The sequence below is a fragment of the Elgaria multicarinata genome, chromosome 7 (assembly GCF_023053635.1).
Source record: "Elgaria multicarinata webbii isolate HBS135686 ecotype San Diego chromosome 7, rElgMul1.1.pri, whole genome shotgun sequence".
NCBI lineage: Eukaryota > Metazoa > Chordata > Lepidosauria > Squamata > Anguidae > Elgaria > Elgaria multicarinata.
Genome location: NC_086177.1, coordinates 97,000,704 through 97,072,792, shown reverse-complemented (window position 1 = coordinate 97,072,792; position 72,089 = coordinate 97,000,704). Strand labels below are relative to the sequence as shown.

At 43.6% G+C, this 72,089-nt stretch overlaps 1 protein-coding gene across 1 annotated transcript; it reads left to right on the top strand.

The window, feature by feature from the left end:
* The first annotated feature begins 42,476 nt into the window (after nt 1–42,476).
* On the top strand, nt 42,477–64,314 carry TNFRSF11B (TNF receptor superfamily member 11b). The gene is made up of 5 exons (XM_063131089.1): nt 42,477–42,579; nt 49,850–50,216; nt 59,514–59,711; nt 61,577–61,801; nt 63,716–64,314. Exons 1-5 carry the CDS (start codon nt 42,550–42,552, stop codon nt 64,096–64,098), a joined length of 1,203 nt encoding a protein of 400 aa, XP_062987159.1. The 5' UTR covers nt 42,477–42,549; the 3' UTR covers nt 64,099–64,314.
* Nucleotides 64,315–72,089: the final 7,775 nt, after the last annotated feature.

Here is a 72,089-nt window from a genome sequence, read left to right as displayed (position 1 = left end):
TGACACACAGGGGATCCAGTGCTCAGGCAGGGGCGAACCCTGGATGATCCCAGGATAAACCTTAGGTCTAGCTGTGGCATCAGTGTTCAAGTTCTCAAAAGCACCACACATGGCACACTCCTGTGTAAAACAAAGGCAAGTTTTTAGTAATCAGCGATCACCCTCTACATACTATTAAGAACAAATTTAATATATAAAATTCTTACCGGTTTGCCTCCTTTGTCTGTCATAACCTCCATCTCCTCTTCCAGAGTCTCCAGGGATGACTGGTAAGTAGAACAGGCTGTGTCAGGATCTCCCAGCTCCATTTTCTCTTCTAGTGGTTGGGCTATTTTCATAAGCACATCGCCATCCACAGTTTCAATAGGGTCCACAACGGCAGGAATCTCTTTGCCTTTAGTTTTCGGTCCCACGTCAAGCCTTTTCTCTTCTCCCAGGCATTTAACAGCATTTAACAACATATGCTAAGTTTGTTTGTTTTTTAATGGACCCCAGAACTGTTGTTGTTTAAATGGATACTGTTGTTTTTATATTTTTGATGGTTTTTAAATTTTGTATACTTTTTAATGTTCACTGTTTTTAACTTTTGTAAACCACCCAGAGAGCTTCGGCTATGGGGCGGTATACATTTTTTATAAATAAATAAATAAATAAATGAATATAAATAAATAAATAAATAAATAAATTTAGGAGCAGGTTTTTTAGATCACAACCACAATCACACTCTGTATCAGACCATTGTTTGGTGGATTCCATTCTCCAACTGACCCATGATGCAGTTTCAGGAACAGAATCCTGTCCCGAAGGGTACACAGCTAATGGTAAGCTCCCAGTTGCCGATGTCATCTGGTCAGTTTTCATCTTTCTGGGTTGAATCTTCAAGGGTGCCAGAGGAAAAGAAAAAACCACAGGTCCTACAGCTAATGGTATGCTCCTCAGCATTCTGAGGAGCTGGTGTAATTTTTATGTCTGCCGATTTCTTCTGGACAGTTTTCATCTTTCTAGGTTGAATCTTCAAGGGTGCCAGTGGAAGAGAAAAACCCACAGATCCTGGGCCGGGGGGGAGCTGCTCGGACTCGCCTTGTTCTCTATGCAGAAAACATATCTGAGCAAGGAAAAAAGGGTTGCTTCTATACCGTCTGATGCCGCCTTGTAAAACTCTACCTATTGGTCAGTGGAGTGAAGATGGGACCTTACAGGGTCACATGGGCCCTAATGGGCCAATCCACAGAGGGGCCATTTCCATTCCTGTGCATGTCAGGGGGCTAAAACTACATCCTATGTGTCTTCTGCATTGGGGCGAGTTCCTAGAGGGGTCACATGACCCCATCAGCTGATCTCTCTTTCTGGGGCAGGTCTTCCGAAGGTGGGACTTCTGGCTAGGGCAGGACATCCAGTCCTCAAAAGGGCCATGGTTATATGCCATGACACGAGGTACTCCCTTAACTTACATTTCTTTGTAAAGAGGGAGCTGTAGCTCTAGGGTACAGCATGTTCTTTGCATGCAGAAGGTCCCAAGTTCAATCCTCAACATCCCCTGATAGGTCTGGAAAAGATTCCTGTGCAAAGCCCTGGAGAGTCACTGCCAATTAGTGTGGACAATCCTGAGATAGGTGGACCAATGGCGTGACTCAGTATAAGGCAGCTTGGCATGTCCAAGCTCTTTGTTAATCAACCTGTCTCTGGAGAAGCAGAACCTGTTGAGGCATGGACAGCTGTCAGTATAATGCTCCACCCTGGGACCCAAAAGTAGAAGAAATATTATAGACATATGGGTTGGATCCATGTTTACACTGGTGAAGTAGCCCCCTCTTTCCCAAGGCAGCCCTCCAGCCACTTGAAAATGCTTCAGAGAGTCAGAGGATACTGCTGATTGGGGTGAGCTGTGGAATGGGATGGAGGGGGTTGCCCAAAAATGGGGCAGAAGGAACTTCCTCTTGAGCAAGATCCTTTCCTCTTGCAGAAAGCAAATCTTTTATCCAACCGATGTCGTTGCTTTAACATCCAATTCCAGAGTACCACCACCAAGAGGAAACTGGTTGTACGGCTAGAAACAGGGTGGGAGTTCAGAATATTACAATCTATCTTCTGGAAAGCAAAATGCTAACATCGGCTGCAAGGGTAATTCCAGATTGCAGATAACATCTTTGAAATTAATAGCTAATAGATGGCTGCTGTTCATTTTTACACTGGAATGATAAAGCAGACTACATTCAGAAAGGGAAATGTCATCTAACGGAAAACTCTGTGAAATACTACTTTGTCCATCACAATGCTTGCTACTCAAACACTCTTCTTGTGTAAGATTTACAAGCTAACAACTGTTGGTTTGTCCAGACTATTTCTCTTTTATTTCTAGTATGGAGCCTGGCTGTCTCAACGAGTATGAATAGACCCATCAAACTTGATGGCTGCTATCAAGAACGTATCAGGGCCTGATGGTTAAATTTCTGGGTCCACAGGGGTTCCAATTGTCAACCTGGGCAGTGGTGTTGTAGTCAGGGCAAAGCTGTATCAGTCAGAGGTTTTAAAAATAATAATCCAGCACTAGTCAAGATGGGCAAGAGGTAAAGGTCCAAAGATAGCAACCAAACTACCAAAGGTAGGTGACACAGACCAAGACTGGCAGGGAGTGTGCATGTCAGGTTCCAATATGGAGGAAGAGAGCAGGAACTCAGCCAGACAATGTCTTCTCTGCTGAGACAAGTGCTCAAAATGAGAGGAAGTGCTGTGGGTGGAGCTTTACAGGATCTGGTGGAGATCAGCTGACTGATTATTCAGCCAGGTGCTGAGGCCAGTACTGCAGCCCTAAGGCATACTGCTCAGGCTATGAGTGATATGGTGGACACAGAGTGTTGGTGGTGCAGGAAGTAAGAAGCACTAGATTAGTCTTCTCCAACCTGGGCCTCATCTACACCAAGCTGGATATTGCACTATGGAAGTGGTATGAAAGTGGTATATAAAAGCCAGGAGCCACACTGCTGCTTTATAGCTGTATTGAAGTGCACTGACAACTGTCGGGGCCCACTGACACATACCATATACTGCTTTCATACCACTGTATCCTGCTTGGTGTGGCTCCTGCCTTTTATATATTGCTTTCATACCACTTTCATAGTGCTATATTCTGCTTGGTGTAGATGAGGCCCTGGTGTCCTCTTACGGTGACCATATGAAAAGGAGGACAGGGCTCCTGTATCTTTAACAGTTGCATAGAGAAGGGAATTTCAGCAGGTGTCATTTGTATATATGGAGAACCTGGTGAAATTCCCTCTTCATCACAACAGTTAAAGGGCAGGAGCTATACTAGAGTGACCAGATTTAAAAGAGGGCAGGACACCTGCAGCTTTAACTGGTGTGATGAAGAGGAAATTTCACCAGGTTCTCGCTATATACAAATGACACCTGCTGAAATTTCCTCTTCAATACAACTGTTAAAGATACTGGAGCCCTGTCCTCCTTTCCATATGGTCACCCTATGTCCTCTAGATGTGTGGGGCTCCAACTGCCATGATTGCCAGCCAGCATGTTTAACACATCTGGAGGGAACCAGGCTCTTTATACTGCACTAGATTCTGGTTGCAAAGAACCGTGACTTGTGTCCTGTTCCTGGGATTTTAAGGACTTAACGAAAGACTTTTAAAAGCCTTGCTGGAATCCAGCTCGGGAAATGAAACATCCATTACAGTTTGGCGGCTGGGCTGACTGAGAGTCAACTATAAACAGTTCCAGTTTGAATTTGCCAGGCTAAGAGACTTTAGATGGAGCGAGTTGGTCTGGAAGAATCCAAAGAACCCATAGGGATCCATGCAACTATTTTGGGGGAACTCAGGCAAGATCAATGGTACATTTCTCCATAGGTTTTGCTATGTATTTGTCAATAATACAAATATTTCAAAGTCTTCCATTGCCCCAGTGCTCTCTCATCCAAAGAAAACAAATCCCTGTAGCATTTTCCTTGTACTTTTTGCTGCTTTGGGAGTGCCTAAAAGCATTCTGTAATATTGCTAATTAGATCTGTGAGGATAAGGGGCATTTTCTCTGCAGATTTGAAGCATTTGCAATACAGATCTAATTTTAGGAGAGATAAATAGTGGCAAACATCTTCCAAATGGCTACAGATTCGTGTTTCAGTTTACTGGCTCCTTTACCATTCTGTCCTCTCTCTGCCCCCCCCCCCAATTGATTTTGAGGTATAGAGTTGGCAAAGCCAGGTCCAACAAGTTTCATATAACTTTTAATGGGTTGCTTAATAAACTTTATTTGATTTGGAATCTGACAAGCATTGGGACACTGATCAGAACAACTTCCATGGGGCTGTGAGTTTCAAAAGAAGCTGCATTTGCCAGCAAGAGGGATGAGTGAATCCATCAGTATTGCTTTTCTCCGCATTCAGTTTTTTTTAAAATAAAAATAAAATCTCATGTTCTTCCTTTCGCTTTATTCCAGATATTCACGGGGTGAACAAGTGATGCTTACTCTTGCCCAAATTCTCTGAACGTCAGCCTGATGTTCTTCTCATCTTTTTTTACCACAGACATTTGCAATCTCTGTTTGGAAAAATATCGCGAATTGAATGCAATTGATTAGGAAAGCTATGTGAAAATTTAGCGTATTTTCCAAAGGTGCTCTAGGAAACGTTGCCAAATTTTGGGTTTTTGTGCAAATTTCATTTCAGGGACTTCTTCACAATATACTGAATTTCCTTAACACATGCCATTTAACAATATCAACAACTAATGTTGAACGTTTATACACACTTCTCCCATGTGCTAGCTTGTCAAATAATCTCAGGCCATGGCTAGACCAGGCCTATATCCCGGTATCGTCCCAGGATCATCTGTGTGCATCCAAATGACACACAGGGGATCCCGGGAGCAGGCAGGGATGACCCCTCCATTTGCCTGGGATAATCCTTCGGTCTAGCTAAGGCCTCAGTAACTCTTATAATAACAGCTTGCAAAGTAGAGCAACATTAGATTCAATGGTGTGCCTGACAGTCGCCCCAACCCTCATGAGATTTGGCTACCAGGCTCTTCCCAGAACCACTGTGGTACTCTATGATATGCCTGTCCCCTTAGGAACATAGGAAGCTGCCTGATATAGAGTAACATCATTAGTCCATCCAGTTCAGTATTGTCAACATTGATGGGCAGCTGTTCTCCAGGGGTTTGAGGCAGGAGCGTTTGTCAAACTTACATTGAACCAGGGACCTTTTGCGTGAGGCACATGTAGCTCTGTCAGTGATCTATAAGCCTTCCCCACTTGGTGTGCATGGGAATCCTCTAAGGATTCAAAAATAGGCCTCCAGGAAGGTAAGCAGCTAGTCATTCTGATGTTAACCACATGAGTCAGTAGTGCAATGACAACTTCCTCGGCTTCTCTCTGTATGTGCGTGCGTGGGGCATCTTTCAGGTGAATCGTTAAAAGTGGGATCCTGACTCCAAAACCACATCACAGGCCACCGGGCAACACAACTTGCAAGAATAGAAGCGTCCACCTTGCTCTCTTGGCCACATTACTCTATGGAAAGTTCACCTCCATTCTCTTATTGCTTTAATTGGACAGGGCTAACTCTTAAAAAAAAAAATCTTCCCATCCATTTGTGTGGTATTGCTGGCATCATCATAATAGCTGCTGTGTTTCTAGAACAGCCTGGCTCTGCTTCAACCCAAACCTAGCTGGCTGTTATTTAGTCGTTGGTGATGCGATTTATAGGCATCCTACTTTTCTTTTTCTTTTTCAAGTTAGTGGGCTTTCTGAAACAGACACAGTCTTGATTTGTACTGGGAAAGGGCCTAGCTGGGGCAGCTTCAAATAAGCCCGACTGTTAAGACAATAATCTAACACATGAACTTCTCTGCAGGGACATGTTACGTGGCGTCTGCAAGATTTCCCAGATCCTAGTTTTCTGACAGCTCCCAGATACAGCTTCAGTCAAATTCCATGGCTAGCTAATATCCATGGAATACTTCTATGAGGAAGTATGAAGCAGCTGGGTGATTGCTTTAGAAGAACTTATCAGTGAGCTTTTGGAGGATTTGGGTTGGAAATTGTTCTAAGGATGTTGAAATGTCAGATTCAGATACATATATCTGAACTGATCACAGATTTCAAAAAGGGAAATGTCAGGCTCTGTTTCATACTTAGGAACAATGAATTAAACAGTGTATTATCCCCTTAAGTAGAACTCTGCCCCCCCCTCTTCTTTTGGGAATGGGTGGGGAACTTCTGGCCCTCCAGATGTTTTGGTCTACAACTCCCGTCCTTCCTCCAAAACATTTCGAGGCTAACAAGCTGCTCACCCCCGCATTAGGAGAAGCAGCTAAGAAGACTAGGGCAGAATCTACACTACTGATTTATAGTGGTATTGAAATGCACTGACGACTGTCAGAACCTACACCAAGCAGGATATAACACTATGACAGTGGTATGAAAGTGGTATGTGGTATGTTTTCATGGGCTCCAACAGTTGTCAGTGCACTTCAATACTGCTATAAAGCAGTAGTGTAGATCCTGCCTCCATATGCCTCTTTCATATTACTTTCATAGTGCTACATCCTGCTTGATGTAGATCTGGCCTAGGAGAAACCCTGCTGCAGGCCTGTTCTTGGAGCTCTGCCAGGGACTGTACATACTATCCCTGATAAATAAACCTCTTAGGGCCAAAGTTGACATTACTTTAAATCCATGTCTAGTAGTTATCCATGTCTACCAGTTACACACACACACATACTCTAGAATAGACACAGGACACCTTGATCTGGATCAGCCTGACAGTGGGGTGGGTGGGCAGGAGGCTATTCAGGGTTTCTGGCAGTATTCTTTCCTTGTCCTTCCTGGAAAAGACAGGAATTGAACTGGGACCTTCTGCATGCAAAGTATGTGCTCTATCACACCGAGCTAAGGCTGGGGATTCAGATGTCAATGGGGTGGTGAATCTGCTCTGGGGCCATAGCTAGATGGGCTGAAATCCCGGGGCGACCCCCAGGATCATCCCTGTGCATTCACATGACGCACAGGGGATCCTGGGATCAGGAAGCGATGATCCCTCCCTTGTCCCGGGATCTCGCCCTACACTCTGAGCCAGCTTTTTCCGTAGTCCTGGTCTGATTCCGAGACTGCAGAATGTGTGGCTGGGCATCCCTGTTTGTCCCAGTTACTCACGAGGAGCCAGGACCCACGCACAGGGTGCAGAGCTCCTCAGGAGCACTGCACCCATCAGGGGTGGGGAGGGGTGGGTGAGTGGGGAAAATAACTTAAAAAAAAAAATCCTTACCTTTTGTGCACGAGCACTCATACGCATCTTCTCCTTTAAGAAAAAAACACAAAATGGCGGGCATGACGCCTCTCCCTCTGAGGTCGTTGCACGCCACATGTGAATAGAGGGGGAGATCTCGTAATAAAAATATCATGAGATCTTCACCCCTCCGTCGCGCTAGACCAGGGGCCCGTCTACACTTGTCTAGATGAAACGTAACAAGTTGGCAGAGATGACGTCAGCAGTCATGTGATGCTGTTGTTGTTACGTTTCTTCTGACTTTTAAAACCGTTCCACTTTCTGTTAAAATCGTTTTAAAACTAACAATGTGCCCCAACCTTTCATTGTTTTCAATGCCGTCTTTCAAAGTCATGTCTCGTGACCATGGTCTTTGCTTCCTGATTAGGACGACTTCCGGTAGGCGCCAAAAGCAGCTGTTTTCTCCTCAGCATGAGTGTGTGTGTGTGTGAGAGAGAAAACATAAACTACCCCAATCATAGAATCATAGAATAGCAGAGTTGAGATTCCGTTCTCCAGCCATTACACCTATCAGTGCAACCACCAAAGCAAGAAGTCCTCCAAAAATCCCGCCTGAAATCATTTCAAATGGGGAGGATGCGAATTGCAAACGGCCAAAGGCAGAGGCGCACAAGTGAGGGCTTTTCTAGACGAGGGGAGGGAGAGCTGGCACAATGCGATGAGGGGGAGGGGGAGGGGGGAGGGAGGGAGGGCGGTGAAAGAGGGGACAGAGGCTTAATTTTTTTAAAAAACCGCTTATCTTTCGGGGCGCACGTGGCCCCTTTAAGATGCTGCAGGGCTTCCCTCGTCCCTACACGTCGCCCCGCCTCCCTGCCGGCTTATCCCGGCAGGTCTAGCTCAGAGTCACCGGAAGAAGGAGGTTTACTTCAGAGCCGGTATGAGCATAATGAAGAACGTTCTAAAGAAGAGTGTGCCGGGGTAAAACGATAGAAGAAAAGGTATTTCGATTGACTGGGCTCAAGTTGCATTTTGTAACGTAGCAAGGGAGGACGCAACAATGCACTTAAACAACGGTGTAATGAATAGTGTAGATCCTGCCCAGTAGGTCTAGCTAAAGTCTGGGTTTCAGTCAGAACCATTGAACTCAAAGCCACCAGCCTCCACTAGTAGATCTGGTTTGTTGACGTGGCTATGTTGGTGTGGCTGTAAGGATGGTTATGATGAGTGCCTGCACTTAAACCTTTACCAGTACACTACTGCTAGTGAATATTTTAAAAAGACATGTGTGGAAAGGCAGATATGAAGGGCTTTGGGTAGAAGGAAGGAATCACAGTGTTATGAAGCTACATTTACTTTCTCCAACTTTCCTCCACCAGCATAGCCGGTAGTAAGAGTCACCATGAGGTTCCCAGTATTCCACATCCCCTTACCCAGAGTTTACAGCCTACAATTCTTGGAATCAGGAACACTATTTGAATTCATGCTAAAACTGGAGAACAGAAGCTGGGATTTAGTCACTTCAGTCAATGCTATTTATAACATCTATTTGTGGAAGATGCAGGTGGACGCTTTGACTCACGACACACAGTCACTAAATATAGCCAAGAGTATCTTGGAAAATCCCATAATGATGACTTTCTGGTGTCCCTGGACACCAGCTAAGGAACCAACAAATGAATGCAAATTGTAGTACACTCTTGTTGCCATGATACATGTGGCCAGGTGGGGAATGTACAAAGGCAGCATGAAGGCTGACATGGGTTGTGTCATATTTCTCCTGTCTCTTTTTCTTCTTCCGAGAATACACCTGTATTTTGGCTCTATTTGTAGTCTGTCATGCACATTACTCTTGCCAGGAAAGAGTGTTGTTGTTGTTGTTGTTGTTGTTACCTTGTTGTTCTAAGGAAATGAGAAGTAAAGAATGCCTGGATGATCCTTGCTTAGGGGATTGCTCACGTACGACATTTCATCCCTACAATTCATATAAGGTTAGATCTACACTACTGCTTTAAAGAGGTATTGAAGTGCACTGATAACCATTGGGAGACATTACACATTGCATAGTGTTATTTCCTGCTTTTTATTCCACCTTCATAATGATTTGACACAAAGTGTAGTTCTGGCCAAAGTAAGGAGTTCTTCTCATGCTTGTCTACATGATAAGAAAGGATGAATGCAGGAGGGGTACCAGAACTGGAGTTAGTGGATTGGATCCAGACGGAAAGTAGTTTGGCTTAGGAAAAAAGGCATGTAGGAAGAGAGATAATAGAGGTGTACAAAATTATGCAGAGTGTGGAGAAAGTAGATAGGGAGACATTTTTCTCCCTCTCTCATGATACTAGAACCTGGGACAATCCCATGAATGGTGAGATTTAGGACAGATAAAAGGACTGATGGAATTCACTACCACAGGATGTAGTGATAGCCATCAATTTGGATGGCTTGAAAAGGGGATTACACAAATTCATGGAGGATGTGGTTACTAGATACGATGCCTAATATGGTACCTCCAGATTCAAAGCCAGTATGTCTCTGTGCACCAGCTGCTGGGGAGCATGAGCAGGATGAAGCCACTGCACTCCGACCGTACTTGTGTGCTTCCCTCAGGTAGTTGGTTGGCCCCTGAAGAGAATGTTGAACTAGATGGACCCTTGAATTGATCCTATGGGTCTTCTTATGTTCTAAAGTATGGCTAAGCCTGGCTCTTAACCAGTATGACTGGTTTTCTATTGTTGGCTCAAAAGTGTCCTGGAGGAAAGAAACTTGCCATTATACTTGCCATACTTTTAGGCCTGTGGCACCACACTGAACTGTGAACATAGGCATGTTATGTCTATACAAAATATGAACAGAGGGGTATACACACCAGCAGTTGTATGTACTAGCATAACTATCATAATCAAGAAATAATGGATTTTATGGGTTGGTATTTTATTTGTCTTGCAGATACAAATCAGCATCCCTGAAGGGAGAGGATTGCTGAGCATGACGAACTACCGTTATGTCATGACATCTGGAATAAATTCTAAAGGAATGGCTACAAATTTGCTGGTTTAACTAATGAGTGGGAAACTCAAAAGTATATGCATGACCAAAAGCAAGCCAATAAGATATGGATTTTCCAAAGGGAAAGGAAGAATTGAAAACAGCGATAGATGGGATATGTAACTGTTTTATTTTATTTATTTATTTTATTTATTACATTTTTATACCGCCCAATAGCCGAAGCTCTCTGGGCGGTTCACAAAAATTAAAACCATAATAAAACAACCAATAGTCTAAAAACACAAATACAAAATACAGTATAAAAAGCACAACCAGGATAAAACCACGCAACAGAAATTGATATAAGATTAAAATACAGAATTAGAATTAAATTTAAATTTAAGTTAAAATTTAGTATTAAAATACTGAAATAATAAAAAGGTCTTCAGCTGGCGATGAAAGGAGTACAGTGTAGGCACCAGGCAGAACTCTCTGGGGAGCTCATTCCACAACCGGGGTGCCACAGCGGAGAAAGCCCTCCTCCTAGTAGCCACCTGCCTCACTTCCTTTGGCAGGGGCTCACGGAGAAGGGCCCCTGTAGATGATCTTAAGGTCCGGGCAGGTACATATGGGAGGAGGCATTCCTTCAAATAACCTGGCCCCAAACAGTTTGGGGCTTTAAATGTTAATACCAGCACTTTGAATCCGGCCCGGACCTGGACTGGCAGCCAATGAAGTTGTAAAAGGACTGGCATAATGTGGTCTCACCGGCCAGTCCCTGTTAGTAAATGGGCTGCCCTGTTTTGTACCAGCTGATGCTTTCGGACCGTTTTCAAAGGCAGTCCCACGTATAACGCATTGCAGTAATCCAAACGAGAGGTTATCAGAGCACGGATAACTGCAGCTAGGCTATCTCTGTCCAGATAAGGGCGTAGTTGGTATATCAGCCTAAGCTGATAAAAGGTGCTCTTTGCCACTGAGTTCACCTGTGCCTCAAGTGACAGTTCTAGATCCAAGAGCACCCCCAAACTACGGACTGTTGCTTCAGGATTTCTACAAAGCAACCGCAGTGGCTGTGGAAGGCCAATTGCCCTGTGTGAGAGAACCAGAAGAGGCAGGGAATTAATATGCTTAAAACTCCTGTGCAAGTTTAGACATGTTTATTGGCCCTGAAAAGCGGGTGATTCTGTCTGCGGAATGGCAGCTGTTTAGAGCCACAGACTCTTCCACTACTGGGGATGTATGGCTTGTTAAATCTGTTCCATCTATGTTTTGTGGATAGTCATCTGCTCATTGATGGGACTGGACATTTTAAAGGGATGTAGGAAGATCTTGTTCCACTTACATGAGTGCTCCTTAGTGTAATTGTACATTCGCGCAATTGTGCATTTGTTTGAATTGGCGCAACCCCCCACCCCACCCTCCGCAAAGTTAAAAAAACAGAAACAAAACCCTGGTCCTCAAGTCTATGGAATTGGCATGGCTCAGGAAAAGCCAGGCTGCATTGGAATCTACAGGTTGGATTCACAGAAATCTGAACTCATTTGGATCCATGGAGAATTTCTCCCACAGCCCTATCCGTTACAGTCACACAACAGTTCTGAGACGCTGCTGACCCAGAACACAATTAAGTTTGTTTGTTTGTTGTTCCTGGAAGTGGTGTGAATTGTCAGGACCACTGGAGGAGTTCTAGAGATGGCAGCAGGGCTGAAGGAGGAGCAGTAATAGACTCTGACAGCATTTGAAGAGAGCAAATTATTTGATTTACAAAGACCACCCATGCAAACGAGGATTGACTCAATATGGAGGGTATGACTAATTCCATTCCATTCAGGCACCAATGTCTTCCCCTTTTTGGCATGCAAAAAATCATTTATCCATGTATTTGGATTTATATGCCTCAGGACTGATCTGGATTCATAATCAGATAAATCCTTGCTCCGGAGGGTAAGGCCTGAACTAAATTCCAAGAAAGGGGAGTTAATTTCATTTCATGCATTCATTTCTGTACCGTGCCATAGCCAAAGCTCTCTGGGTGGTTTTAAAAAAAATTAACTTTAACATATTAAATTTGTCATACAAAACAAATTACAACAGCTAAAAAACAAAACAAAAGCCCAGTTACAATAAGATACTATTCAGCAGATGTCTGGCATATAGTTTGGCTGCAATATCAACAAGACTAATTGACCTGTAATTTGAGGGGAGGTTTTGGGCTCATCTACACCAAGCAGGATATTGCACTATGGAAGCGGTATATAAAAGGCAGGAGCCACACCAAGCAGGATATAGTAGTATGACAGTGGTATATGGTATGTGTCAATGGGCCCCAACAGTTGTCAGTGCACTTCAATACTTCTATAAAGCAGCAGTGTGGCTCCTGCCTTTTATATACCACTTTCATACCACTTTCATAGTGCAATATCCTGCTTGATGTAGATTAGGCCTATGATCCCCTGTTTTGAAGATCAGGATTACTATAGAAGTATTCCAGCCCTTTGGGAAGTCACCGGATAGATTTATGTGGTCAAACAATTTGGCAAAAATAGGCAGACACCACTTGATGTTACATCGAATACCTCTGCTGGGACATAGTCTTCTCCTGGGGCTTTTTTGACTGGCAGTGTATTAATTAATAGCTCTATCTCTTTGTATGATGCAGGGGGCCATGGTTCTATGGTGCCAAGAATGGAGCTCAAAGGAAGATGTAATTGTGGGATATCGGCATTGAATAGGACTCTGTAGTGTTTCTCCCAGTCTGTCTTTGATATCTGTGAGTTTAGAGTGAATATATCAGCTTAAGCTGTTATTTATTTATTGAAAACATTTATATCCCGCCCTATATCATTAAGATCTCAGGGCAGCGTACATATTTACAATCTTCCAAAAGGGTGCCATGTCTTTTGTCTTCATAGCTGTGTCAAAACTAGGGCCGTAGCTAGACGGGGCTTTCTCCTGGGGTGTCCCTGTGCGTTCACATGACACACAGGGGATCCTGGGATCAGGGAGGGATGATCCTTCCCTTGCCCCAGGATATGGCCCTACACTTTAGGCCCACTTTTTCCATGGTGTCGGGATGATCCTGGGACCGTGGAAAGTCTGGCCCACCATCACGGTTGGATTTGATCCTTTTGATGGCTATGCCTTGCTTTAAGCATTTGCTAGGGCTCTTAATCCCGGTACATCTAGGGGTGAGCATATTACCCCAACATTAAAATCACTCCACTGGCTGCCAATTAATTTCCGGGCAAAGTACAAAGTGTTGGTCATTACCTTTAAAGCCCTAAATGGTTTGGGTCCAGGTTACCTGCGGGATCGCCTTCTCCCATATAGTCCGCCCAGCACACTCAGGTCCTCTGGGGTGAACTTACTTCAGTCAGCTAAAACTAGGCTGACATCAGTTTCCCAGAGGACGTTTCCTTCTGTCTCTCCAAGATTGTGGAATGGCCTGCCGGAGGAGATTCGTAAAATTAACTCTCTGTGTGATTTTAAGGCAGCTTTAAAGACTAGCCTTTTCCGGCAGGCCTATCCAGATCAATGTTAAATCATGAATTTTTAAGATGTATTGATTCCCGTACTAATGTTGTTCCCCGCCTCGATCCAAAGGGAGAGGCGGGTAAGAAATAAATAAATATATTATTATTAATAATAATAATAATAATCGGAGGCTGCTGATTTACTAAGTCCCATGGTCCTCTCCCTATCTTAGAGTGTGTACGTTTTTGAGTATGAAGATTCCACCCCCACCCCCGACTTTTGAATCTTTCATGGAACCAGTAACATTTGGGAAATTTGCTGGGGGAGCATCCTGTCTATGCAAGACAAAGCAGGCCTTCCCTCCATCCTGGAAGTCTGGAACTTCTAGGGCAGTTTTATCTGTCTGGAGTTCTATGGAATTCTACAACTTGATCATCAGGATCTCTTCTAATGATGAGAGTCTCAGCAGGATATCTTGCTGGGCTGAGAAAGGGAGGTTACAGAAACTATCTATTAATCCAGTTTCTTCCGGAGAAAAAAATATCTTGTGCTAAATTTATTCCATTTATAAAAGTCCCTGTGCTGGTAGAGCTTTGCTGTTTTCCCTTACTTTTTTTTTTAAAGAATAAGTCCAGCTGGTCCGATTCAGAAAGAATACACTTTTTGTTTACATGCAATAACAAGACTGTCGTAATGGCATTGGCCAACTTCGTTCTTACAGCCCAAATGTATAGAGCAAAATTTCTGACCTTGCAGAATGTATGATTTGTTTTTAGCTTTGCTTTTACTATGCTTGTTGTAACCATTGGTTGAAACAATAAAGCTTTACTACTCCTACTGCTAAGATACTGGGATCTGACCTTCAAATCTGTTAAAATTTTGTATAGGTTTTATTAATGGCCTTTGGCTTGCAAATAAATGACACTAAAGTAAATAAGCTCACCTTCAGCTACGTGATTAGTGTAGCATATTGTTTGGTTTTTCACGGAAGCTGAGTAGAGCGAACCCATGAAACAACAAGGAAAAAGAGTAAGGGAAACCCACACACCCCTACAAATTATACAGTATTGCATGCAATATGTCTGGGTTTAGTAGATCTGAAATAAAGGAAGCATCAGTTACTGGCAGAGTAAGGTAAGAGGCTGGTCTATATATTTTGACAAGGAGTATCATAGATTTTCAGGGGAATGCAATAAAAGACATATTTTTCCAAAGTACTTTTCTACTTTTAAAATATATTTTGACTATTTCTAAGCAGAGAAAAGATCACTACCAAAAATACCTTCGTCAAGTCATAATAAAACTGAATCATAAGACTCTCCCAAGTGTCACGCCTGTGCAAATATTTGGATAGCAACATACAGGGCAAACCTGAGGGTAAAACTACATATTTCAATCAAATGTTTGTAACTGTATCCTGACCTCCCTTTTCAAATGTGAAAAGCCTCTTTGGGCAAGGGTAATTGAGTGGGCACAAGCAACAGTGCTGAGGATGCACCTATTCAGCCCTTTCCCATACTCTCATTTTCCTGCGTCCTGAGAATTTCCAGATCTTTGCAAGGCTAAACATGCATTTGGACCTCTGCAGGGGGAAAAGCCACTGTGGTGAGGGAGGGTGGGGGGAGCAATGATTTGAAGCAAACAAATAGCAGTTGGGGGGGGAGCTTAAGTGTAGACAAGTGGATGCTCCAATGTTACTGGGGTGTTGAATCCGCTCTGGGTTTCAGTCAGAACCAGTTAGAATCCTAAAGGAGCTATCCAAGGGCTGGAGCAGATTCGCCAACCCACTGACAGTGGAGCCACCAACCTCCACTGATGTAGACCCAGGCCTTAGCTAGACCAGGCTATATCCCGGCGCGAACCCCAGGATCATCCCTGTGCGTCCAGATGCCGCACAGGGGATCCTGGGATCAGGGAGGGATCATCCCTCCCTTGCCCTGGGATACAGCCCTCCCCTTTGGGCCCAGTTTTTCCAGGGTCCTGAGACTGTGGAGTGTGTGGCCCATTTCTGCGGGTTTACCCGGCTCCGCGTGATTACTTACGCAGAGCTGGGAGCTGCACCCATCGGGGGTAGGGTGGGAGGAGCGGGGAAATTAATTTAATTTTTTTTAAAAAAACCTTACCTTTGCACTTGAGCATTCGTGCTCTCCATCCCCTTTAAAAAAAATATTAAAAATGGCGGGCGCGATGCCTCTCTTCCTGAGGTCGTTGCACCTTACGTGTAAACGGGGGCGAGATCTCGTGTTAATCGCAACGCGAGATCTCCCCTCCTCTGCGCAGGACTTTCAGGTAGGTCTAGCTAAGGCCCCAGTATAAGTTTGTGGGTCCTTTGGCAGTTGCTTGTGCCCACAGCTGCGTTGACCTGTGCCCAGGGCACCCCGTGCCTGGCACCTTATTGAAACCATTTTAACGTCTCACAATATTCCTGATGTGGCATTGTCCTGGAGCATTGTGGGAGATGTAAATGGTGGCTCCACCCCACCTGGTCCTGACCACTGTGGTGCTGCTCCTGCCAACTGCCGCCATCATTGCCAGGGAAACTGACGTAGGAGGGGGGCCAAAAAGAGGTCTTTGCCAAAGACCCTTCCAGATCTGGAGCCAGCCCTGGTTAAGGAGCACCTTCTCAACTCAACCAGGGCTGACCCAAGCTTTTGCTTTTGCTGCCTGAAGAAAAGAACAAGACGGTGTTAGCCCCTCCTGTTCCATGTACAGAAGCCAACTGGAGTGGCACTTTTTTTCAACTGATGAAGGAACAGCACCTTCCACCTCACCTGTAAGCAGAAGGCTAGCTTAGGTGTGCAGAGCCAGCCATGGGGTATACAGCTCTCTCCTCCAAAAACTTGCTGCCTGCCTCCTCAAGTGACCACTTCACTCCGCCTAATGGTAGGGCCAGCCTTGCTCTGCAGTCAACTGTTACTTCCTGAAGTGGTTTTTGAAAGAAAAATGTAAGGGCCATCAGGATACAGGTACAGACTCTAATTTGTAGTTTGGCCCCAAATGCCTGGCAGCAAACATTTGGGAAGTACAAGTTTCTGGATATCACAAGATTGGAATCTGGGGGCTTTTCTACATTAAGCAGGGTATTCCACTATGAAAGCAGTATGAAAGCGGTATATAAAAGTCAGGAGGCACACTACTGCTTTATAGTGATAATAAAGTGCCCTGCAGGATCTGCACTACTGCTTTATAGTGGTACTGAAGTGCACTGACAACTGTTGGGGTCCATGATACATCTACACCAAGCAGGATATAATACTATGAAAGCAGTATATGGTATTTGTCATGGGTCCCAACAGTCGTCAGTGTACTTCAGTACCACTATAAAGCAGTAGTGTGGCTCCTGCCTTTTATACACCGCTTTCATACCACTTTCATAGTAGAATATCTGCTTGGTGTCAATGATGTTTTCACATTAGACAAGGCCCATCGGATCTACATTCTGATTTCCTCTATTCCCTATATCGCTTTTTAAAAAAATTCTGGCTAAGCCAACAACGCTTAATACTGAACCTTGCTGTCCCCCTTTCTCTTTTTAATGGACACTGTCAGAGATGCCCAGAGACAATATTTGCTTTCCATTTGCAGTATTTTCCCCCACCCCCGCAGCTGCAAACCTGTGGTTGAAAGGTAGAATGGCCCGTCTCAGCCCATAGAAATTAAGAAGGCATTTCAGAGGAGGTGTCATCATCTAGCGGCTGAGAGGTTTAGCTGTGAGCTGAACCTGTCCCCAGTAAATTTTTTGCCTCAACCATGAACTCAGAGCCAAACTACATGTGATGTTTAACATGGCATGTGTCACTGAAAACTGCAAATTGTAGGGGTGTGCATCTGCAGAATCTGAGCTCATCAAAGTCCTCTGAATTCCACCTCGAAGCTCATTCCGATTTAAGTACATGTCACGTTGTGAGCTTTGGTGTGTGTGTGTGTGTGTGTGTGTGTGTGTGTGTGTGTGTGCTTCTTTTTGCATGAAACTCCATGCATATCTTTGTGCCTATTTTTCCAAATGCATGCATCTGTTGTGGACGTCTTTGAAATGTATGCCTTTTTCTCCCACTGATTAAAGTGTGACATGTGCATTTTTTTCAAAAGTACACATTTCTCATGCACATTCTTCAGATAGATGCATGCTGTTGAACGGACCACATTGCAAGCTCAGAAATGTACAGATTTTGACCACAGATTGCTTCCAAGTCCACGTTCAGTCCTGAAGGTGTGAACTGGGCAAATCCTGACAAAACACTCATTGAAATTAATTTCACAAACATCTCTAGCAGATAGCAACTAAGGGCCCAATGAGGTACCAAGGGAGCTTCCTTTCCAATGCAAACCATGGGGGAATCTACACTATTGCTTTTAAAGCGCTTTAAAGCGTTTTATAACAGTTTTGACAACTGTATATGCAGTGTGTCCTGGGCCCCAACAGTTGTCAAAACTGTTATAAAGTGCTTTAAAGCAGTAGTATAGATCCCTCCCCCCCATGACTCCAGAAGGGTGGTTTTCATTGATACCGTAGCAGAGGGCCAACATGAATTTCTCCTCCTCACCTGTCATGGTCCCAATGGTGACTGAGCTTTCAGTGGCTACTACTTGCCCACCTTTAACACCACATGTGAGTTGACCTTTGGTAGGTCTTCTTGACTATGACGCTGATTCTCAGTACAGCCTGTTTCCTCCATCTGATATATGTCATAATAATTTTGATCTTTACAGAGCCAAATATTTTGAACTACAAATTCCAGATTTCCCAGCTAGTCAAGGATGATGGGAGTTGTAGTCCAATACACCTGGAGGAAACCAGGTCACCCTTTGCTATTGTAAGGGTACAGTGGCAGCACCAGATTTTTTTTAGGGATCTCAGAAGGGGCAAACTGCATTTCTGAGTAGGAGAACTTCATCCCACATGCTGTATTTCTGAAAGAGAAATAACAGTATATTTCACATGGACACTCCCATTCTAAATATATTTTCTTTGAAACATGTCCTCTTGATTTTGACGAAGTTAGGTCATAGAATGTATTTTTTTTTAAAATAATAATATTGCAAGTATTAACCAACCACATTCAAAATACAAGAAGGAAAAAGAGATTTCAGTCAATCTGGAGTCCTAACACAAACAGTTCCTTGGTGGATAAATCAGGCAGGCAAAATTTCTGTGTGTTTCTATAACTCTCTCATGCCATCATGGAATCTTTGAGGATTGCATTTCTGTTATGCAGTTGCAGTCCTGAGTCATTATTGGCAGGCTTTTTTCCAGTTGTTGTACCCTTTATGAGCAAATGTGTTTTCACCAATATTAGCATCTTTTCCAGTGAAACGGTAAGAAGCAAAGCAAAACACGGCACTTTCCATTACACTATCTTCCAAACAGGAGTAGCGTTTGGGACATGCTGGGTTGAAACGCTGCCATGGTCTGACACATCTTGTTGATAGAAAAGCCCTTAGTATGGCTGTTCTGCTCTCCCTTCTTTTAACTGTGCAATATCACTGGGACCCAGGGAGTTTGTTTACATAGATAGGCATGAATTCAGGCTATTCAACCAGCATTTGACCAGCAGGTTCATTTCTTCTGGATAACAACTCCTCCTCTTCCTCCTCCACCACCACCTTCTTCTCCTCTTCCCAGATCATTCCTGATGCATTTGACCTTTCTGAGCAACCCTGTGCAAATGTGAAAGCTGAACATTTTTGTTCGAACCCCTGCAGGATAAGGGAGGTGTGTGTAGCCCTAGCAATTCTGAAGGTGAAGCTATTGAAGATGAATCTGAGCAATTTTAGCATAGAAAATATTTCAGGGCAGGAATCGGGAGAATCCATAGCTTAGTAGTAGAGCACCCAGGCTGGATTTATACTAGTGCTTTTTATTGGTATTAAAATGCACTGATAACTGTTGGGGGACAGTAGGCATCCCATATACCACTTTTCTAGCATTATTTCCCACCTTGGGCAGTTGAACTGTAGATATGCCTTCAAAACGGTAAAAACAGCAACTAGCTGTGTATGTGTACAGGGTGCAATCTACGAGTCAGAGATGTCATCATCTGGATCCCCCATAAAATTCTGTGAATGAGGCAGGGCGATGGCACAATAAAAGCTTCATCTTGAAGCACCCTGAGAAACTTTGGCCAATGTGCCCAGTAGGCCATGGACTTGTGGTTGTTGGAGCAACATACAGCCTTTCTGGTCTTAAAAAAAGAAAAGGAAGATACTAGAAGAAATTGTGGTTTGCTCTTCTGTATTTTCCTCTGTACCTCTCTATGCCTTTTTGTTACAATATGAGGAGAGAAAAGAAAGAAACAAGTGTTTGGGGAGCCATTACAGGTGTCCTAAAGCCTGTTCAGAAATTTCTGTAATTACTCTTACCTATTAAGCCAACTGCAGATTTCATACAACGTTGTAAAGAATCCAGCTTCTTGAAGCAGTCTTAACATGGTCTTAGCTACATTATATTGAAACGTACACAAACTAGATAACCCTCTTCCTCTTTCCAAATGGAAATCAAGCGAATCCCTGCTGTTCTACTACAAAACAAGGCGTACCACAAGAAACAAACGTCTGCAGCAGGAGGGACCCACAGACATGCCCAACAACAGGCAACTGAAACCAAACATAATTAGACTGTTGGGGAAAAAACATAAAACTAGGGAATGGTGATGGGGAGGCAGGTAGAGGCTGGAATGCTAAATAACAGCACATCACGTTGTAACATTATGTTGCAGGTCCTACTTGATTTTTTGTTTTAGTCAATTCTAATTTTGTCATACCATAAAGAAGACTAAGAATACACTTTGTACACATTGGTAACAGTAAAAAAAGAAAAGAAAAGATACATTTTTAAAGGGAAAAGCAGTAACAGAAAGCACAGAGAGGATAGGAAACTTTTTTCTTCTTCTCTCATAATACTAGAACCCAGTGGGTTCATCTCAAGAAATTGATTGGTGGGAGATTCAGAACAAATAAAGGGAAGGACTTCTTCACACAGTGCAGAGTTAAACTATGGGATTCACTTCCACAAGATGTGGTGATGGCCACCAATTTGGATGGCTTTTAAAGGGGGTTGGATAAATTCCTGGAGGAGAAGGCTATTAATGACCCTGTTCAGAAGACAACTTAAACCACAGTGGTTAAGGCTCCCCCCCCCCCACACACTCATGTCTTCTTGCGGGTTTCTCACAGGCAGCTGGTTGGCCAGTGTTTGAACAATGAATGCTGGATTAGATGGACCCTTGGTCTGATCCAGCATTGTTCTTCTTATGGTCTTTTGTTTTAACATATACTCTAAGAATCTAGAAAAACATAAAGTAGCTATCAGTGGCTACTCATCCTGATGGCTATGTGCTACCTCCGGTATAAGGCTCAGTAACCCTATATACACCAGTTGCTGGAGAACATGGGTGGGAGGGTGCTGTTGCACGATGTCCTGCTTTGTTGGTCCCTGGTTGGCAGCTGGTTGGCCACTGTGTGAACAGAGTGCTGGACTAGACGCCCTTGGTCTGATCCAGCATTGGCTCTTCTTATGTTCTTATGTAACCTGCAAAAAACTTCCTGGAGTTTGGGGAAAAGCCCATAGCTCAGCTCGCAAATGCAAACTTTAGTCATGAACACAGCAGAACTCTGTCAAATCAAAACAACAACAACCAGACTTCCCAGCAACAGACATGCCTATATTTGGGTGGTGTACCATTTCAAGTTGTGAGTTCTGATGATTCTTGAGATGTAGCTTCAGATTACAGGATCCTGTTTTGTGATCAGATTGGGTCAGGTTTCTCTGAAATCAAGCCCCACAGAAAGCCCCACATGGTGCTGGGACTGGAAACCAGACAGGATTATTTGTATGTTGCTCCAACAAAAATCAGAGCAAGACTTGACACTTAAATAGGAAGTGACCAGTCTTTAGGCTGGTTAACTCCACTCTATCTTTATAGCGGCTTTGATGAGCTCCTTCTGCCATTATGATAGCACTGATTTGATAACCATAAAGTGGAAGATTATGGACAGATTAACTGTGTCCAGACAAAATGCTAAGCAAACATTATGGCTTAGTGTGTTGTGTGAACCATTCCTAACCATGGTAGCTACATAACCACTGTTTAAACATGCTCACTAACCATTTATTGCAAAAGTGTTGGTGGCCAAACCATGGCTTAGAGTGTTGTCTGAACAGGCCCATTATAACAAACACTTTCCCACAACTGGTTAACCAAATGGCAGCATCATAAAGCAAACATTTTCCAGAAATGAAGGAAGGGGGGGATCTTATTCAAGTTTGAAAAATGTACCCATCAAAGCTTATCCTTCATCAGTTTCATGTTCGTAACTTGTGATAGATTTAGAAAAGGACAACACTTCGCTGCTTCTTTTGGATCAGCTGTCCTGTAACTGGAGGAGATGTTGATACTGGCTTCAGCCAACTCTGACTTATGAGATAGGTCCATGAATATTGGGCTTTTGACATCAAACTGGATATTTTTAGAAGCGATTAAAGTTGTCTGGTTGGATGGAGACTCTTTGAATCATATTGCATGGAGACTCTTGCCCACTTCAATAGTGCTCATTATAGTATGCAAACCAAAGCCAAGAAGATCAAGAGGGCACTGAGCAAATATAACCGTCTTTTCTCTGGGATTTGGTTTTTGGATACAAGTGCCATGTCCCTATAGCCAATGCACTCTTTCACTTTCTAGATGTGTAGATAGGAAAAGAATGTTCTGGGAGAAGGTCCTTCCCCCACCCCTGAGGGCACTGTGCAAATCCAACCTCTGGCAGTGGAACAAGGTCAACCACATCAATTGAGCCCTTTGGTGAGGAACTTCTGAGCAACCATTTGATTCGGAAGGGTGAGAGTTCATTGCTGCCATCCATATAGGCTTCAGCATTTGGATTCAATGGTGGGCCATCAGTTTGAATTTGGAAGGGAATGAGCAGTCCTCAGGCAAAAGCCAAGGATTTAATTGGCCCCATGAATTGAGCAAGGACGGAGGAATCTCTCAATTTTGGTTTTTCTCAGTTCCTCATTTTTTAATCAATCTTTTATTGTGAGTTTCAACAAAACAGGCAAACAAAAACAACATTTTTTAAAAAACCACAAGTATAACTACATGTTTTAAAGGCCTCAGTTTCAAATATTACAACACTCTAAAAAAATGGAAAAAGGAATAGATTACACTTAAACTTCAGAAAAAGCAGACCAAATATCCAAATATAGGTCAATTTGTGAGTGACGCTTATAGAACTGAGAAGATGGGGGTAAGACAGTGGTTTCAAACAGCCATAAAAAACCCTGAAAAACAATTTTGGGGGGTTTTGTGCCTTGTGAAAAATTCCTTTTTACCTCCTCTCAATTTTGTTTGCAAAAATTTTTTGCAGCCCTAATAAACCAGCCTTTAGTTGTTTCATGAAAATTGCTCTATTGCCTATTTACACCAGGATTTCAGACCTTCTCTGCATATTTGTGTGGGCAAGCAAGGGTATCGGTTTCCAAATCGCTCTCACCTCTGCGACCATGTACTCTGCACTACAAACTGAACTCTGTGTCATTCAGGACTGGTTTAACTGTAATCAGGATTCTCAACTAAAACCCCCCACTATCTAACCCCACTATCATTCTCTAAAAAAGCTAGAAGTCTCAACAAATGTATAGTTCCTAGAGCCCTTTGGGGAAAAAAAACCATGAGTGTTATCCTACTTTCAAAACTGTTTAAAATTGTAATGTGTAGATTTATTTCAAAACATCTTTATTCCCCCTTTCCAAAGCTCAAGGCAACTTATATAAAAATGGTAAAAGCAATAAAAAGACAACCACTTTTTTTTTTTTTAAAAAAAGAGAAAAATCTGGTACTGCAATTCCAGCAGCAAAACAAAACTCTGCAGCCAAAGGTGTTTCAAAATAGGCATGTTTTGTATGATCTCCAAAAATGTCAAGAAGGATTAAAAGTTCTAAATTTCGGAATGATCACAGTCATGGTTATGCTCCTCTTTATCTCACTTCGCAATGCAGTAGTGTTGAGAGTGAGGCCTTTGCTAGACCAGGCTATATCCTGGGCTGATACCTGGGATCGCCCCTGGGCATCCAGACGACGCACAGGGGATCCCGAGCTCAGGCAGGGATCAAACCTGCCTGGCCCTGGGATATCGCCTACCCCTTTGGGCCCGCTTTTTCCACAGTCCTGGGCTGAGCCCGGGACTGTGGAAGGTGTAGCCTGTTCCGCCGCTTTCCCCAGCTACGCGTGGTTACTTGCACGTAGCCAGGAGAAACCACGCATGATAGCGCTGCGCCTATCGAGGACAGAGTGGGGGGAGCAAGGATTTTTTTTTTTTAAAAAAAACTTACCTGGGGTCACTTGTGCGCTCGTGCGAAGCCGGCCCTTTAAGATGAAAAAATGGCAGACGCGACAGGGCTTCCCTTCAATACAATGATTGTTGTATCGCGGGCTCTGTCTTCCTGCGTCACGGATTTTCAGGTAGTTCTAGCAAAGGCCTAAGACTCAGTCCAGATCCACACCAAGCAGGATATAGCTAGGGTGACCATATTTGGGAAACCAAAAAAGAGGACACCTATTGTGTGTGTGGGGAAGCAGCTTTCTGAGTCCTGCAGAAAGTACGTTATTCCCCCGCCACCTTAAAGAACCCGATTGGAGTGGAGGAGGGGAAAGGATTTCATTCTGCACCACCACCATCCACTCCAATTGGGGACTTTTCTATAACGTCCATGAATGACCCACTTTCCCCTTTAAGACCTCAATTGGCGCTCGGAGTGGGGGAATGACGTGCCTCAAGAAAGCATGTCATTCCCTCCTGCCATGCTAATGACAGCCTTAGAGAGGAAGGTGTGTCATTCCAGGACATTATTGAAAATTATAGAAAATCCCCCCTGACACCATGGAAAGAACAAAAACCAGGACAAATCCGGGGAAATCCTGACAGTTGGTCACCCTAATATAGCACTATAAAAGTGGTATGAAAATAGTATATAAGAGGCAGGAGCCACACTACTGAAATGCAATTCTCTCCCATCTGCACCAGTCGAATTCAATAGGTACAGCTATTCCTAGCATGAGTGGATGATGTACCAGACTGTCACACAACTTTTAAAGATGAGGAGGCTGTCAGAAACTCCCCACCCCACCCCGGGGGCAACCCTAATTCAGCACTAACATGCTGTAATGCACATATATTTGAACTCAGACTTTTATAAGCTAAGCATTTAAAGCTGGATGGACAAATCTATCCATTTTAATTCCTCCCACGTTTGATTTTCCAAAATCTCACATTCTTTTCATTTCAGATATGGAGAACTTTGCAAATGTTTATACATTCGTATAAAAACTGAATTGAAATTTTCATCCATCTTTATTCAGGAGCAGGGCAAGGTCATCCAAGAGTATCCCGCCAGATCTGAACTTCTGAAGATTGTGTCATCCTAACCCTATCAGCATCCATTGTAATCCCATGAAATGCTTTGTGATTTCTCACCAGCATTACATTTGCCTTGTCTGTATTTATTTATTTATTGCATTTCTATACCGCCCAATAGCCGGAGCTCTCTGGGGGATTCACAAAAATTAAAACCATTCAAAGTATAAAACAACAGTATAAAACCATGATATAAAATACAATATAAAAGCTCAACCAGATAAAAACAGCAGCAATGCAAAATTACAAATTTAAAACACCAAGTTAAAATTAATTTATAGACTGTTAAAATGCTGGGAGAATAAAAAGGTCTTCACCTGGCGTCTAAAGGCATATAATGTAGGTGCCAAGCGAACCTCCTTAGGGAGCTCATTAGGGAGCTCCGTAGTCAACTTCAGCCTATTCTGCCCTTCCCTAACCTGGGCCCCATCAGATGTCTTAGACCACGACATCCATTTCCCTGGCCATTGATGATATAGATGATGGGATTTGTAGTCCAACACTCCAGTCTGGAGAAGGCTCTTAAGAACATCAGAAGTACCAAGCTGGATCAGACCAAGGGCCCGTCTAGTCCAGCACTCCATTCACACTGTGGCCAACCAGCTATCGACCAGGGACCAACAAAGCAGGATATCGTGCAACAGCACCCTCCCACCCATGTTCCCCAGCAACTCGCGCACATAGGCTTACTGCCTTGGATACTGGGGGTAGCACATAACCATCAGGGCTAGAAGCCATTGATAGCCTTCTCCAAGAATTTATCCAACGCTATTTTAAAGCCATTCAGATTGGTGGCCATCACTACGGCAGGATCTACACTACTGTTTATAATGGTTTTGACAACTGTTCAGGCCCAGGACACATTACATATACCGTTTTTAAACCTTTTTTAAAGTGTTGTATCCTGCTTAGTTTAGATCTGGCCTACATCTTGTGGTAGTGAATTCCATAATTTAACTATGCGGTGTGTGAAGAAGTCTTTCCTTTGATTTGTCCTGAATCTCCCACCAATCAGCTCCATAGGATGACTCTGGGTTCTAGTATTTTGAGAGAGGGAGAAAAATGTCTCCCTCTTCTATCCTGACTAGACTGTCCCATGTAAATGACCCTGCCAACGGCATTCCATGTTTGGCTTCAAAGTATCTGAGTTAGGCCTGGCTCGTTAAGTTATTTTTAAGGAGGCGTCTGGCGCCAGGAAAGCCACTGTTTTGCCGCCGTTTGTTGAAAAACTCCACAAATAACCCTTTGGAAAAAACACAGCCCAAGTTACGTCGATTACAGAAGATTCACCTGCTGCGCATTGAGTCACTGTTCTCAACTATCGTATGTTTCCTTCCAACCCCCAAGCTTTAACACAGGATTAAAGCACAGATTCATTTATAGATTCAGTTATTACAATGACAGGCGGGATGGAAAATAGATTTATAACAATCATAACATGCAAGACAGGAAAGCAAATACTGAAAATAAGGAGACAGAAAAAGAAACAGAAGCTACTGAGAACAGGGATCGTGCTAAATCAATAAACAGATCCTTCTATGTACAACACTTCATTTCAGAGCAACATATATTAAGAAATTTGAAGTTTCATCATTTTTAAAAAAACTAATAATAATAATAATAATAATAATAATAATAATAATAATAAATTTATTTCTTACTTGCCTCTCTGTTTTGATCAAGGGGGGGAACAACAGTAAGTATAAAATACATAAAACTGAATTAAAAACATAGCATACATTATTAAATCATCCGAAAACATCCTACAATTCCACTGGATAGGCCTGCTGGAATAGATCAGTCTTTATAGCTTTTTTAAATGCTAAAAGACTATTAAGGTGACGAGTCTCCTCCGGCAGGGCATTCCACAGTCTGGGAGCAGCAGAAGAGAAGGTCCTCGGGGTAATACCTGTCAGCCTAATTTTGGCAGACTGAAGTAAATTCTTCCCAGAGGACCTGAGTGTGCGGGGCGGATTGTACAGGAGAAGGCGATCCCGCAGGTAGCCTGGACCCAAACCACGTAGGGCTTTAAAGGTAATAAACAACACTGTATACTTCGCCCGGAAACTAATTGGCAGCTAGTGAAGAGATTTTAAAAATATACCAAATATAAACTATTCCTTTAGTCAATAAAATTGAATGGACTTCTTTCCTTCCTCTGAGGTACTTCCTCACCACCCATGATACAGCTAGTATACAGCTATGAAATAAGTGTGCAAAGCATTAAGCCCCACTCATTCTGCTGCTCTTTTCTGTTTCCAATACTCTGAAATGGCAGTGGTGGAGATTTTAGAAACACTTTCTTCCACTAGATTTTGGAGAGCAGTGCCCTCTGCTATACCAACCTGCCTGCACTCTTAGGCAAATGCCCTTCTCTTAGTGTCTTTATCGACTCAAATCCAACATCAGAAATGGCAAGTCTTTAAAAACAAAGCAAAGCAAAGAGTGGGGGGAACATTTCAACCTCCCAGGACACTCTGTAACTGATCTTAAAGTGGCTATTCTTGAACAAAGGAATTTCAAAGGGAGAGTATGGAACTGTTGAATTGCAATTCAGGAAGAGGTTCAATTCTAGCACCTACGGCTTTAATCAGGATAAAGGTGTGTGTGTGTGTGTGTGTGTGTGTGTGTGTGTGTGTGTTTTAAATTACATTCCATGTATTAATTGGCTTTTCAATACCAGGATGTCTTTGTAATCAACAACAATTTTATTGTACTAGCCATTGTCTAGGCTACCTGTGCTGTTAGCACACAGCATTTTATGATTAGCCACTGTTAACAATGTCATTATCACTGTCTGTACTTTTTGTAGTTCATTTCCCTTTAATCTCACTGTTTACAATATGCCCTTTCAGCAATATATATACCTCATGATCAGATTACTGTAATGCACTCTGGGTAGAGCTGCCGTTGTGCGTGGTTCACTGGGACACCCAGCTATTGCTCATATAACATCTGGTTAAATGAACTGCACTGGCTGACTCAAATAGCAGGCCTGTCCTCTGCAATGCGGGGTTGTATAAAAATGTTGTAAATGAGAATGAATAAATAAAAAATAATAAAAATAATAAAATGAGTTAAGTAGAAGGGGAAATGTTTCTGTCCTTTTTGGCTGGGCACCAAGGTCAGTGTCTGCTTCATATCTGTGGATGACTTCTCTTTATTTCTCTCCTCTCTGGTAACTCTTTAAAAACCTGTTTGCAATAATTAGAGGAAAGTCAACCTCAAGATTTATAGCTGAATGGAAACCTTTTACAGACTTTATGAAGGGACGAGAAAAAGATGATTTGTACATCTGTGGATTCAGTCAATAATGTGGAAAAAGTTAAGAGGGGAAAATTGGATTTTGTGGTGAAAGTGTAAGAAAATATTATCACATATTTTTGCTGGGGAGAAAATTGGAAGCACATCTTATTTTTGTATATTTTCTGTGTTTCTTGTTTTTATGTTTGTTTGTTTTTGCTTGGTAGTGTGGGTCTGTTTGTTTATTTGTGTTTTGAAACAATAAAAATATTACAAGGAAAAAACTATTGACAGAAGTGTTTTGCAGCAATTTTGCTATCTATATCTATCTATCTATCTATCTATCTATCATCTATCTCTCATTTTTATTCTATTTTACTTCTTATATTTCTATACTGCCCAATTGCCCAAGCTTTCTGGGCAGTTCACAAGAATTAAAACCTCAACATGCAGCGTAAAATACAATATAAAACATGGTGTCTTAAAAATGCAGTATTAAAGTGCAACCAGAGTAAAAACCTAGCAGCCATGCAGAGTTCTAAAATGCAATAGCAGATTTAAAACAGCAGAGCTAAAAAACGAAATGTTAAAATGCTAAAAATGCTTGCGAAAATAAAAAAGGTCTTTACCTGGTGCCGGAAAGAGCATGATGTTGATGCCAGGCAAGCTTCTCTAGGAAGCTTATTCCATAACGAGGGTGCCACAGCTGAAAAGGACCTGTTCCTGGTAGCCACTAGCCATCTTTTTGCAGAGGCTCTTGGGGAAGGACCACTGAAGATGACCTTAAAGTCCAGGAAGGTGTATATGGGAGGAGATGATCCTTCAGGTCACCTGGCTCCAAGCCATTTAGGGCTTAGAATAGTAATACCAGTACTTATTTTAAAGTGCTAGTATTAATATTCTAAGCTATGCCATGCACCATCCTTGCAGGCTGGTATTAATATTCTAATCTATGCCATGCACTATCCTTGCAAGCTTTTAAGAAGGCCTTAAAAACATTTTATTTTATGTAGCCTTCCCACGATGAGCACTGTTATTGCTGTGAATGATGTTCTTGCTGGTTTTATTGTTGGTTTTATTGCTTTTAATTACTATTTTATTGTGGTTACATTTTTATCGCTGTTAATATTTTAACTGATTTTATTTATTTTATTGTTGTAAGCTGCCTTGTGAGGACTTCTGCCCTGAAAGGCAGCCAAAAAATGTTTTACATAAAATAAATAAATAAATAAAAACCTCTATTTCAAATTGTCCCCTCTTCATAGGATCGCTTGGTTCTTAGGCTGGCATTCCTGTCAAATGTGTGTTTCTGCCACAGTGAGAAACGAGAAATAGATGAAGGCCTATAAATGTGGCCTTTCCAGTATATGATGGTGAATAAGTTAAGAACTACATTTCTGAATAATCACTGCGAGATCAGGCTGGAGAGACATCTGTTCCCATTTTCAAACTTCCCAGTTATGTCTGATAAACCAGCTACATTGTTAGTGCAAGTTCCTCACACCCCGAAACTGTGCGTTGGGTGGTTCCAGGGTGTAACCAACAATGCCTGATTCACTGCTAATGAAAGCTTGGCAGAAGGGGCTGCTTGTCGTTTTCAGAAGATGGTTTTAAGCCATAAACCAGAGAATTTTGAACATGCTGCTATTTTACCTCATAGATCACATTGCAACCAGATGGTAATAAGATCCATACAAGCCTTTCATTTGCAGAACTCTCTGCTAAGAGAGCTCTATGCCTTTTTATGCAAGAAATCAGAGTGTCCACCCAATTGTCATCCCTCCTACTTTGCCAAATTCACAATTCAGCTCTTGTGATCTTGATTGCCCCCAAAATAACCTGTGTTAGCCCTTAAAGTATTCATGCCCCAACTCAAGATACTATAGTCTTATTCAGATGGTCAGATGAATGCCTGGCAGGGGGCAGTGGGTCATAAATAAGAGCCTTCACAATGGGTCAAAGATGATGGGTAATAGTGGATCAAAGATAAGAACATTCAAAGATATGATGGGTCAAAATGAATCCTCTCCAAAATAGGTTCTCTCCATAAGATTTTTTTTTTTTTATCATGACATTATATCCCACCTTTTTCCATGTTGCAAGGAAACTCCCTTCCCAGGAAGGCTAGGCTTGCTTCCTCTATGCAACAATTTTGGAGGCAGGCAAAAACTTTTTTGTTCTGGCAGGCTTTTGGAACTACTCTGCACCTGTGTTAATGTGTTGTTGTTGTTGTTGTTGTTGTTGTTATTTTCAATTTGTTACTGTCTTTAAATTTAAAAAAAAATGTTTTTAATTTTACTGCAGGTTTAATTCTATTTTAAATTTTGTAAATTTATATTTATATGTTTTAATTGTACATGTTTTAATCTTGCAAACCACCTTGAGTCCCAGTACTGGGGAAAAGGCGGGATATAAATAACATTATTATTATTATTATTATTATTATTATTATTATTATTATTATTACCCAAGCTGGCTAACCACCTCCTCCTCCTTGTCCTCCTCCTCCTCAACATTTTATCCCTGCAACAACCCTGTGAAGTAGGTTAGGCTGAAAGTCAGTGTCTGACCCAAAGTCACCCAGTGAGTTTTATGTCTGAGTGGGGACTAGAACCCAGATCTCCCAAGTGCCAGTCAAACACTCTAACCACTACTCCAAACTGGTTTTCTGATAAGATGGTCATAGTAGATCAAAGGTAAGAGACTGAGAGCCTCCAGATTGTCTTGAACTTGCCCCTAGGGCAATATTTCTTTAACCCTCCCAACCCAGGGGAAGGATGCTGAGATCTTATTCAGAAGGTCAGGTGGATGTGTGGCAGGTGAAAGTGGGACAAAGATAAGAGCCTTATTCTGATGAATGGAGCAGTCACAACAGCAGTGGAACAGTGATTGCTGCATATCCCATATCTAGCCTGATGCCTTCTGGTGTGGTGGAGGCCTTGCAGATGTTGAAGTGAGATTCAACTGCCAGTCCAGTCAGCTTCTAGATGGAATCAGGGACGCCATCTTGTCTTTTGCCTCAGGCAGCAAATATCTTGGATTGGCTCAGCATGGGGTTGAGAAGCAGAGACTGAATACACATTCTCCACCCTCCTTCCCACATTCATCTAAACAAGACGTTTAACTTTGACCCATTTCTTAAGAATTTCCAGCAAAAAAAAAAAGGAAGAGATATATATGTTTCCCCAGTCAGTCCTTTATTATAATTTTGATGGGTCAGTTGTTCAAACATAGTCTTGGAACAAATTCCACAAAATTTCTTTAAAGTAATCTGCAAAGTGTCCAGAATAATTTCAGTCCTGGAACCACCGAAGGTTATATTCCTCCATTTTATCTATTATTTTCTGAGATGTAAAGACAACAACACCATCTTGTTTACAATGATATGATATAACAGACATACATTGTTCAGAGAAAATGCATATTTTTAGAGAGTGTATATTATCAATCTATTTATTATAATAAATTGGAGTAGGGGATAATTGATTAAAACTTACATAATCATTATAAAATGTTTGTGGAATTCTCTGAACATTCAAAGAGAACAATATAAAATCTAGTGTAAGCATCGGTTACTGGAGAGATACTTGGAATCAATTGTGTATAAAAAATATCCAAGATGTCACTTCTGAATATATGTGCCTCAATAATAATAATAATAATAATAATAATAATAATAATAATAATAATAATAATTTTATTTCTTACCCGCCTCTCCATCCTGATCGAGGCGGGGAACAACAGTAAATATAAAATACATACAATACTGATTAAAAACATAGTATACATTGTTAAAACATCTTTAAAAACATCCTAAAATCATCTTAAAAGCATTCTAAAAGCATCCTAAAATTCCACTGGATAGTAGGGCTGTGCACAGACCCCCCGAACTGCTTCGTGGCCTGAATCGGAACTTCTGGATTGGGCCCGAACCGGTTTGGGTTGATCCGCTCATCCCCCACTCCACGGAGCAATATCTGGCTCTGCTTCCATCGCCGCATGGATGGCGCCGGTGCCAGTTAAGCCAACCCCCCCACCTCCCTACCTGCCTCCATTGCGGGCTTCAATTGAGGGCCTGATTGAAACCAGAAAAGAAGGCTGCGGCCTCTTCCAGCTTCAAGCCGGGGCCTCAGTTGAAGCCCACGACGGAGGCAGGTAAACCCCCTCCCCCTTACCTGGCTCTGCTGCCATCGCTGCACGGATGGCAGTGGTGGCACCAGGTAAGCCAACCCCCCCCCTTTACCTGCCTCCGTCGCGGGCTTCAGCTGAGGGCCAGGCCCATGACAGTTTGAAGCCCACGACGGAGGCAGGTAAGCCCCCTCCCCCCTGCCCCCTTATCTGGTTCCATCGCTGTCACCTCACGGACTGCGATCCACAGCCCCCCCAACCCGATTCGTCTCCGCCTTTGTCAGACGCGAATCAGGCCGCTCTACTATCGCTTCTCCGAACCGAAGTGAAGTGGAGCACAGCCCTACTGGATAGGCCTGCCAGAAGAGATCAGTCTTTATAGCTTTCTTAAATGCTAAAAGACTGTTAAGTTGACAAATTTCCTCTGGCAGGCCATTCCACAGTCTGGGAGCAGCAGAAGAGAAGGTCCTCTGTCAGCCTAGTTTTGGCTGGCTAAAGGAAATTCATCCCAGAGGACCTGAGTGTGCGGGGGGGATTGTACGGGAGAAGGCAATCCCGCAGGGCTTTAAAGGTGATAACCAACACTTTATACTTCGTCTGGAAACTAATTGGCAGCCAGTGAAGAGATTTTAAAACTGGTGTTTTATATTCTATTAAAAAAAAATATAGTGGCCCGCCTCCAATGCTGATAACTAAAATGACAAATACTATCAGGACAATCCATGTTCTAAATACCTGCTGGAGGTAACATGAACACTAAATAATTGCTGAGGCACGAAAGAGAGGAATGAAAATGACCTTCCAAAATTCTTCCCCCTATTTGTGGGTGGCAGAATTGGGGAAGGGGAGCATTTCACCAAATATCATCTGGAGTGGGAGGCAGAGTTCTCCCAACAGTTGGAATGGGCGCCCAAAAGAATATTCTGTAAACATTTCTAATTAAATTACCTTCTGAGAAATGTCAGCCAAGTTCATGATGGAATGAATGATATTGTTAGTTCGGGTTGGTGGATGAAGGAAGCAATGAGCAAAGAGAGGGGAAAATGGATGGGCTGAAGCAGGAAGGCCAGCCCTATCATGAGCAGCAGGGCCAGCCCTACCATGAGTCACACTGAGCCAGCTTCTCAGGTGGCAGATAGGAAGCAGCTGCTCCTATTGCACACCCCTGGAGTCCATGCCATGTCTCAGAATGAGCGTGAACTCTCCCACCAACCATTGCTGTGTCACTCAAGCTCCTGCTGCTGGCAGCTTCAGTTCCAGGCTGGGACCCTGCTACCTAGGGTGGGCATGCGTGGACCACCTGTAAAAGAAGGGCTGCCAGAGCCCCGTCCTCTATTTGAAGGTGTCCTTTATTTGAAGAATGCATCTAACGCCCTTCAAGCCATCTGAGCTAGTTGCCATTGGCACATCTTCTGGCTTTTGGTTCAAACCACTCTAGCATCACACCTAGGATGTATGAATTCTGCCAGACAGCATTCCTAGATGTAGAATTTCCTAGAGATACAGTGGTAGAAAAATTAGCACTCTAATTAGTCAAATAAATGTTACTTCAATACATATATTAGAACCTAAGAAAAACCCTCTTAGATCATACCCAAGTTTGATCTAATCTGGTATCCTCCCAATGCTGATTCTTCCACAACTACCTCTCTAAGAAAATTGAAAGTGTGTGCTTCCAGCAACACAGGCACTTTGGGGCCTTCCTAGACGAGGCCTTAGCGTGCCTTCTGTCCCGGCTTCCCTGCTGTGCGTCCAGATGACGCACAGGGGAATCCGGAGACAGGCCGCACTGAGGCCTCCTCCAAAGCGCCATAAGCGAATTCGCGTCTAGGGACTTCCGCAACTTTTTGCAGCTCCTCGCTTATTCGCGAGGAGCTGCGAAAAGCCGCGGACCTGGCACAGCGCTCATAGGAGCGCTGTGCCCATCGGCGGGGGGGGGGGCGAAGGCTGGCAGGGTGGGTGGCAGGGTGGGTGGCACGGAGGGCGGGTGGGCGGGTGCGATCGCGCCGCGCGCCGCCCGGGCAATGCCTGGCATGGGGCGGCATTGCCCGTGCTCGGGCGGCGCGCGGCGCCATTGCCCCCGCCCTCCCCCCGTGCCACCCACCCTGCCACCCACCCTGCCAGCCTTCGCCCCCCCCCCGTAAAAATAAATTTTAAAAACCCCTTACCTTGTCCGCTGTCTTCGGGTCGCACCCGGCCCCTTTAAAATAATAAAAAAATGGCGGACGACACAGGGCTTCCGTCCTCCCTGCGTCTCCGCCGTCTGTAAGCCTGGGGGAGGCGCGCTAACGGTAGCGCGCCTCAGCCCTGCCTCCCTGCCGGCGTAAGCCGGCAGGTCTAGCAAGGCCCTTGGTATGCATTGAATCTGGAAACACTATGCCCAAGATATCAGCTTGGCTTCTTGGTCCTCCTTGGCCTCCATCAGAAGATGGGCCGAGCAATTTAAAGCAGGGCATCCTATGGTGAACATAAGAACATATTAAGTGCCATGCTGGATCAGACCAAGGGTCCATCGAGTCCATTCACAGAGTGTCCTGTATCTCCCACTAAACCGCTTCACGGGATGATCCCGGGTTCTAGTATTTTGAGAGAGGGAGAAACATGTCTTCCTATCCACATTCTCCACACCATGCATAATTTTGTACACCTCTGTCATGTCTCCCCTTAGCCTCCTTTTCCCCCCCCAAGCTAAATAATCCCAGCTGTTGTAACCTTCCCTCATAGGGGAGAAGCTCCAGCCCCTTCCTTAATTTTAGTTGTCCTTTTCTGCACTTTATCCAGCTCTATGATATCTTTTTTTAAGGTGTGGTGACCAGAACTGTACACAGCTGGGTGTCGGTTCACACAGCAGGACTTCCCTTTACGTCCCTGCTCCTCTGCACAACCCCCAAATGTATTCCGTAGAGTCCCACGCCATTCTGCCAGAGGTTTCCATGCCACTGGTGCATGGCTGGGGTTGCTGACCACCTCATCGGTTCACACTCTGATCTACAGTGGCTGCTTGTGAGTCACCTGATCTGGCCACAAGCACTTGTGGTCCCTTCTCTTCTTCCCACAGGCCCTCCTGAGACTTCTACTCCCACAGGTTCCGTGCCGTGGGCTTGATATGTGGAGGGAAGAGCAGTTCCTCGCCATGACTGTATCTTTGCAGAAACGACTATCACTTCATTATTTGCAAACTTGTGTTTACAAACCCAGGCATTTATATAAGATGTTTACGGAACCTGTGGCCGGCCAAGTGTTTGCCATGTGGGCCACAGCAGTAGAAAATATCTGCTTTGATTTTTTTTTTTTTAATGGAAGTGAATGAATCAAAGCAAAGCGTTTAAAGCCAATGCAAAGATTGCTAGTGTGAATTGGGTCAGATTCAAATCCAAAGTGACTGCTGGAAGCAAATGTGGGGGATTGCAAACTCCCAAGGAAACGGATGTTCAGGTTTGATATAAGCCCTGGTTTAGGCATTTCTCTCCACCCAACTAAGATCACATGGAGAGAGAATGAGAGTGAAACTGCGGGTGCTCAGGGTTCCAGAACATAGGGACGACTTACATACGCTCTGCCAGCTACCCCCTTCAGACCTTCCCTCAGCTTGTGGACAGCTTTGGGGAGGAGCCATCATGGGCTGTGATGGTGGTGTGGAGCAATTGTGCAAGGCTCTGCTGTCTCTCTCCATGCAATCTCAGTCGTGTGGTGGGAAAGGCCTGAACAGGACTACAACAAAGTAGCAAAACACCAGGTTTGTAAATAGTCACTCATCAGGTTGCTCACGGCAAATGTGAACTGCACTGAGCCACCAGGCAAGATTTCTAATTAAAAAAGAGGAGGGAGTTGGGTGGTGGCGGCGAGGAGGGAGTTGGGTGGTGGCGGTGGCGGCAAGGACGTCTCTTCCTCGGCTCTTCTCCAGGTAAGTTACACTATGGCTTTGGGGCCGCACTGGGGTCGCTTAGAAGCGCCCTGAGAACAACGTGTGGATTCCCCCCAAGATAGGTATTTGTGGTCAGGTGAGCTAGGAAAGATGTTTGAGAGCTGGCATGGACTGTGACTTAGAGGGGAACAGCATGTTCTATGCTCTTCTGTGATTGTTTATAGGGTTTTGTTTTGTTTTTGGGAAATGCAGCCGCCGAGGTCACAGTCTGAAAAGACAGAGCAGCATGAGGGGTAGGATGGACATGGATCCTCCTTTACAGGGAAAAGTGCTTTATTTTATTTTATTTATTTATTTATTACATTTATATACCACCCCATAGCCGAAGCTCTCTGGGTGGACTCGGAGCCTGAAGAAGAAGGAGAAGTAGACCAGTGAAGACAGGAAGCAGGGGAGGAAATTCTGCAAGTCTCTCCAGGAGTTAAGGAGGAATCTTCCCAGGAGCTTATCAGATAGGAGGTCCATGCTCAGAGATCCTCCTCCTCACCCCAAGGAACTTAGTCTTTGTCAGAGGGGGAGGGAACATTGGAATTGACAGATCCCAGAGTCTGCCACAGGGTCAAGCAAGCAGAATTGAGAGGAGGTGGGAGGCAGTCCACTAGGTTAGAGGTCACAACTTGAAGACCCTCCCTGAAGGAGAGGTTCAGTAAAAGCCTGTCGGGCACTGTCCATTTAGTTGAGAGATAACGTTGTTAGGCTAATTTGGCATTCACACTCCCTTCAGGTGTGAAGAGATGTTTATTTAGTGAATAAAGCTTTGTGGATTGCACAGCAGACCTCTTTGTTGTCTTACATCTCAGCAGGCGGGCTTAGAATCATAACAGTTCTCTATTTGAAGGGCTGTAAGTAGACAGTCCTCAATTTGAAGGTGTCCTCTTTCTAAGGCCATAGCTAGACCGGGTGACACACAGGGGATCCCGGGATCAGGGAGGGATGATCCTTCCCTTGCCCCAGGATCTCACCCGCCCCTTTGGCCCCAGTCCCGGACTGAGCCTGAGACCGCGGAATGTGTGGCCGGGTGCCGTGGGTCGACCCAGTTCCACCCATCGGGGGTAGGGTGGGGGGAGCGGGGAAAATAATTTAATTTTTTAAAAAAACACTTACCTTTAGCGCACGAGCGTTAGTGCGCTTCTGCCTCTTTAATAAATAAAAAATGGCGTGTGCAACACCTCTCCTTCTGAGGTCATTGTGCCTCACGGGTAACAAAGGAGAGATCTTGCGTTAAACACAACATGAGATCTTCCCTCCTCCATCGCAGGCTATCAGGTAGGTCTAGCTAAGGCCTAAGGAGCTGATTCATCCCATAAGAAGGGAGAACAGAGGTCTTGATGTTGCCCATCAGCCGTTAACACCTGGACAACAGACTGAGCCGGCTCACAGATCTACACCGTGGCTAGATCTACACCACTGCTTTATAGCGGGATCGCAGTGCACTGATAACTGTTGGAGCACAGGACACATGCCATACATCGCTTTCATAGTGTTATTTCCTGCTTTTTAGTCCACGTTCATAATGATTTGATGCAAAGTGTAGACCTGGCTCTTGTGTCAAATCATTACGAACCCATCATGATAATGGTATATCCCTCCTGTGCGTTTAAACCTCATGGGACACACAGTGGCATTTGTTGCTGTATTTGGGATAACATGGAATAAAAAGCAAGAAATAACACCATGAAGGCAGTGAATGGAATAGGTAACATGCCCCAAAAGTTATCAGCGCACTTCAATACCTCTATAAAGCAGTAGTGTAGAACTTGCCCAGGTCACAGCCTTCTCCAGTATGGTGGAATGTAAGGGGAAGGCTGAAGTTCACTGGTAGAGCACCTGCTTTGCATGCAGAAGGTCCCAGGTTCAATCTCTGGTGTCTCCAGGTAGGGCTGGAAAAACTCTGGTCTAAGAGCCTCTGCTACCAGTCAGTGTTGGCAATACTGGGCTAAATGGATCAAAGATCTGACAAAGGGCTTTGCTAGATGAGGGGTTAGCCCGGGCTGATACCCAGGATCACCCCTGTGTGTCCAGATGATGCACAGGGGATCCCAGGTTTAGGCAGGGGTCAACCCTCCCTTGCCCCAGGGTAATGGGCTCCACTTGTAGCCTGGTATTTCCACAGTCCTGAGCTGAGCCTGGGACCGGGGAAGGTCTAGCCCATTCTGCAGCTTTTCCCAGCTACGCGGCTTACTCGCACGTGGCCAGGAGAAGCCACGCATGGGGCAGGGGGAGAGATCGCGGCCGAGGGGGGGAGATCGTGGCCAGGGGGGGAGATCAGGGCCAGGGGGCGAGGGTGATTTTTTTAAAAAAGCCCCTCACCTTTGTCGATTGTGCGCTCCTGCACACCCGGCCCTTTAAAAATGAAAAATAAATAAATGGCAGACTTGATGGGGCTTTCCTTTAGCCTGTCACGTCTGATGTATAGATTGGGGCGACAGCCCGCACTAGCTGCAGCGCGGGCTCGCCCCTCCTCCCGACCGGACTTTCAAGTAGGTCTAGCAAAGGCCTCAGTATAAGGCAGCTTTTAAATGGTCTCATGATCCCTTCTGTATTTTATTTCTATTTAAATTATAGTCTTTATTTCTAAGTGTGTATCTCTGCCTGTAAATTAGCCCATGCAAATTTTATGCCAATCTGTACCCTCTTTTTAGCCTGATTTTTGGGTGAGCAATTTCCTCTTTTTTGGCAATGTGGCCGCGCTAGTAGGGAGACTTCCTAACTCTTTCCCATCAGGTTGTTTTCTCACCAAAAACAATCCTGTCTTCCATGTTTTTACACCCCCTGCTGGGGAAAAAAGCTACAGATATGTTTTTCCCTGCTGGGGGAAGGGACAGTAAACACAGTGGTGAGGGAAAAGGGATTTTCAAAGACAGAATGGCACAAGAGCTAAGATTTAAGAAGCTGCTCCTTCGCACAACCCATGCTGGTCCCCTACTTCAAAGTAGAGCCTCAGGAGCATGAAAAGAAATTAAAACCTTCCCTAAAAGGAATCACAGAATTGCATGCGTTTGCAAGGCTGGAATAAAGATGGCCATATGTATCAACTCTCTCCTCCTCCTTCTGCTTCATTTGTGAATGGCCACCTGAGTCAATTAAGCAGAATTTCTGTGTGGTCAATTATCTACAACACAAGGGTAGAAATTCCAGGGTGACCATATGAAAATGAGGGCAGGGCTCCTGTATCTTTAACAGTTGCATAGAAAAGGAAATTTCAGCAGGTGTCATTTGTATATATGGGGAACCTGGTGAAATTCCCTCTTCATCACAACAGTTAAAGCTGCAGGTGCCCTGCCCTCTTTTGTAGGTCACTCTAATATAGCTCCAGAAGCTTTAACTATTGTGATGAGGATGAAATTTCACCAGATGGTGCATGCAAATGATACCTGCTGAAATTCCCCTTCCAATACAACTGTTAAAGATACAGGAGCCCTGTCCTCCTTTCCAGATGGTCACCCTAATGAAAACTGGATTGGCATGCCAAGGAGGTGTTTCAGCTCACAACTTTGCCCCCACCATTCATGTATCTAGGAGGGCTGTCTGCTTTTAAAACCGATATTCTTTAAGTTGCACATTTAGCAAATAAATTTGCATACATTTTTTAAAACAGCTGCAAAACTGCTCAGAGGATTTGCTGAGAGAACGCATGTCGGTATTATCGGTGGCATTAGCCAATAATTGCCTATCACAGCAATATTTACACCAATGCAAACTAAACCATGCTGAAATCCTGTGGGATTTTTTCAAACCACACTGTGGGACAGGTAATTGTACATTTATGTGAAGGTCTTGTTCAAATAGGGTGACCATATGGAAAGGAGGACAGGGCTCCTGTATCTTTAACAGTTGTATTGAAAAAGGGCATTTCAGCAGGTGTCATTTGTATATATGGGGAACCTGGTGAAATTCCCTCTTCATCACAACAGTTAAAGCTGCAGGTGTCCTGCCCTCTTTTAAATCTGGTCACAGTATAGCTGCAGTATAGCTCCTGCAGCTTTAACTGTTGTGATGGAGAGGAAATTTCACCAGGTGAGACATACATACAAATGACACCTGCTGAAATTCCCTTTTCTATGCAACTGTTAAAGATACAGGAGCCCTGTACTCCTTTTCATATGGTCACCCTATGTTCAAACAAATTTCCTCTAACACTCCTTCTTAAAATAAATAAATAAATATGTTCTGTTTGTAATTGTTTTCAAAGAAATAATGTCATTCAAACAAAAATAAATAATTCCCCCCATCACTGTTACAGTTAACTTCACCAGTACAGCATCTCAACCCCAATTCTCCACCAGTGAACTGGGAGTGAGAATGGCCTACTTTACAGGGTTATGGTGGGGAAAACACAAAGGAGTAATAGAACACATCAATAACAAAAAAATACAGGAACGTTTGCAAGTTTTATTATTTATTTATTTTTTTATTACATTTTTATACCGCCCAATAGCCGAAGCTCTCTGGGCGGTTCACAAAAATTAAAACCATCATAGAACAACCAACAAGTTAAAAACACAAATACAAAATACAATATAAAAAGCACAACCAGGATAAATCTACACAGCAAAATTGATATAAGGGTAAAATACAGAGTTAAAACAGTATAATTTAAATTTAAGTTAAAATTAAGTGTTAAAATACTGAGTGAATAAAAAGGTCTTCAGCTGGCGACGAAAGGAGTACAGTGTAGGCGCCAGGCGGACCTCTCTGGGGAGCTCATTCCACAACCGGGGTGCCACAGCGGAGAAAGCCCTCCTTCTAGTAGCCACCTGCCTCACTTCCTTTGGCAGGGGCTCACGGAGAAGGGCCCCTGTAGATGATCTTAAGGTCCGGGTAGGTACATATGGGAGGAGGCGTTCCTTCAGATAACCTGGCCCCAAACCATTTAGGGCTTTTCGGGCCCGGACCTGGACTGGCAGCCAATGAAGTTGTAAAAGGACTGGTGTAATGTGATCTCGCCAGCCAGTCCCTGTTAGTAAACGGGCTGCCCTGTTTTGTACCAGCTGAAGCTTCTGGACCGTTTTCAAAGGCAGCCCCACGTATAACGCATTGCAGTAATCCAAACGAGAGGTTATCAGAGCATGGATAACTGTAGCTAGGCTATCACTGTCCAGATAAGGGCGCAGTTGGTATATCAGCCTAAGCTGATAAAAGTTTTTTAAAAATGCATGCTGTGTTAAATGATAAACCTTTGGCACACTTTAAATTGGACCAACGTTAAGGTGACCATATGAAAAGGAGGACAGGGCTCCTGTATCTTTAACAATTGCATAGAAAAGGAAATTTCAGCAGGTGTCATTTGTATATAGCGAGAACCTGGTGAAGTTCCCCCTTCATCACAACAGTTAAAGCTGCAGGAGCTATACTAGAGTGACCAGATTTAAAAGAGGGCAGGGCTCCTGCAGCTTTAACTGTTGTGATGAAGAGGAAATTTCACAAGGTTCCCCATATATACAAATGACACCTGCTGAAATTTCCTTTTCAACGCAACTGTTAAAGATACAGGAGCCCTGTCCTCCTTTCCGTATGGTCACCTTAACCAACATTATTCATTTCAGCTCTCGTTCAGAGGCAACAGCTTGGCCAAAGAAAGAGGAAAAAGCTCTCTGGTCGGCACCTTGAGGAACACTCGGTCCCAGTGAGATATTTTTAAACGTTCGTTTCTACAACAGCCAGGGCTGTGAATAACTCACGCCTTGTTGTCCTGGAGGTGAGTCTCTTTTAGACTCCCCCTCTTTGCCCAGAAAACGGGTGGGCAGGAGCTCAGCAGAGGCGGTGGCTTGCAGACAGTAATTAGTTAACCCATCGCTGTGCCCGGATCCTGACACACCCTCCTTCCCTCCCACCCCCATCAGCCCAGCCTGTGGTTAAATAATGCTGAAAGAAATGGGATGAAATCATCCGCAGGTTCCTTTTTTGAAAAAAAAAAAAAATCAGAAAGAAATTGATCATGGGGAAGGAATGAATATTCTGAGCTGAGCCAAGGTTTCCTGTTGCATGGTGTGTGTGTGTGTGTGGGGGGGTGCGCGTAGAAATATATAAAAAGGCGCTTTTAATGGGCTGGGGCAGTGTTCGCATGCTGCTAAGAGACCGGAGAGCTGCCTGGACTGCTTGTCTGCCTTCCCAGCTCCCTGAGGGTTTTAAAGCGACCACAATGAACAAGTTCCTGTGCTGCACGCTTGTGGTAAGTCCTTGCCCAGAGACTGACGATTGCTTTGGAACTGACATGATCAGAGAGCAGTGATAGCAATCCCTGTCCTCTGCCGGCTGGGGTTTTCCTCTTCGGGGCTTTGGAGTAAACTTGATAGAGGGTTTTTGTTTTGTTCTTAAATCAGAATCTCGAAGCAAAGTTTGGACAAGGGAGAAAGCAACCCCTGGCTTCCTGAAAAATGCCACAGTTTTGAGGTACGGCAGCCCTCTCCACCTCTTAGTTCTGAGTGAACTTCCTAGGGCGGTACGAACCCCACTCCGAAGGGGATGATCTGTTTCATATTATCAAGGAAGTCTATGGAGAGGAGGACTAACATGGAACAGGAACAAATCGGTGGGACTGGATTAGATTAGGAACGTAGGAAGATGGTGTATACAGAATCAGCCCATTAGTCCATCTAGCCCCAGTAATGTCAACACTGACTGGCAGCAATCGCTTTCCAGGGTTTGGGCAAGAATTTCTTCAGCCTTACCTGGAGATGCCGGGGATTGAACTTGGGATCTTCTGCATGGGGGGAAAAATGTGCTCTGCCACTGAGCTAAGACTGCTTCGGTTCAGATCATGAATAGGCATGTTCAATTTTTAATTGATATGTATATATGTATGAATGTATGCGATTGCCTTGTAGAGGGTCAGATCCTTCGTCCATTTATCCCAATACCGTGTTACTGTGATGCCCTCCAGAGTTTCCAATCTTAGAACTTTCCAAGCCTTGCTACCAATGATCACTTTAATGGGAGATGCCAGAGACTGAAGCTCAGGTCTTCTTCTCTGCCATTGGTCCCTCCTGGTGAAAATGACCACAACCCAGATCTTTGTGCATCTTTTTTTCTAGTGGAAAAAGTTGCACTTGATTGCTCCCATTACACGTGCAGAGCTCCTTATGAAGTTGAAAGGAACGGGGCAGGTCCTGCTCACACGGAGCTCCAGTGGGCATCGGTACAGCCGTGTCCGCACTACCACAATCTATGCACATGGTTTCCGAATTCCTCCGCCTCCACTCCTGTCATTGCCCTCTCTTTGACTTACCTTTGGGAATCTATTTATTTAACTTATGCCCTACCCTTGGGGGAAAGGGCAAGCTAGGAATCAAAATCTACAAATACCTTTTGAAATCGACCTCAAAAGCCACGGCAGAGAATTGTTTGCCTTCTGACTAATACACTTGAGCGATGTCTGATGTTACCCAAAAGCTATTCAATGTACATTCAACATCTTTCATCTTGGGGGAAAGAGGAGGAAAGGCTGATCAAACAACTGTGAATGCTCCCTTTTGTCTGCCAACTTAGTTTCATGTTCACATTTGATGGATCATGTATTTGGCGAATTAACGATGTCTCTCCTATTGAGACTCTTTGGACAATGAAAATGTTTTTCTTTCCCCGTTCTGCTTTTATATGGGCTATATTGTTTTTTAAAATGGGACTCAATCCACTGGCACTTGTGCAGCAGAATTTCTCAATTAAAAAAAAAAAATCCCCAGGAACCTAAGTATTGGGGAAGGGGAGACCAAAAATTCACTTCCTGGTGGATTGTGCACTTTGAGAGCATTATTAGCATTATTTTATGATTGAAAGACATCTTAAATTCATGAAATCTGTGTTAATGGCAATTCACATAAAACCCCTATGTGTATACACCCACAGGACATTAAAAAGTTGGGAATGATCCAGCCCAAGTTAAAAATGCTTTAATATCGCCATCAGTTGCAGTGTGAGAGTTAAGCATGCATATGTTTAATTTGGGCTGGATTGCACTTGTTTGGGTTTTTAATGGTTTCATAGCATGAACAGGAGCTGGTCAGAGGCACAACTGTATCAGCTTTCACCCTCTATGGCCACCACATATAGTTATTACTTCGTGAAAGTGTAGCCTGCCATTAGACAGTATAACAAAGATTTTATTTATTTAATTATTTACAATATTTATATACTGCTCCCCATTGAAAATTTCGGAGCCAAGATAAAGATGGGCATCATGTAACAATTTTTCTTATCATACTGTCTAATTTACACATCCTTGGTTTGAGAAAGAATATTCAGCACATTTGCTTGCTAGAAAGAAACACACACACACATACTTAGAAGGATATTTGCCAGAAATTACTTGCTTCTCATCCTGGTGCTCTTCGGCTGTGATAGATTGATGATCCTGCTGGCTGTGGATGATAGGATGTGTAGTTCAGCATATCTTGAGGGGCCCCGGTTGGGGAAGGCCACCCTAGTGTATTATACACAGGTATGGATGGAAAGGAAAGGAACCTCTCGTGCAAGCACTGAGTCATCATTACTGACTCTTGGAGGGATGCCAACTTTCCCTGACGTTTTCTTGGCAGGCCTTATAGCAGGGTGGTTTGCCGTTGCCTTCCCTGGCTGTTATTACCTTTCCCCCAGATAGCTGGGTACTCATTTTACCAACCTCGGGAGGATGGAAGGCTGAGTCGACCCGAGCTGGTTGCCTGAAACCAGCTTCTGCTGGGATCGAACTCAGGCTGTGGGGAGAGTTTCAGCTGCAGAAACTGCTGCTTTACCACTCTGCACCACACAAGGCTCAAGGTATGGATGACCAGCTACAAAAACCATGTGCAGCATATCCGTTTCATTGCTGGTTAAATGCTGGTTTAAAATAGCTGCATTTCACTTTGAAATGTAAAAACAGTACCTTGGCAGCTCCTACAGGGGCATTAAGGTCTCCCTCTGCTGGCATTTCCTCAGCAGAAGAGTTGTGCATGGAGTTGCCTCTAACTCTTTCAGCTCAGCACCATCTCTTCAGGGTACTGAGAAGGAGGAGCTGGTTATAGGGAGAGCAATAGGCAACCTTGGGGGTGGGGAAGAAGAAGGTATCTTGAAAGTATATCAAACTAACTGTACTGGAGACCCAACTGCAGCTTTTTTTTTAAAAAAAACGTTACTTGGGGTTTTTATTTGAATTATTCAGAGCTAGGAATGTCGAGGAATCCGGGGAGCAGGAGCCCAATGAAGTTTCATTGGCTTACCCCCCACCACACCCCCGGACTCTGTTCTGTCTTCCACTCGCTGGCCAGAATTGGCCTGCAGCAAGTTGGAACAGCTAGTGGAGTTTGGCTGTTTTTCAATTTACATAAATTATGGCCTCAATTTGCATGAAGGAGTGTAATTTGCGCAGATCACGACCACAAATTACACAGCTGTAATTTGTGCCAATAACACAAATTTGCACAATTCACAGCTGTAATTCGCACACGTTTCTGTTTGCATGAATTACAGCCAAGACCCAAAAAACGAATGATGTGAGAAGTCCCCAGAAGTTGGAGAAACTGTGCAGCTTAGCTCACAAAAGCAAGCAAAGTCAGGCAGCAGGCAGATATCCAGCGAGCCCATTAAGGGCCAGATTTCCCAGTGATGGACATCCCTATTCAGAGCCAGTGTGGACTAAGTATGGAGAGAGCTGGGTTCAAATCCCTACTCAGCCATGTAGTGCACTGGCTGACGTTGGTCAGTCACTATCTCTCAACCTACCCTACTTTACAGGATTGCTGCAAGGATAAAATAGGGTGAGGAATCATGAATGCCACACTCAACCTCTTTGAGAAAGGGCAAGATAAAATGGCATAAATACACCATTCCCTCGCTTTCTGATGTTCAGGCTATCTAAGCCATTGTTTATGTAGTCAAAATGGCATCATTAATGCACAAGAGAGAGGTATCAAGATTTGCTTGGAAGGACCCATGGGTTGCAGACCCCCCCCCCCCCCCCAAATACATAGGTGGGGTAAAAACCTAAGGGTGAAATCCTATGCATGTTTAGACAGAAAAGAAATCTGGGGCATGCTGGGAGTTGTAAGACTTTTTCTGTCTAAACATGCATAGAATTGCCCCTTAAGAGGCTGTGGAATGCTGGGACTCGTAGTACTTTTTTCTGTCTCAACATGCATAGGGTGATGCCCTAAGTGTCTTCCGCTTTTAATGCTGATGTTGAAACATGAGATAAGATGTGGTGCATGGGCCAGTTCATAATTACAGTTGCTAGACTAGCACAAGGACTGGTTGACTCTCTGCCATCCTCTTTGCTCTCTGCACGTTCTAACTCAAGAAGCAGTGGGTGGGTGGGAGTAGTGGAAGGGATTTTGCAAAATATATCTTGTATTCCCTGGGAGCCACAGCACCCTCTAGTGGATATAAAGATTACTGAGAACCAGAAAGGCGTTACTAGGCACACAAGATTTCTCACTAACGTAAGGCATCAGCTACAGTTTACACCGTGGAAGCTTCATATTTATACTCCCCTCATCCATAACTGGGATGTACCAGCCCAGTCCTATGCAGGTTTGACCAGAAAGAAGTCCCACTGTGTTCAATAGGACTTACTCTCAGGTAAGCGCACATCAGGTTGGAGTCAGACTCAGCCGTAAACATTGTCCTCTCAGGAAATGCATATGTAGAGAATCTCTAGGGCAGCCTTCCCCAATCTAGTGCCCTCCAGGTGAGTTGAACTACAACTCCCATCACTTCCAGCCAGAATGGTTATATTGGCTGGGGATAATGGGAGCTGCAGTCCAACAGATCTGGAGGGCACCAGTTCAGTTACCTCCCCCCTGCCCAACAGTTGGTGGCCACATTGAGTACATTCAGTTCTCACTGGCTTGCTTTGCCTCCTTTCTTATGCATTTTTACCGTAATGTTTTTTTAAAATTATTTTTTTGTACTTCTTCAAACCTTTTGGTTCCTCCATGCTTGCTGATACCTCCCTCCTGTGCATAGATGGCTGTGTTGGCTTCATAAATTATGGCACTCATCTCTGAACATTGGAAATAGAAGGAATAAAAACAGAAGAACAAACCCATGAGAAGAGCCCTGCTGGATCAGACCAAGGGTCCATCTAATCCAGCATTCTGTTCACACAGTGGTCAATTAACTGCTCATGGGAAATCCACAAGTAGGACAGGAGTGTAGCAGCAGTCTCTCACCCATGTTCCCCAGCAACTGGTGTACACAGGCTTACTGCCTGTGATACTGGAGGTAGCACACAGCCATTAAGATCAGTCGCCATTGGTAGTCTTCTCCTCCAGGAATTTGTCTAAATTGGTGGCCATCACTACAACATGTCGGAGTGAATTCCATAGCTAAACTATCTTCTGGCTACTGCTGGAAAGAGAATGGATGTCCAGATGGATTTTGGTCTGAAGGCAATTATGATGTTTTTATCTGATGTCGAGAAGTAAGTACCAGAATTTAGAGATTTGACTTGGCAGTGATTTTCAAAGGAAAACTAGGCAACAGGATGTGTTTGGCATTCCAAACAGTTGGTGCTTTATCTGTTTCAGTAAATTCAAACATTCTTCTGCGGTCTGCGTGAAAACCCCAAAGCCAAAATGTATGATCATATTTTTTTGAAGGCTGAAAAAACTAGTTTCTTTACTTTCACAAGGCTGTGATTGAAGGGAAAACATGCTTTGACTGTCTTTGCAGTTGTTATATAATTTGTGCTTATTTCATGGGGCGGGGGCGCGGCAGGGGGCAAATGGCATTTGGTTTCCGCTTGGAGATCACTGGGAGAGGTGTGTCCAAGTTCTAAAGGAAATTAATATGATGTAATTTCTCTTTCAAAATCCTCTTCCAAGGGAAAGGGGGACTACAAATCGCTGTTTGATCCCAGGATGTTTTGAAAATCATGAAAAATTAAGATTAAGTATAGATCAAAAGACATTGTGCTGTGATTTCGTCTTTCCCTCCTTAGTGGATTTTAAGAAAAAAGATCAAAGACGCAGTGAGGGGGTGTTACAAGGGGAAGACAATGACATCTTGTTCCCCCCATAAAATTCTGTGAGTGAAGCAGGGTGATTGTAAGTAGGGTGACCCTATGGAAAGGAGGACAGGGCTCCTGTATCTTTAACAGTTGTATAGAATAGGGAATTTCAGCAGGTGTCATTGGTATGCATGCAGTTAAAACTGCAGGAGCCCTGCCGTCTTTTGTATCTGGACACTCGAGTATAGCTCCTTCAGTGAATGAAGCAGAGTGATTGTAAGTGAAGACTGGAGGTTCTGATTTCTGTGGGGGCCGTGATCCCATTATGGGTTTCAGTCAAAATCAGCCACAACTGTAAAGGTCCTGAACCATTTTTTTGGGATAGAGTTCAGCATATTGGAAAGCTCCTTTAGAGTTTTGTCTGGCTGTGACTGAAACCAAGAATGAAGTCACTACCCTAACAAAATCGGAGCCACCAGTTTGCACTGGCAATTGCACAATAAAAGCCTCATCCGGAAGCACCCTAAAAGGGGTTTCTATTGTAGCAATATACTAGTGACTAGGGTGACCATATGGAAAGGAGGACAGGGCTCCTGCATCTTTAAGTGTTGCATTGAAAAGGGAATTTCAGCAGGTGTCATTATTATTATTATTATTATTATTATTATTATTATTATTATTATTATTATTCATTACATTTTTATACCACCCCATAGCTGAAGCTCTCTGGGCAGTTTACAAAAGTTAAAAACAGTGAACATTAAAAAGAAATATACAAAATTTAAAACTATAAAAAGCATAAAATACAAACAAAAACACACAGAACCTGGCAAAATTCCCTCTTCATCACAACAGTTAAAGCTGCAGCAGCTATACTAGAGTGACCAGATACAAAAGAGGGCAGGGCTCTTGCAGCTTTAACTGTTGCGATGAAGAGCAAATTTCATCAGGTGCTGCAGGCATACAAATGACACCTGCTGAAATTCCCTTTTCTCTACAACTGTTAAAGATACAGGAGCCCTGTCCCCCTTTTCATATGGTCACCCTACTAGCGAGCATAGTCTGCCTTTTATAATACAGCCAAACCTAATTTACAGTGCAATCCTATACATGCAGCAGTTATAGAAAAGACTTGCAAATCAGCAGATAAATAAGATGGTTCCTGCCCACAGGCTTGCAATCAAAACAGACATGACACACAAGGAAAAAGGGATGGGTAGGGAAGAGGAAAGTTCTACTTCTTTGGGAAACCCTGCATGTCATAGAGAGGATTTGTGGGTATGATACAGGTACAAACTGTTCATATGGGAAACTGTACACCATGTGAGTGTATGTTTGGGAAACCCACTTCCATACCTCTGGGTAAAAGTCCCTCACTGTTTGGCTCTTGTCTACTAGGTACAACCAACCAGCCACGCCACAAATAAAATTATAGCCTTTAAAATTGTGCCCTCAAAGTGATATCATGTGTTGCAAAAAAATTAAAAATGCAAAAATGGTGTTATATCTCTCCTATCAGTTGCTGGGCATCTCTGTGAAATGGACTGTCCAGGTGATTCCTCGCACGTACCTCCATTATGACCGTATGACCGGCCGTCAGCTGACGTGTGACGAATGCCCACCTGCAACGTACGTCAAACGGCATTGCACGACTTCTTCAAAGACTGAGTGTGCCCCCTGTCCCGATCAGCACTATTCAGATGACTGGAACAGTGATGATGAGTGCTATTATTGCGACGTGGTGTGCAAGGAGCTGCAGTTTGTGGTAGTTGAATGCAGCAACACCACGAACCGGTACTGTGAGTGCATCGAGGGGAGGTACCTTGACCTGGAATTCTGCGCAAGGCACACAGTGTGCCCTCCTGGGTTTGGCGTGGTTCAGCAAGGTATGTGTCTGCTTTCAAGAGATGTTTTGATTCACTTAGGCTGAAAGTAGCCGCTTCCTTATTCACCTGTGGTGAGTCAGGATTTTCCCCCAGGAGACTAGCCTAGGAAATACTGGAAAAGAAGGAAACCTGGTATGTGTTTTTTCTTCAGGATCAATATGCCACAGCTTAGTAACATCTTATATACTAGAGGCAGGGTAGTGAGAGTCAGTATGGTGTAATGGATAACTGTTTGGAGTTGGAGCAGGGAAACCTGGGTTCAAATCCCAGCTCAGCCATGAAGCTCACTAAATGATCTCAGGCCACTCACCATCTCGCGGCTAAAGTACCTTACACTGTTGTTGTGGGGATGAAAAGAGGAGGGGATCCATGAATGCTGTCCTAAACTCCTTTCGGGGGCCCAGCAGGGTCATACGCAAGTAGTAGGGTCTAAGCAGATTGATGAGTAGGCTGTAGAGCAGGCTGACAAAGTTTCAGATGAAGTGGTCTAAGATGGGTTGGAGTCAGTTTGCAGCATGGTGAGGAGTCTAAACAAATACTAAGCCAGCACCTCCTCACCCAGACAAATTGCTCCGATTGAAGGACGAAACCCGGAGCCTATAGGCGTGCGCAGCACATGTCACCAGGGCGGGCACCCAGGGAATTTCATTTATTAATTTTCAAAGGTGAACATTTATTGAATACTCAGTCATAAAGGACATTATTTTTATTCATTTATTCATTAAACACTTAGACACTGGTCGCCTACTCTGTGTTTGCCTGACTACAGGAGGGCTCTTGCAGATGAGGGGGGAGGAATGAGGAGACACACCTCAAGTCCCAGCATTGGTGGGGCTTTGTGGTGACACTGGCCAGAGGAGGGGATTATGAGGTGGTATTAGCCCTCGGGGGCCCTCCTCTTGGCCTCTTGGAAGAGTGGCTTCCGGCAGAGTGATTCCTTTTCGCTCCTGCTACCGAGAGCAATGGCACACTGTTGGGGGTGATGGCAGCGGAGCAGCCAGAGGGCAGGCTGGAGGACTGTTCCCACTGTGTCTGGATCCCCCTCGGGATCCGTACTCAATGGCCCCCTCAATTCAGCAGTTATTGCTTGAGACATTAGGGTGTGCCTGGGCACACCTGGCACACCCCTTGTGCATGCCTTTGCTGGAGCTATATAGTTCCGGGCATATAGTTCCGGTTCCTCAGGTCACATGGTCTGGCTGGGTTATCAGCACCACAGCAATGTTTCTGACAGTCATGACAGGGTGGTGTAGAGCACAGTGGAGAGCCGGAAAGCTGTCCAAGTGGCACAGGGAGTAAGGCAGCTTGGCCGTCCCACCAGAGTGTTTGGTTTCAGACAATAATAATAATAATAATAATAATAATAATAATAATAATAATAATAATTTATTTGTTACCCGCCTCTCCCTCTGGATCGGGGGTGGGGTACAACGCTAATAAAAACACCATAAAATACATACAACTAATTCAAACGTTTAAAACCAGTGCATGTCTTAAAGCTCCTTGAAACAGTAAGGCTGAGGCTTTTGGGGGGGGGCATTGACAAGAAGTCCCTGGACTTGTTCCTCCTCTTCAGTATTGCAACCTGGGGCAGATCTACACCAAGCAAGATATGACACTTTGAAAACAGTTTGAAAACTGTATTTGGAGTGTGTCCTGTTTTAAAGCAGTAGTGTAGATCCTGCCCTGTTTGTTCACCTGAGAAGGAGGAGGAGCAGTAGATGCCCCTGTCTACTTGCTCTCAGGCTGTCTGCCTGTCAAGCAAGCAAGTGGTAGCAATGGTGAGAAAAGGGAGGAGGAGCAATAGGAGCTGGTAGAAGTTGACCCAATGAAGGAAGGGGGCATTGATGATGTCTTGTCCAAGGGCTCCCAAAATTCTGGAGCTGGCACTTGATTCCCACCCCAACCCCCCATATGTTTATGGTGGCCTCGTCGGGGGCTTAGGAAACGTCCCATTTCTACCACCTGCCTGGAAGTGATCGACCAGTCCTAAAGCTTGAAAAGTTTCCGAAACAAATGTGCCTGGATGGAATTGATGGATAGTAAATTCATTGCGAGGCTCGTGAAAAACAAGCCGCCGTCCTCCTAAACATCTCCCTGGACTGTCGCCAAAAGTAATGTTGCTCGCAGTGGCAAAAATGTTCTGCTCTTACTGTAATGGGTAATTTAATGGCAGCTGCAAATTGCATTCTAATGAGAAACATGATGGATCGACTCTCTTTCACAGGGACATTATCTGGGATGCAGTATTTATGGATAAGATAACTAATAACATTTTTCATGGGGAAGAATGCAGTTTCAAGCCTCCGTGCCTCTTGACAAACAGCAGAAGTGTTAACTGATATAGCACCCGGAGAGTAATTATAACAATATTAGTGTAATAGCAGAAGTCGTCGTAAATGTCTGGCAGTAATTAATTACCAGTGTCATAAATGGATACTCGTAGGAAAGCCATTATTAATATATATTTTGTAAGCAGCCAACGGCTCCCTTGCCAGACAAGATGGCAATATCTGGTATTATTCGAAAGGGTAAAGATTGGAGCTATGCATTTTTTAAAAAAAGAGAGAGAGAGAGAGAGAGAGAGAGGGAGGGGGTGAGGAGAAAAAGAGCACCGGTGTTCTTCAATGAGGGGGAATTAAGAATGATACTACACACACACACACACACACACACACACACACACACACACATCCCTTGCACATCCTCCAGCTCTGCTGCTAAGGGCTGCAAAACTAGGGTGACCATATGAAAAGGAGGACAGGGCTCCTGTATCTTTAACGGTTGTTTAGAAAAGGCATTGAGCAGGTGTCATTTGTTTGCATTTAGCATCTGCTGAAATTCCTTCTTCATCACAACAGTTAAAGCTGCAGGAGCTATACTACTAGAGTGACCAGATACAAAAGAGATCAGGGCTCCTGCAGCTTTAACTGTTGTGATGAAGAGGGGATTTTACCAGGTGCTGCATGCATACAAATCACACCTACTGAAATTTCCCTTTCTGTACGACTGTTAAAGATACAGGAGCCCTGTCCTCCTTTCCATATGGTCACCCTATGCAAAACCCTCTGGTACAGATTTGAAGAGGGGGCTGGGGACAGAAAGCAGCAGGAAGGAGGAGAGAAGGAGAAAGTCTTATTGTACTAACAGCAGGGTTCCACTTGCATGATGTTTGATTGAACCCTACTTCTGTCACTGGAGAAGATGACTTTAGTCTGTTTTTAATTAAAAATTCTAGGCTAGAAATAATTATAAGTAAATATCATCTCACAAACAACCCAGCCCATACTGGTTCTAAATTTTAATCAGACTGAGAACTGGAAGCTAGTATTCTACCTAGACGCGGCAGCAGTAGTAGCAGCTGTTGTGATTGTAATTTATTAAATTTCTTAAACAAACAATTGGTTCACAGAGAACAATCAAATCTTACAAACGTTTTAACTTAACTAACTGTGTTCATTGAAACATTCAAAATCTTACGTCTTTTAAAACTTCCTTAAATACAATGTTCATGGTTTAAACTAAACTGGTTTACTTTCAACTGTAGGTGTCTCTTAATCCCTTCATGATTTGTTAACAGGCCGTAGGTTACTAGCATATCAATGTACTTTGGCCCGCACCTGTTTATAAAGGTGTACAGATACATTTTCATGTTCATATTTCATTTTACTCCAGTTTGCAATTAATTATGTTTGTTTAATTATACTCAACATTTTTTATATATTTAAAATAAAACTTCATAGTACATTGCTAAGTTCTTCAATAGAAAAACTTTATGAACATAAATAAAGCCCCAACTTTGAATTATAGTGAAAACCATTGTTATTCATGGAATCTGTGTGTCTGATGAAGTGTGTTTCATGAGAATCCGTCAACTGGAAGGCAGTTAAAAACTAACTTCCAACTTTGAAATATATATATAATGAGATACCTTTCTAAAAAAACAAACAAACAAAAAAAGGAAAAAGACTCAAGGCGACTTTCAATAAAATTGAAACATACAAAATTTAAAACAGTTACAATAATGATTCATTAAATTGCAAGGATCTCATAAAACAACAAATACATCACTGACAACCATAAACAATTCTCATATGCCATCAAATGCCTGGGAAACCAGCCTCAGGAGTTACAGAACTTCATGATGCAAATTATGATCCCCCACCCCCCAGTATCCTAAAATAAATAAATAAACAAATAAATAGTACATTAAGTGCCTTCTTATATTTCCAGAGGAATGAGAATTCTTATAATTCATTTAAAAAAATAAAATATACCAGTAAGCTACATTTCCGATATGAAATGAAGTTCTTTGACTGAGCAGCTCTCCAAATTTGATAAACCAAGATATTGACATGAATCAGTAATGCATTTCCCCCAAATACATTCATTCATTCTCCATGCAAATGATCCTCCCAACTATGGATTGCAGGATTGGGAACAAGTCGTGCTTGAGCATACATTTGTATTATATTGGCTGTACAATTTCTTGACTGCTGACCCTCAGTATTCCAAGATACAGACATTTGTCACTTAAGTAGTATGTAATAACTATTCTTTTGTGGCTATTGCTGACCTCAGTATTTTCAACAGTGTAGTCAAGTAGTAATTTTATTCAGAAGACTTTTGCTTCTGAATAAAATTTGTTGTTGTTGTTGTTTATTTGTTCAGTCGCTTCCGACTCTTCGTGACTTCATGGACCAGCCCACGCCAGAGTTTTCTGTCGGCTGTCGCCACCCCAAGCTCCCCCAAGGTCAAGTCTGTCACCTCCAGAATATCATCCATCCATCTTGCCCTTGGTCAGCCTCTCTTCCTTTTGCCTTCCACTTTCCCTAGCATCAGCCTCTTCTCCAGGGTATCCTGTCTTCTCATTATGTGGCCAAAGTACTTCAGTTTTGCCTTTAATACCATTCCCTCAAGTGAGCAGTCTGGCTTTATTTCCTGCAGTATGGACTGGTTTGATCTTCTTGCAGTCCAAGGCACTCTCAGAATTTTCCTCCAACACCACGGTTCAAAAGCATCTATCTTCCTTCACTCAGCTTTCCTTATGGTCCAGCTCTCGCAGCCATAGGTTATGAGGGGGGTAATTTTAAAGCTAAATTACCTAAGTGAAAGGATTTCTTATTTTCTTCAGAGGCCATAACCAGGAACATTGTGCCCCTTTGGTCGTGGGGACCTGGGACGCATGTATCTCTCATTGGTGATTCCTCTCTTGACTGCATTCAAATGACTTCTGGATTCCAGTAAAAATGGGACATTCTGCTATGGCAGGGGTGGGCCACCTTTTTTGGGGGGGTCAAAGGCTGCATTTCCACACAGCTGAACTGTCAAGGGGCCTTACATCAGCAGTGGGTGGAGCCAAAGACCATAGTGACCAGATCCAGAGCTGGAAGGGGTGGGTCAGCCATTTTCTCTTTCTGCCAACTCTAATAATAATAATAATAATAATAATAATAATAATAATAATAATAATAATAATAATATATTTATTTATTTCTTACCTGCCTCTCCCTCTGGATCGAGGTGTGAAACAACTTTAAATAGAATCATAGAATCATAGAAGAGTTGGAAGGGGCCTATAAGGCCATTAAGTCCAACCCCCTGCTCAATGCAGGAATCCACCCTAAAGCATCCCTGCCATATGGTTTAGTTGCCCCTTGAATGCCTCTAATGTGGGAGAGCCCACAACCTCCCTAGATAACTGGTTCCATTGTCGTACTGCTCTAACAGTCAGGAAGTTTTTCCTGATGTCCAGCCAGAATCTGGCTTCCTGTAACTTGAGCCCATTACAAAATAAATAAATAAATCTGATTCCATTGATGAGTGGACAATGGAACAAAAGGTGCCTGACAATCGGTGGAATGCTGTTGGAATGGATTTCATGCAATCCAACACTGCTAATTACATGCAGAGGGGGTTGAAATTATTAGGGCCAATTCTTTTTTGTGTTGAGAGATCTCTGCATTTGAAGCTATGTACGTTAACGACCACAATAGCATCTTTTCTTAAGTGCAGTCTAAAAATCACTATTGTAAATCTTTGAGTAAAAAGGGACAAAGAACAACAACTCTCTTCCTGCCCAAGTTCTAAAAAACCTTCCTCTAATCCTTACACAGCATCTGCTATGTAAATTGCGTTACAATATCAGTTTAATCACATATGCATCAGTATTGTACCTTTGGGAATTATGCAATAATCTAGCCAACCCAAAGAAGGATCAATACATAATCTTCAGTATATTGCATTACTGAGCTATTGCTTAACTTTTAAATATTTGAAAACTCATTCATTGTATCCAGCCATAATTTACCTATAAAATTCTACTTTCATATTCTAGTCAAATCTATCTCAGCTAAATGTAACCATGGACATAATTTACATGGGAAAGGTAGAAATATACAAAATGTTAACTTGATCCGGGGGAGAATAGAACACCAATTTGAATTCTATTACTGTTTTATATTGAAGAGCTCCATCAGATGAGCGTTTTATTGCATGCCTGTTACTGGGCACTCACGGAATTTCGTGGGTCCCCCTCAATGCTATCTGCCTCCCATGTGCCTCCCACCCCTTCTAGCTTCTTTGTGCCTCGTAAAATACCCCAGTAAATCCAACTTATTTTAAAGATTGAAGTTGCCACTATCTCCTTCTGGAGAAGCAGCACAATCAAAATGGCTCACTGAATGGGCCACATGCACATTGTTTACTTCTTCTTTCTAAAGAGGAAGTAATGAGGGACAAATGTGTGGGCAGAGAAGCAACGGTAAGCAAATGTGATTTCCCCCTGTGTGGTGATGCTCGAAATGGGAAGCTGCTCAGACAAGGCTTCAATCAACCTGTGAAATTTGAAGCCCCCAAATCATCTGCAGAATGGCAGCCATGAATTAAAGACACCCAGGGGCTTGATAAACTCCTCCTTTTATGACTGGGGTTATTAAGCACCCAGCAGGCCATAGCACATGGCTGTAGAGTGCTCACTTTATGCACAAAATTTGCAAATGCTAATATACACATTTGGATGCCATTTCAGAAAGAATGGTTTTAATTTTAATAGAAATACAGTCCATCTCAGTGGAAGTCTGTGATCTGATGACTTAGTTGATCAGTCTGCTTCCCAGGTGCTGATGGGCAACAGTTCTGAAGCTTCTTTATCTTTCAATTGGAATTGGACAGGACCACCATTTAAACAGAGGATGCAGGATGGTCCTCTGGCAGACCTTCAAAGAGAGAACTATCTTCTGTAAAAAGAAAAAGAAAAAAGGACACATGGCCACCCTACAGCTGGTAGGGTGACCATATGAAAAGGAGGACAGGGCTTCTGTAACTTTAACAAGGGAATTTCAGCAAGTGTCATTCGTATGCATGCAGCACCTGGTGAAATTATCTCTTCATCACAACAATTACAGCTGTAGGAGACCTGCCTAGTGTGACCAGATACAAACGAGGGAAAGGCTCTTGCAGCTTTAACTGTTATCACAAAGAGGGCATTTCACCAGGTGCTGCCTGCATACAAGTGACACCTGCTGAAATACCCTTTTCTCTACAACCGTTAAAGATAAAGGAGCCTTATCCTCCTTTTGACATGGTCACCTTAACGTCTGGCATTCTATGTATCACTCACACAGTGAATGTGAGCATAACAAGCCTGATTTAAAGGAACCATTTTGTGACTCATCCCAATACTTATTACAGTGACCTGATTGAAGGTGTGAGAATTCCTTGAAAGTTTGGAAGCTTTGTTTCTGTGACATCATTTACGGGCAGGGCCAGTTCTGCTCCAGATTGAGGGACCTTTGGCAAAGCACTCTCCTTCTGTTGGTTCCCATTTTAAATTTCCCATAATACCTTGGAGCACCTGGCATAGGGTGACCATATGAAAAGGAGGACAGGGCTCCTGTATCTTTAACAGTTGCATAGAAAAGGGAATTTAAGCAGGTGTCATTTGTATATATGGAGAACCTGGTGAAATTTCTGCTTCATCACAACAGTTAAAGCTGCAGGAGCTGTACTAGAGTGACCAGATTTAAAAGAGGGCAGGGCACCTGCAACTTTAACTGTTGTGATGAAGAGCAAATTTCACCAGGTTTGCCATATATACAAATGACACCTGCTGAAATTTCCTTTTCAATACAACTGTTAAAGATACAGGAGCCCTGTCCTCCTTTTCATTTGGTCACCCTAACCTGGCATGGTATTGTGGGAAATTGAAATGGGCGTCATCACTGTGTCTGTGTATTTACCATGTTAATTTTTCAGAGTGATGCTATGTTACTTTTGGGGGGTCATTGTGGTAAATATAAAATGGCAGTTCATAGCCCAACTGGTGTAGGGGACCCAGGGCAATGTCAATGCTGCAGCCCCAGATGCTGAAGCCCGGCTTGTCTATGGGCATTAAAAAGTTGGTAGTCAGCCATACTTTTGCAACCTTGGAATTAGTCAGACTTCCAAATAACTTTGTTCAGGATCATCCCAATTGGATTCTGGATGGTTGGTTGGTTGGTTTCATTGTTTTGCAGTCTAATCACCATCACCAGCCCATCATATTTTGAGTAGCAGTAGAGGGTGATGTTTCCAACGTCAGTGAGGCAGTGAATCTGCTCTGAATTCCAGTCAGAACCAGTCAGAATTCTAAAGGAGCTAACTTGGATAGCTCCTTCAGAGTTCTGACTGAAACCTGAAGTGGATTCACTGCCCCACTGACATTGCAAACACCAGCCTCCACTGTTGACTATTATGGTACATATTCATGACATGGATGTAATTTCCTGTTCTGCCAATCTATCTGAATCCTTCACTTTGCATATTTGAATGCCCCCATGTTAAAAACTGCCTAAAGTGCTAGTGCTCTCTATTTAGGAAGGGGTTGTGTTGTTGTTATTGTTGTTGCTGCTGCTGTTGTTGACATGGAGGAACATTCAAATAGAGACTGGTCCTTCCCTTAAGGGCTCTACCATGAGACATTTCTGAATGTGTAGTTGACTTGCAAAATCAAGGAGATTTAAAATGCTAATCAACAAAATCGTGCTAGGTCAAGACTATTCTGCTTGTTCATCCCTGGCCAACGGCTGGTTGGCCACTGGGTGAACAGAGTGCTGGACTAGATGGACCCTTGGTCTGATCCAGCATGGCCCTTCTTATGTTCTTAATTCTTTGGGAAATGAAGAAATCACACCGTTGCCTGATGGCTTTCAATTCAGTCCTTGGATGTTGTCTTTCACCAAACAGGAAATGCCTGAAGTGCTGTGTACCAAGAGTTTGCCAAGTGTTTTTATTGGTTTTGGGTTTCTTTTCCCCAAGGTACCCCTGAAAGAGACACAGTTTGTCAGCGTTGCCCAGCAGGCTATTTCTCCAGTGAAAGGTCATCCAAAGAAGCTTGTCGACCCCACACCGACTGCAGTGCACTCAATCTCAAAATGGTGTGGAAGGGAGATGCCACGAGGGACAACATGTGCCGCGGAGAAAGAAACCACAGATCAGAACAGCAGTGTGAAATCGGTAAGTATGTGCAAGTGGAAAAGTGGAGAAGTCTTGTGAGTTTGGGCTCCAAGCAGGGAATGGCTTGAAGCTGGCTGATACAAAAACCTTGAAGCTGACTGATACAATACATACAGCTAGGGATGGTTGAAGGGTTTTGTTTTGACTTCTATATTATTATTATTATTATTATTATTATTATTATTATTATTATTTGCATTTGTATACCGCCCCATAGCCAAAGCTCTCTGGGTGGTTTACATAAGATAAAAACACTTTAAAATAATATACAAAAATTAAAAACCACAGAAACATACAATATACATTTAAAAACAATTGTAACAACTTTTTTAAAAACTATGATCTCAACATTTCAAAATGACCTGATGCCTGCACCTGCTGGTCTAACATGTGAGTCAGGACGCAGCTAGCTTTGCCTTTTCTCACTTCTCCGAATCTTGCAATGCAGTTCTTGGCTCAAAAAACATACCAAAATGCCTATAGAAATGAATATTTTAGGATAAAAAAACACATAGAAACGTGTTCTCTGGGTGAAAATACACATAGAATTGTGAACTTGGTGAGAAAATGCATTCAAAATATGTCTTTAAATATGAATTTTCACTGAGAATATATTTATATTTTATAAAATCACAGATTGGTGTAGGAATGGGATGGAACAGACTTACGAATGAACACATGTGAAATTGATACAGATCGGAAATGACCCATGTGCGGGATTTGGATGCTGCAGCTTGTGCAGAGCTCAGCAGCTAGGGTGCTAACTGGGAGGGCCAGCTCTGCCCACATAAAACCTGTGTTAAAAGCACTGCACTGGCCACTGAGGCCATAGCTAGAACTAAGGTTTATCCCTGGATTGTCCAGGGGTCAAACCTGTTCATCTACGTGACACACAGGGGATCCAGTGCTCAGGCAGGGGCGAACCCTGGATGATCCCACGATAAACCTTAGGTCTAGCTGTGGCCTGAGTTAGCTACTGAGCCAAGTACAAGGTTATGTTATTATCCTATAAAGCCCTAAACAACTTGGGACCAGGATACCTAGCAGACCTCTAGGTATATTCCCTTATATACACCCAGATGACGTTTACAATTATCAGAGGAGGCCCTGCTCGTCATTCCAAGATCAACAGAATGTCGTCATGAAGAACCTCGATGGCGGGCCTTCTCTGTAGTGGCACCCACCCTCTAGAAAACCCTCCCTTGTGTGGCTCAGGAGGCAGAAAATGTAACATCCTTCAAACGCCTCTTGAAAACATATCTTTTAAGACAAGCTTTCCCTGGACTATAACTTATTCTAGTTTTATGTGACATTTTTAAATTTTATCTTTTTTAATTTTTAAATCTTGACTTTTGTATACCCTGTTTTTAATTGTGAACTGCCCAGAGAGCCTTGGCTGTTGGGCAGTATAAATCTGTAATAAATAAATAAAATAAATCAACCCAAGTACTTTGGCCACATAATGAGAAGACAGGATACCCTGGAGAAGAGGCTGATGCTAGGGAAAGTGGAAGGCAAAAGGAGGAGGGGCCGACCAAGGGCAAGATGGATGGATGATATTCTGGAGGGGACAGACTTGACCTTGGGGGAGCTAGGGGTGGCGACAGCTGACAGAAAGCTCTGGCGTGGGCTGGTCCATGAAGTCACGAAGAGTCGGAAACGACTGAACGAATAAACAACAACATCCTTACCTACAACAAATAATTAGCCTATGGAATTCCCTCTGACATGAGCTCTGACATGAATTCCCTCATGTCACTAGCTGCCAGCACTTTTTGAAAGTGCATAAATCGTAATTTATGATTGGTCAAAAGATCAAAATGATGGTGCTGATGACGACATTTATATGCTATTTATTGTTTTAGATGTAACCCTATGTGAGGAAGCATTCTTCAGATTTGGCGTTCCCACAAAGCTTTCACCCAACTGGTTGGAAACTCTAAAGGACAGCCTCCCCGGTGAAAAAGTCAATGCGGAAACCCTAGAAAGCATTAAACAAAGGGACAGCCCTCAGGAACAGACCTTTCAGCTACTGAAATTATGGAAGCAGCAGAACAAAGACCACGATATGGTCAAGAACATTATACAAGGTAACATTACACATTACAGAAAAGCAGGGTGATGCACCCGTACTCTGACCAGTTAACATTATATTTTTCTTCTGGCTACAGCCGAGATGACCCATGTGATTATTGTGATGCCTGGATACAGTGGAGTCTGGTGACTCTGATGTCAGTGGATGCCTTGGATACCTCCTTCAGAGTTCTGACTGGTTTTGATTGAAACCCGGAGTGTATTCACAGCCCCACTGATATTGAAGCCACCAACCTCCACTACCTAGATTATCACAATAATCAAGGTGAAACTGGCCATTGTGGTGCTAAAATCACAAATCTGCTCCTCAAGCCATTTTGTGCACAAGTGTCATCCTACCCATTCATGTTCCAATTGTGCGCCGAGGACATCTGAGATTGTGAGAACAGAAGAACCCCCAAATGACCCAGATGAAATTGATGAGGAATTAGGGGAACAAATGAGATTAGCACAACAGCGGGTCAGGCAGCACACTGGGAAACTTTAAAGCAGTGGTTCTCAACCTGTGGGTCGCAACCCCTTTGGGGGTCGAACAACCCTTTCACAGGGGTCGCCTAAGACCATCGGAAAACACATTTTTGTGATTAATCACTATGCTTTAATTATGTTCAATTTGTAACAATGAAAATACATCCTGCATATCAGATATTTACATTACGATTCATAACAGTAGCAAAATTACAGTTATGAAGTAGCAACGAAAATAATTTTATGGTTGGGGGTCACCACAACATGAGGAACTGTATTAAAGGGTCGCGGCATTAGGAAGATTGAGAACCACTGCTTTAAAGACATTGAAGCTATGCCGGTGCTACAAAAATAAATGTGACCATCGTGGCTTGTTCTAAGGAACCCTGGGAGTTGAAGTTCCATGAGGGAGCAATGCTAGCTAAGATAGAATTGTTAGCACTATAACCAAACTACAGTGCCCAGGGTTTCTTCGATCAATTTCAGTTTGTAGTGTAGATTTGCTCTTGATTTGCAAGCATGCTGGTGTAGATTTGCTCTTGATTGTAGTCTTGCAAGCATACTAGTGTAGATTTGCTCTTGATTGCAAGCACACCTGGCACACTCAAGGGGTGTGCCAGGTGTGCCCAGGCACACCCTAATGTCCCAAGCAATAAGCACTGAATTGAGGTGGGCATTGAAGAGGGATCCAGAGGGGGCTCCAAACACAGTAGGAACAGTCCTCCAGCTGCCCTCCAGCTACTCTGTTGCCACACCAAAGAACCACTGCTCCCGAGAGAGCACCATTGCTCCTGACAGTAGGAATGACAAGGAATCGCTCTGCTTGGAGCCTCTCTGCCAGGAGTAGGGCATCAGTGTCTACAATGTTTAATAAATGAATGAATAAAAATAATGTCCTTTACGATTGAGTATTCAATAAATGATCGCCTTTAAATAATAATAATACCTGGCTGCACACCCAAATGAAATGTGCTGCGCACACCTATGATTGAGGGGAGACCTGATAGCACTCTTCAAATACTTAAAAGGTTGTCACACAGAGGAGGGCCAGGATCTCTTCTCGATTATCCCAGAGTGCAGGACATGGAATAACAAGTTACAGGAAGCCAGATTCCAGTTGGACATCAGGAAAAACTTCCTGACTGTCAGAGCGGTATGACAATGGAACCAGTTACCTAGAGAGGTTGTGGGCTCTCCCACACTAGAGGCCTTCAAGAGGCAGCTGGACAACCATCTGTCAGGGATGCTTTAGGGTGGATTCCTGCATTGAGCAGGGGATTGGACTCGATGGCCTTGTAGGCCCCTTCCAACTCTGCTATTCTATGATTCTATGATTGCAAGAAAGGAGTAGTTTATCGAAGGGGAGTGGTCTAGATAGAACCTTTGAGCTTTTTAGCCTTGACAAATGCACATAAACAAGTGTATCTGTTTGTCTTTTGTAGGCATCAATCATTGTGAAAATACTGTCTTGAAACACATTGGCCATCTCAATATCACCTTTGAGCAGCTCAATGTCTTGATGGAAAATTTACCTGGAAAGAAAGTGGGGAAAGAAGAAACAGAGCCTATTGTGAGGATGTGCAAACCTACAGAACAGATCTTCAAGCTCCTCAACTTGTGGAGAGTAAAAAACAGAGACCAAGATACCATCAAGGGCCTGATGTATGGGTTGAAGCATTTGAAAACATACCATTTCCCCAAGACAACGATCCAAGGCCTCCGGAAAGTGGTCAAGTTTCTCCACAGCCTGCACAAATTATATCAGAAGCTTTTCTTCGAAATTCTAGGAAATCAGAGCCATTTGGTAAAAGCGAGACGTGGGTAGTTCTCAGCTACCTGATCTTTCATTTGCCACTTGCTGCTAGCAGTATGGATTCAATCTGGGGAGGAAAATGTTTTCCTGTATTATGCTTATTTATATTTAAGCATTTATATTTAAGCATAATTTATATCTGACTGGGATAGCTCAGAGCTATTTTAGACCTTTTCATTGTTGTTGGTGTCATTGTCATTGTTGTTGTTATAACACTACAATCCTGACCTGGAATCTTTGTACACCCAAAACTCCCAGTGTATCCAAGGGGCTGTCTTCACGGTGCCAGGTTGCCACCAGTTCCCTCTCAAACCCCGCACTTTCCTTCTCCCGGGGTGGCGGCGGGAGTAATCCCAATGCCGAAGCAGGAGTGCAGGGTTTCTGATCATCTTCCATCAAGCCCCTCCCCCGTCTGGCCCCGGATTGGCCCCGGAACAAGGTCAGACGGTGGAAGAGCTGTATTGATGTCACTCTGACTGAAAAAATCAGGGTAAATCCCTGACTTTTTCAAACGGCAGCATCACGGGAAAGCCCCGTGTTGGCTGCGAAGCTGCATCATCTAACTGATGCAGCACAGACCTACAGCCACTGTAGGGCTTTCCCTGCATATAGACAGACCCCTAGTGGACGTGTAGAGAAATACCAGACCAGGCTTGCACCCGTATTTGCTATTTATATTCTCTGAAATCTAGAATGTTGTATATATTTATTAACTTAAATGGCAGCAGTTTGAGATTAAGGGTGGAAACAGATGACAAGTGGCCGCCGGTAAAAACATCCCATATGGTGAACCTGTGAGGGGAAAATAAGGGTGCCATTTTACAGATGGGACAGCTGTTCTTTGACCCATCCCCCCACCATGTTTCAAATTATTCCTCAGGAACTTCTACGTCTCTGGTTATTACAGTGCTGGGATCCAAGCCAGTGGGAGTGGCTGCTTGACTCACGCACAAGAGCCTTTAAGCTCCGCCTTCAAGCAGCAGCCCCACATCCCCCCCCGCTCAAAGCTTTCTCCCAAGCACAGGAGGCCCTCCCATAAGCAGAGAAAAAATGTCCTGCTGGGTCAGACCAATTGTCCACAAGGTGGTTGTGGAGCCCACAGCCCTCTTTCATTTTTGTTCTATCCTGAATCTCTTGCCAATCAGTTTGTTCAATGAGAAAGGAAGAAAAACATTTATCTCTCCACCTTCACCACCACCAGCATCATTTTAAATAAGTTTACCATGCCCCCCTACATCTTACAGAACGCCCGATGGAGTTCAAGGGAGGAGGAGCATCCGTGACTGAAAAACCACCAAACCCTAAACCCTTCCCCCCTTTTTTTCTTGACTTTTATTTTTAAATCCCCTCACAATGTTTCCAAAATAACTAAATCAGCTTCAAGGACAGCTTAGCTCCCACTCCCAGTTCTTGGGGGCATTCTCAAAGGATCCAAAGCCTCTCCAGACCCATCCCAGATACACTCCTAAAATAGTCCAGTTTTGCTTTTAGGAGTCATGGATCACCACTGACAAGACCACCACAGTGGCAAAGAATTATGCCACTGGTCTAGAGAGGACCTCTGCAGTGGACCAACCTTCCTGCCCATGGAAGGGGAGGTCCACCATATCCTATGGCCCATGGAAACCGCCCCCCTCCCAGGGACTAGAGGATGGCACAAAAAGCTGCCTATTTTCAAAGTTTAAAAGCTCCAACGTATGAAGGGATGCCCAAAATTTCACGGGACATTTTTTGTCCCCACCCTCCCCATGCACAAGTGGAATTGCTTTCTGCTCAGGCATGGTGGCTTTGAATGTCAGCCCTGAAAAGAAATTGCAACAAATGCTCTTGGGGGAAAAAATACACAAATGTTGTTCTTCTTGGTTTTGTTTTGCAATTTTGTTCTGCAATGTCTTCAAGGGCAAGTCTTTAAAGCATGCTGTGAAACCTTGGCCCTCCCTCCTTACCGAAATCTTTGGCTCCTTCCTAGTGAAATATGAAATGTGTGTTGGATGCAGAATGATGGTGAGTTCAGCTCAGCAGCCGGAACAACTCAATGCTTAGTTTTTTGCACGGACTGTTGGCTGACTTTGGATGTTGATGGGACCATCAGGAAGACACTTTTCATCTGTTTCCACCCTCACATTTAGGGGAAAAGAGGAATGGAATGTACACTGTTTATTTTCAAGCTAAAAAGGATGAGGAGGTGTATTTATAAGCTGCACATATGTGACATTTCATAATGGACCCTTCCTTCATTCTTCTGTGGATTTTTAAAGATTGTTTCTTAGGTTTTTCTGTATAGTTTGGGATATCTGCTGGATATAATTTCCTAACTTAGCTATTATTATTTTTATTCAAAAGTTACATGGTGAGAGTATATAATTAAGAAGCTGTACATGATGTATTGTTTTGGAACATGAATGTACCATATTTAAAAGATGGGTTTTCAAGTTGGATTTTGATCATTACATTTCTCCCCCACTTATCTGTGGTTTCTTTCTTTGGTCGTTGTTTCTGAGTACACAAAAAGCTCTACGGAGGCATTCAGATATCTAATTGTGGATGGGCCCTGTCACCTCCATGCCATGATTTTCTCACTCTGAGTGGGGAATTGTAAAGGGAAAGTGCAATCAGTGGAGGCTGGTGGCTCTGACATTGGTGGGGCTGTGAATTCATTCTGGTTTTCAGTCAGAACCAGCCAAAGGTTCGGCACCTTGCATAGCACCTTTAGAGTTCTGGCTGGTTCTGACTGAAAACCACAATGGATACACAGCCCCACCAAAATCAGAACCACCAGCCTCTAGTGGTGGCACTCATGAATGTGCTTACAATTCTCCCTGTGAATAGGAACCCGGCATGATCAGGTCTCCCACTCATGGGGAACTGAATTGGGTTACAGTCTCCTTTCAGACCTTCCTGCTCAATGTGGTAAGGTCATAGACGGAGGGGCTGGATAGGGCTAAAGTTATGAACACATGAAGCTGAATTACACTGAGGCCTAATCTACACCAAGCAGGATATTGTGCTATGAAAGCGGTATGAAAGTGATATATAAAAGGCAGGAGCCACACCAAGCAGGATATAGCGGTATGTGTCAATGGGCCCCAACCATTGTCAGTGCACTTCAATACTGCTATAAAGCAGTAGCTGCTGCTTTTTATATACCACTTTCATACTGCAATATCCTGCTTGGTGTAGATTAGGCCTGAGTCAGACCATTGTTGATCGAGTCCAATGTTAGGTTGGATCTAGATTTAATCATGCTTACACTATATCCATTGAAACCAATGAGACTTACGTTAGCCATGGGAAACTTGTCCAATTGATTTCAATCTGACTATTCTGACCTATGCATCAAATCTCTGTTAAAGAGCCAGGTCATTCTTTCTTTCATTCATTTTTCTGATCAGTTGGCAACCTTAACCCAGAGAGCCTCCGTGTTTATATTTTTCCAATGTATGCATCAGTTGTGTGCATCTTTGAAATGGACGCAACCTTGTCCCATTGACTGAACTGTATTTGTGCACATTTTTTCAAAAGGGCTTAGTTTTTCATGCACATTTATTCCCAGTGTACACATGCTATCAAATACATTTTCTTTGATTCCGTGAATCCCATTGCAAGCTCAGAAATATACAGACTTTGACTGCAGATTGTGTCTGAGTCTGTGTTTGGTCCAGAAAGTGCAAACTGCTTAAATCCTGATCAAAACCAAATTGAAACAAATTTCTCATAATCCCTCAGTATGAGGGAGCTTCCTATGTTTCTGAAGATAAATAAATATAAGAAAGGAAAGCAAGGGCCTTGAAGATCAACAGCAGGCTGAGTGGGCATACAGGCCACCTGGTCACAGTCGTCCCTACTTTGGGGAGATCTATTGTTTGTTGTTTATTCGTTCAGTCGTTTCCGACTCTTCGTGACTTCATGGACCAGCCCACGCCAGAGCTTTCTGTCGGCTGTCGCCACCCCTAGCTCCCCCAAGGTCAAGTCTGTCACCTCCAGAATATCATCCATCCATCTTGCCCTTGGTCAGCCCCTCTTCCTTTTGCCTTCCACTTTCCCTAGCATCAGCCTCTTCTCCAGGCTATCCTGTCTTCTCATTATGTGGCCAAAGTACTTCAGTTTTGCCTTTAATACCATTCCCTCAAGTGAGCAGACTGGCTTTATTTCCTGGAGTATGGACTGGTTTGATCTTCTTGCAATCCAAGGCACTCTCAGAATTTTCCTCCAACACCACAGTTCAAAAGCATCTATCTTCCTTCGCTCAGCTTTCCTTATGGTTCAGCTCTCACAGCCATAGGTTACTACGGGGAATACCATTGCTTTAACTATGCGGACCTTTGTTGTCAGTGTGGTGTCTCTGCTCTTAACTATTTTATCAAGATTTGTCATTGCTCTCCTCCCAAGAAGTCAACGTCTTCTGATTTCCCGGCTGCAGTCAGTGTCTGCAGTAATCTTTGCGCCCAGAAATATAAAGTCTGTCACTGCCTCCAAGTTTTCTCCCTCTATTTGCCAGTTACCAAATAGAGGGAGAAAACGTGGAGGCAGTATTTCTATTTAAATTGTAGCCATTACTTCTAAACTTGCATTTGCACATGCGTGTAGCAGTGCAACATCCCGCAGAGCACCACTTAGCAGCCAGCTTGACCCAAGCTGGGGCATGTTCAGAGGAGGGCAACCAGGATGATCAGGGGTCTGGAAACAAAGCCCTATGAAGAGAGACTGAAACAACTGGGCATGTTTAGCCTGGAGAAAAGAAGATTGAGGGGAGACATGATAGCACTCTTCAAATACTTAAAAGGTTGTCACACAGAGGAGGGCCAGGATCTCTTCTCAATCTTCCCAGAGTGTGGGACGCGGACTAACGGGCTCAAGTTACAGGAAACCAGATTCCGGTTGGACATCAGGAAAAACTTCCTGACTGTTAGAGCAGTACGACAATGGAACCAGTTACGTAGGCCGTGGGCTCTCTCACACTAGAGGTATTCAAGAAGCAGCTGTACAACCATCTGTCAGGGATGCTTTAGGGTGGATTCCTGCATTGAGCTGGGAGGTTGGACTTGATGGCCTTATAGCCCCCTTCCAACTCTACTATTCTATGATTCTATGATTTCAGTATGTGCAGATCCATCAGTATACCAGAAAGTTGGGCAGCCACTGAAGTTCATTTCCCAGGGCAATGCTGAGTTCCTGAACAGCTGTCGTACAGCTGTGCAAACTGAACTCATGTTACAACTGCACTTTGCATCCAGCTTAAGGGTTGGCGTGAAGGCAGGAGGAGTACGCTGAGCCTGATTTCAAACAAACAAACAAGCCAACAAACCTGTACTTATAGGGCAGGATGGTGATCCACTAAGGCGCAGACAACAGGAAATGCCTGCTCCTTTCACTGAGACAATAAAGTGTTCCTTTTGCCAGCTGAATTCTCCTCTGCCAGGGCTGCCTCCGTAGTAGAAGCCACTGGTTCCAACTGGGCCTCCTTGGAGCCAGTTGCTGCCTTGACTTGGGACCTCAGTGGGAATGGACTTTAGCCTTCTGGAAGAAATATCATCCCTATCCTATGAAACGGATGTTTTCCTTGGGATGTGTGAGTGCAACATTGTTCTCTGTACTTTTGTTTTTATCTGAAATAAACACATACAAACAGGGAGATCCCAGCCACCCTAGTTGTGGTGTGTCCTACAAAGATTTCGGAACTGATACCGTCATTCTCCCTGTGTTTGTGGGATGGGTGGGGCAGGCTCCCGGTATGGTCACTCCACCCTGCAACAATTAGCTTAAGCAAATTTAATGCAGAGCTCTGCCCTCTTTTTTGGTGGCACACTTCCTCTTTCCTTGGGGCATGGTATAAGTAACCACCCTAAGTCAACACCCTCGTCTCTTCTTCTGCTCCTATATGCAGTCTTATCTTCATATTCATTTGATAATGCAGATTACCTCCTCACTAGAAATTGCACCAGGGAGCTTTGCCATGGCCACAACTAACCATTTCTGCAGGAGCTCTGAAAACATGTCAGGCCAAAGGAATTGCCTCTCTAGGCCACTTCAATGAATCTCTGATACCCCCGACATACAATCATTCTACTCGGGCTTTCTGAATTACTATTCCACATGGTGCATTTCTTTCTTAAACTGCTGATTCCGGAGTTTTCCAAGACAGTGTTGGATCCATTCCTGCCGTCTCAAATGTATACTTAGTCCCCAGGAAAGTGCAGGAGCAAGGGATATAAAAAGCCATCTGTGGCTGGCTGAACCCTGAATGCATCACACATTATAGATGCCTCAAGATGTCTTTCTGAAAGCTTTAATAAAATCCATATTGATTCATTGTCACAAGGCATTAAACTTACTTTCTCCCCAAACGGCACTGTATAATCTTCGGGGAGTTTTTAAACGCTGTGTCTAGCAGAAGGATGGATGTCTTTAGTGTGAAGTGACATTTATTGAAGAGGTGTGAGAAGGAGAGCGGATGGGGGGGGAGTGTTGAGGGGGGGAAGACTTGAAAGAAGGGACTCTACTGTTTTCATCTTACCTTTCAATTACCCAGAGTGGCATGCTGAGTCTCATGGGCAGGAGGTGAGAAATGGCAGCAAGCCGTGCAAAGGAGCTATAAACCTGACCGTTTGCTCAGGAACAAAGCGACAGGCTGTCGCTCAGCTTTAGATCGCAAGCCTTCTATCAGCCTTCCCCGGCCTGATGCCTTCCCAATGCTTTGTACTTCAGCTTTCATTGGCTGAGGAATACTAGGAGGTGTCATCCAAAGCATCTGGACAGCAGCAGGTTGGAGAAAGCAGCCATATATGCTAAAAGTGCCTTGCTCAATTGATGGCATCTCAGGTCGAAAGTATCTTAAGTAGCAACACTTCAAAAGACTGTCCTTGAGAACCAGGAAAGCTGCTGCCAGTCAGAGTGGGTATTAAGGGCTTCAAAGCAGGGGGGTACAAATTTGATTTAATCCAGTCCGTGTGCTTTTCAAAAATTGTTAGACATCCTTCTTTCCGTCATCTGCTCATGACAGAATCGGATTCCATACACCCCTTTGGAAATGTATGCAAAAAAAGTCTGCTACAATTTACCTAACTTTTGCTGGTACACAATATTTTGTGTATTTTTCTTAGTGCTACACATTGGAGGCTGAAGAGATCTAAGATTATTATTATTATTATTATTATTATTATTATTATTATTATTATTATTATTATTTGTATCCCACCTTTTGCCCAATGCTGGGCCTCAAGGCGGCCTTACAAAGTTTAAAATATATATGGAGGGGGGAAACAAAACCATAAACATTTAAAATACACAACAAAATTATAAGACATTAACATAGATGGAGGGCCAGATTATTCTCCAAAGGCCTGCTGGAACAAAAAAGTTTTAGCCTGCTTCCGAAAGCCCATCAAGGAGGGAGCCAGCCTAGCTTCCCCAGGAAGAGAGTTCCAGAGCACCAGAGCAGCCACCGAGAAGGCCCTCTGCCATGTTCCCACCAAGCGTGCCTGTGAAGAAGGAGGGACTGAAAGAAGGGCTTCTCCAGAAGATCTCAAAGCACGGGCAGGCTCATAAGGGAGAATACGTTCTTTCAAATAACCTGGACCCAAACCATATTGGGCTTTATAGGTCATAACCAGCACTTTGAATTGTGCCCGGAAACAGACTGGAAGCCAAGATGTATAAACCACTGGGGGGGTGGGTTTTTTTTTAAAAAAGAGTGTATCTGTTGGCATATTTCCCACTAACGTTTGGATGACTAAATTGGCAGACAATTACAGAAAGTTATGAAATGGTCCACGGAATCAGCACAACTCGGAAGATAAAATCATAGAATCATAGAATAGTAGAGTTGGAAGGGGGCTATAAGGCCATCGAGTCTAACCCCCTGCTCAATGCAGGAATCCACCCTAAAGCATCCCTGACAGATGGTTGTACAGCTGCCTCTTGAATGCCTCTAGTGTGGGAGAGCCCACAACCTCCCTAGGTAGCTGGTTCCATTGTCGTACTGCTCTAACAGTCAGGAAGTTTTT

Coding starts and splice junctions, on each gene's coding strand:
- TNFRSF11B (XM_063131089.1), top strand. CDS start 42,550: ATGAACAAGTTCCTGTGCTGCACGCTTGTG. Junction 42,580..49,849: donor TCCTGTGCTGCACGCTTGTG/GTAAGTCCTTGC, acceptor CTCTCCTATCAG/TTGCTGGGCATCTCTGTGAA. Junction 61,802..63,715: donor GGTCAAGAACATTATACAAG/GTAACATTACAC, acceptor TGTCTTTTGTAG/GCATCAATCATTGTGAAAAT.